This window comes from Phascolarctos cinereus, unplaced genomic scaffold (assembly GCF_003287225.1).
Source record: "Phascolarctos cinereus isolate Bilbo 61053 unplaced genomic scaffold, phaCin_HiC Scaffold_7;HRSCAF=346, whole genome shotgun sequence".
NCBI lineage: Eukaryota > Metazoa > Chordata > Mammalia > Diprotodontia > Phascolarctidae > Phascolarctos > Phascolarctos cinereus.
In genome coordinates this window covers 46,734,294-46,785,067 of record NW_027556180.1, presented here as the reverse complement: position 1 = coordinate 46,785,067, position 50,774 = coordinate 46,734,294, and the positions used below count along the sequence as shown (strand labels likewise).

The 50,774-nt window shown below is 40.9% G+C and overlaps 1 protein-coding gene and 1 long non-coding RNA gene across 3 annotated transcripts; one reads left to right on the top strand and one right to left on the bottom strand.

The window, feature by feature from the left end:
* The first annotated feature begins 595 nt into the window (after nt 1–595).
* On the top strand, nt 596–22,277 carry LOC110204787 (uncharacterized). 2 transcript variants are annotated; one of them, XR_002323428.2, is made up of 7 exons: nt 596–724; nt 2,650–2,796; nt 3,066–3,237; nt 4,701–4,775; nt 8,448–8,584; nt 17,898–18,087; nt 22,045–22,277. It is a non-coding gene; the product is annotated as an uncharacterized LOC110204787 (long non-coding RNA). The 2 variants fall into 2 exon arrangements; XR_002323427.2 differs by having other exon boundaries at nt 3,063–3,237.
* A 9,483-nt stretch (nt 22,278–31,760) lies between these two features.
* LOC110204786 (transmembrane 4 L6 family member 4-like) lies at nt 31,761–49,981 on the bottom strand. Its single transcript, XM_020980910.2, has 6 exons — nt 49,486–49,981; nt 39,946–40,573; nt 38,157–38,246; nt 37,136–37,272; nt 34,787–34,977; nt 31,761–32,016 (listed from the first exon to the last, which is right to left on the bottom strand). The coding sequence occupies exons 2-6, from the start codon at nt 40,114–40,116 to the stop codon at nt 32,009–32,011; spliced, it is 597 nt and encodes a 198-aa protein (XP_020836569.1). The 5' UTR covers nt 40,117–40,573; nt 49,486–49,981; the 3' UTR covers nt 31,761–32,008.
* Nucleotides 49,982–50,774: the final 793 nt, after the last annotated feature.

Sequence of the window (50,774 nt, the reverse complement as noted above, 5' to 3'; positions counted from 1 at the left end):
TTCAGTCTTGTGCAACTTTTCAAAACCCCATTTGGGATTTTCTTGGCAAAGATATGCCATTCTTTCTCCAGCTTATTTTACAGGCCAGGAAACTGAGGCAAACATGGTTAAGTATCTTGCCCAGGGTCTCACAGCTAGTAAGTATCGGGGGCCAGATTTGAACTCAAGAACATGTGTCTTCCTGTTTCCTGACACTATGCCCCTAGTTGCCCCCTGGCATATAGTAGGTACTTAATGTTTATCGGCTGACTGACTGAAGGAGTTTACATTCTGCTTGTCTAGCAGGGTACAAGACGTTCTCAGATAAGAATACAAGTCGAGCACTTCTCTAATAGAATGTTCACTTAACGATGAGGTCAGAATGCCAATATATATAAACAAGTACACGGGCGGGTTAACACAAAGGATCGCTAAAAGGAGGTGACCGTAATCCTTTATAAAGGAATACCTTTTCCTTTCTCCTCGTCTTCGCTAGCTTTGACTTCCTCTCCCACTCTTAGCAGCCGCCTGTTCGCAGTCATTCTCCTTTCCGATGGCCAGCGCCCCTCTGACGCCCGTGCCCACCCTAGAGCCCCGCAGCCCTTTGTCTCGTCTGGCGTGCCCCGCGCCCCCGACAACCCCGCATAACAACCTCTCCGATCCCCGGACTAGCCATGAGCAGTCACGCCGGGCCAACCATCTGAGCCATCTTTATGTTCGGTTGGGAGGAAACCCGCTACCTCAGGTACGTAGATGAGAAATGGGTACAGAGGAGACACCAAGTAGTTCGTGAAGGTTGGGGAGGTGGGACGAGGAGACTGAGGGGCCGGAGGCAAGAGGCAGCCCTGAAGGCAGAGGCCTCGGACCCACGCTTGAGCCAGCCTCCAAAGGCTCCTGGGGGTGGAGTGGGGATGAGGATGGAGGGGCTGATGACTGTCTGCCGTGCCAAACATCCAGAGAAAACTGGAACTCTTCAGTGAAAAATGCAGGCACCATCGAGGTCTGGATTCATTAAAAATCCAACTTTTTGCCCCATTGCTTTTTCTTCTTTCAACAAGGCCTTGAGCCTTCCTCAGAAGCAGCCACAGTCTCACACGTTACCTGGGGCTCCACATACCCGCCCTTGCAGCACTTGGGGGACATTGGAGTCTTTCCCTGAGAGTCTCAGGAGCTGCCACTGAGTTCGCAGGGAAATTCTAGGAGTCCCACGTTCCCTGTCTTCCTTATCACAACATGTTAAGCATCTCCTCTAGGCATGGCCAAGCCGAGGTTTGGGGGCAGAGAAAAGAGGGTTGGAGCTGCAAAAGAGAAATCCGCTCCCAAAGAGAAGGCTGTAGGTGTGGGCATCCGGTCCTTGGCCAAAATTTCCTTCTTTTTGGACGGAAAGCTCTGGAAGCTGCCTCCAGAAATGCAGGCAGGCACCTTCTCTAGTAACTTTGAGCTTTAGAGAGTTATCTTGGGCTGCTGAAATATTAAGGGACTTGCCTGTTACATAAACTTTTTATTCAGGAGGCCAGGTGGCCTGGAATTTTCTCATTGCTTAAAATAGATTGTTTCTTGTTCTAAGAGAGAGACAGAGAAGCAGGCAGGTATACCTGGTATCACCGTTTTATGTTTTTGCTTTATTTTGCTTCAACAGGCAGCTAGCAATGAAATATTTTAAGAAACTATTTTAAAAAGATAGTCTTAGTAATTTTAGGAGGCTCCTTTGTGATGACCAATGCATTTCCCAATTTCCCTGCTGGCCTGATATCTTCTCTCAGAGATTACTTTTCATCTACTCTGAGGAGCAAGCCTGGGAAGATGATGATATACTGATCCCCTTCACACACACATACACACGCACGCACACACACATACACACACACACACACACACACACACACACATACTCACACCGTTCCACCAAAACTGACCAGCTAACTGTCCCCCATCCCTGAATATCATTTCCTGCCTTTACCCAAGAGATCTGTGTGTCTTTCATCAATCTCCTTAATTTATGATTTTTCTGCAGAGTAAAACTTAGGAGCCTCTTAGCCCCTGAGGCCTTTTCTGATCCCTCAGTGCCCTTTCCCTCTAAAAATGTTTTCAGATCCCTTTGGATGACTTCTCAAGTCCACTTGGAACACCTGGAGAAGAAGAGGCACTCCTGTGTGTGTGGATAATTCATTTTTGTCTTTGTATTCTCAATCCCTTGTTCACAGATGGTGCCTTATAAATGTCTACTACATTGTCAAATTGATGGCCAGATAACTATTCTGGTGTATTTCTTAGAAATTCCTGCAGGTGGGAGGTTGACCACAAGGATAGCCAGATAGTGAAGATGCTTTTCATGTCTCTGCTGGGAAATGCAGCTGGCTCCCATTTAAAAAACTGCTCATGCTAGCCTACAAGGGACCCCTGTGGAAATGCAGGACATCCTTGAAATCACCATGTGGCCCTGCATAAGTGCTGCTGAGTCAGAGGACCTGGCTTCAAAGCTCCGTTCCACTCTTATCTTGTACCCAAGGGACACTTTCCTTGGGCCTTGGTTTTCTCAACTTTAAAATGAAGGGGTTATTTTGAATCCTGGGATCACAATTTAACAGTGTAACTGAATCTGTGGTATGTTAGCCAAATTGTGAGATATCTATAAGGTGGTCTTAGGATCTTTTTTTTTAAACCTCCTAGTGGCCAAGTGTGTAAAGCTCTGAGAGTCAATGCAAAGAAGACCTAAAAACATGCTCTCTCCAACTCCGTCTTCCAATACCAGGAACCAAGAGTCTTGTCTGTGCTGAAGGACATATTGGCATCCATGGAAAAGTGATAGCTCTCCAGGTAATCAAATTTATAAAGAGCCAACAAAAAATCCTGCCAGGGCACAGAGAGCTTAGAAATGCCTTGGGGAGCTCTAGCTGCATTTGAGACGCTGCAGCATTGCTTTGGGATGTGGTTGGCAAATAACTGGATTCTAATCCTATTCTCCAAGGGGAAGGAGTATTAATGAGCTAAGATCTCAGAGAATCCTGGGTGGTGGGGACCATATGAAGTGGGTGGAAGTGCTTTCTCCTCCATCAGTCTGTGTGACTCTCTTTCTCTATCAGCAGGATGTGCTGTGTAGAATGTACAAGATGTCTGGGATTCTTACTCATCCCTCTGATTTCGTTGGGTTTTCTGACAAATATCCTGCTCTTCTTCCCTGCAATGTCACCTCTGGAATTGCATAAACTTTCTGATGAAGTCAAATACTCTGGAGGAATAATCGGGTGTGGGATAATAGTGAGTAAAACAGACCCTACCAAACCTCCCATGGGTCATCTTCCTTCCCCTCTGGAGGTGGGGTGGGGGGTTGGATTGGACTAGCTTTTGCTCCTTTTGTTTCATCAGTATTTTGGCATTTGGGATGTGCATTATGAAGTGTGGTCAGTCAATGACAGAAATCCTCCCCTGTCCTGCCAGAACCTCAGTTTTCTTATGTGTCCTTTTTATAACTAATGTGATTAAAGCTCCATCTTGTTTCTTCACTCCTTAAAATAAAACCCTGGCCTTGTCTGTTGAGTGTTTTGGCCAACTGAATTACAAACCATCTCTGTCTGCCATGATCCTAATCCAAGACTGCCTTATTCTTTTATTATGGGAGTGGTTTTGAAAAGAGCAATATTCTTTTTGGAAGCTGATTTATTTAAAAGCATTCAAAAGCATTAAAAGCATTCAAAAAAACCCACTTAATTCCACTGCATGAATTGTTTCTGAGTACCACAGATTATTAGTAACAATTTCCATATATACAGCTGTAACTAAAAAGGAGATTGGGGCTTTGCCTCAGGTCACTGTATTTAGAGGTTCTTGAAGGCTCAAATTCTAAATTAAACAAGATATCTGTAATGAAGTTTATTTCACACTTAGCCAGGAGAATTAATTGGAATAGGAAGGAATCTGGTGCCTGCCCTTGACTTCCTTCACCTCTGAAAAAGCCTGCCCAATAACTCCTTGACCAAAGTTGGATGTGAGGATACATTTTGCATCATGCCAGGGATAGCATGTGTTGTCCCAGGTACAAGTATTCCTTGCCCATATCCTTTGGTTTCCATGAATTAAAGAAAGAAAACAGCATCTCCAGATCAGCTTTCCTCTGTGCTAAATGATGATGAGTTTGTTTGTTTGTTTTTTAAAATTTAGCCCTCCTTGTGCCCATTGAAAAAGGGACTCCCAGTTCAGATTTTGTCCTACATTTGATCACCTCTAATCACAGTCAGATTAAAGGAGAGCTATCTCCTATATGGGATATTTCGTCTCTAACTTCTGTGCTCAGTATAAGTCCTTCCCCTGTCTGCAATGCAGATCTTTCTTCAAATGAGATATTTGTAAAGATATTCTATAACATCTGGTTGGTGCTACAGAAAAATGCTATTCCCTTCCCCTTCTCTTTCCACCCCCCTGTCCTCCAAGTCCAAATGTTGCCTCCCATTCACCTGATCAAAGTTTGCATTCTTTTCACCTCAACTTATAAAATAAAAGTATTTTTCCTCTCTGCAGATGAATTTAAATGCATCAGAGAAATCATTTGTTCCTTTAGAATGCATCCATTAAGAGTACTCAGTGATTGGTATAAGAAATCCCCATGTTATTTGGTTTCCCATCTAGAGTCCTTTAGTCTGTTATGTTCTGCCATTCCTGGGGAGACCCTTGAGCTCCTTTGCATCTGCCCAAACTCACTATGCTGTGTTTCCCATTGTTGACAGATGCTCATTACTCCTTTCTCATTTCTGCGTTTGGGGAAAAGTAACACGAAGACATGTTGTGGGGTGAGGCATCGGGTAAGTGAATCCACTGTAGTAATAGTCAACTCCATGGAAAAACAGATGGATGATTGCAGAGCCATACTTTGGGGGGCTCTGATCTCATGAGTGCTAGACAGTAATTAAAAGAGATGGGGCAAAGAGGGAAAGATAGAGGCATTTCCTGATCACTGCTGATTAAAAGGAAACACCTAAACCTGTTACACATAATGACTGATGTTTAAATACCATTTTTAAATGTTTCAAAGCACTTTGTAGGTATTATCTTACATCCCTTGAGTCTCACAAGAACCCCAGGAGGTAAGCACTATGGGGATTATTATAGGGGAGGATTTATTTTATAGATTTTATAGATGAAGAAACTGAAGCTTGGGAGCATTAAATGACTTGCCTATAATCACACACCTTGCAAATCTCAGAGGTGGAATTTAAATTCAGACCTTTCCGATAGGGGCAGCGAGGTGGTGTAACAGATAGAGCACTCTCCCTAGAATCAGGAAGACCTGAGTTCAAATCTGGGCCTCAGACATTTGACAGTTACTAGCTGTGTGACCCTGGGCAGGTCACTTAACCCCAATTGCCTCACAAAACGAACAAAAAACCAACACAGATCTTTCTGATGCCAAGTCCCATAATAACAATAATGATAATGGTATCATAAACACCTTAAAGTTTACAAAGTACTTTATAAATGTTGTCTCATTTGACCTGGGAGGTAGATGTTAGTATTATCTCCACTTTATAATTAAGGAAACTGAGGCATACAAAAATTAAGCAGCTTACCCGGGATTGTACAGGTAGTTTTAAAGGAAGTAGGGGTTCTGTGAAATGGAGTTGAGGAGAGATTGAATTCTAGATATGTGTAATAAATGCATAATAAAATTAGCATCAATGCATAGGCACGGATCTAGGGAATGGAGTGTCATCTTTGAGAAACAGCAAAGCCAGTTTTGACTTGAGGAGAGTAATATATATATCAAAGTTGAAAAGATAGCTTGGGCTTAGATTGTGAAAGGCTTTAAAAGCCAGAGTTGAGAATTGATACTAGAGTCAATGGGGAGCCACTGGCATTTTTCAATAGGGAATGATGTGGTCATATATGGACTTGAGAAAAATTACTTTTGCAACTATTTGGAAGATGGATTGGAGCAGACAGACTCAGGGCAGGGATACTAATTAGGAAATTATTGCAATACTCCAGGATAGAGGTAATAAGAATTTGAACCAAGGTGGTGGTTGTGTGAAGAAGGCAGAAGGGGATGAAGTTTATTGGGGAAATATGTCATAATCAGACCTGATAAGACTTGGCAAGTAATTGGAGAGTGAGGAGCCATAGATAATGACAAGATTATGAACCTGGATGACTAGAAGGATAAGTGGTGCCCTCAACCAAAATCAGGATGTTTGGAGGAAGAGTGAGTTCATGGGGGGAAAGATGAGAAATTTTGTTTTCTGTAGGTTGCCTTTGAGGCAAGTAAATTAAAATGAAAAAGAAAGATGTCTACTGAAGGGGAAATCTTTACATCAAATATCTCTGATAAAAGTTTGGTATCTAAGATAGAGGAATCTAACATTAAAGACCAAGGTAACTAATTCCTCAGTAGTTAAGTGATCAAAATATATGGACAAATAATCCTCAAAAGACAAATTAAAAATAATAAAGAGTCAGTCAGTCAAAAATCATATATTAAGCATCTACTGTGTGAGAGGTATTGTGCTAGACACTAGAGACAAAAAAGCACAAATGAAATGGTCCTCATCTATTGGGAAAGACATCATGAACATACACAAGCATATCCTAGGCACAGGGGGCAATCAGTGTATAGGCACAGGGATAAAGAGATTGAGTATTGTAAGGAACAGCATGAAAGAAAATGAGAGATTGGAAAGGAATGTTGGAGCCAGCTTATGAAGTTCTACATAGCGGCTTTTATTTGATCCCAGGGGCATTAAGGAGCCATTGGAATTTATTGAGCAAGGGAGTGATATGTCAGACAAGCACTTTAGGAAAATCACTTTGGCAACCATATAAAAAGCTAATTCATTCAATAATTATTTCAGAAACAACTCTCAGCTTTCCATCTCATACCCAGCAAATTAACAAAGATGACTAAAGGTTGGAATAGTCATTGTTGAGGGGTCTGTGGAAAGACAAGCACACCAATCACATTAATAAAGTGTCAGTGAAGCTATGAATTGGCCTAAAATTCTGCAAAGTAAAACAGAGTTATGCTAAGATGGTTACTAACATGTCTTTCCCCTCTCAACTCAAAGATCCCATTGCCAGGAATATACTCTGAAACAGATAGGAAAATAAAGGTTCCATAAACACTAAAATATTTATAGCTATACTTTTTATAGCAACAAAGAACTGGAAATAAAGAAGCTATCTATCCAGTGGGAAATAGTAATGGGCTATTACTGTGCCATAAGAAATGATGAAATTATGTAACCTGTATCTGATTACTTACTGTCTCAGGCAAGGGGAGCAGAGGGAGGGAAGGAGAAATACAAGTTGGAACTCAAAACTTAAAAAAAATGTTAAAAATTGTTTTAATATGTAATTGAGGAAAAAATAAACTGTATTTTAAAAATGATGAAATTTGAAGAAGACAAAGAAGCCTAGGAAGACTTATTTGAACTGATGCAAAATGAAATAAGTAAAACTAGGAAACAAGACGTACAATGACTGCAATAATGCAGTAAAATCAAAGAATAATCATGACAACCTCAAAACTGAACACTAATTATAATGACCAGGCTTGGCTCCAAAGAAGAGAAGAGAAGAAAAAATATGCTTCCTTTCCTTTTTTTTTTTTTCATTTCAAAAGAAGACAATAAGTAACAACACAAAAGCACAAGCAAGAGGGATGAAATTGCAATATGGCATTTCATGTGTCAACGTGCAGGTGAGGGAAGAATTTTTTTTGGAGGGGGGAAGGGTAGCAAACGGTGCGCCTCTGAAAAGTTGGTGTGTGCACATAAAATGGGCAGCGGCTGCCTCTGCTCGCTTAAGGCTTTCTTGTACTAACCGCTGAGCAATGAATTCAATAGTTCTAATATAATTGCTCCGTATCTCAGTTCCTTCATCTATAAAATAAGGAAAGTAAAATGTGTGCTTCATCATACGCTCACTATAGAAGTCATTTAATAGATATTTAAACTTGAAAGCAGGCAACCTCCTTGAATGGTAAGCCGCTGCTACCATCAGTGTGATCAGAATGATTGCTCTGCCTGTGAACATTTTCTGTGAAGTTAGGCCACCTTTTGTGCTAGCTGGGAGACTTTGGGCAAGTCACTTAACTTATTAATGCTTGGGAAACACTCTCAGATATTGTTTTTGGTTTGTTTGTTTGTTTGTTTGTTTTGGGGGGGGGCTAGGCAATGGGGTTAAGTGACTTGCCCAGGGTCACACAGCTAGTAAGTGTTATGTGTCTGAGGCCGGATTTGAACACAGGTCTTCCTGAATCCAGGGCCAGTGCTCTATCCACTGCGCCACCTAGCTGCCCCAGATATTGTTTTATAGATAACATTGACAACCGTTGTCTTTAGTTGTAGAGACAGTGCCAACTTGTTTTAGTAGAGGGAATTTCCTCGTATGAGAATTACATATACTGAATGAAATCCCAGGTCAAGTCCCTATCAATATCATGAAAAAGTGAAAATTAATTTTCTTTCTCTGTTTTTCAGATGTTTATCTCCATAATAACTGCCATAATTGGAATTGTAGGAGCTTCATATGGAATGATAATAGCGTGGATTGCTATTAAAAAGGGTCCCAAGTGTGATGTAGGAGATGATCACTGGGAATATCCCTTCGAAGAATGGTAAGAACAAGTATTGCAGTACTCTGCCCACAAGGATCACTAGAGGTTGCTTTCTCCAGAGCAAAATCAACTTTCCTGTTGTCATATGTTTTACACAGCTCTTTTCAGTAAGACAGAGAGGCCAAATGGCAAATAGGGAAGAACTATGGTCTTTCTCTGGGAATCTCATACAGCAATCTCATGTGGTGGGGTGTCCAAGGTAACCTTAAGTAGCTCTGAGCCAAGACTAATAGCTGTCATAGGATATGTAGCTAAATAGTTATAGCCTTAGAAATCTAGATCATCACACTAATTTTTAATAATATTTCATTTTTTTCCAATTACATGTAAAGACAATTTTAACACTTTTTTTTATAAAATTTTGAATGCCAAATTTTCTCCTCCCCACTTCCTTCCTCCTCCCTAAAACAGCAAGCAATTTGATATGTTATATATGTGCAATAATGTAAACCCTATTTCCATATTAGTCATGTTGTGAAAGAAGAAACAGAACAAGAGGGAAAAAACATGGAAAAAAATTAAGTGAAAATAGTGTGGTTCAATCTGCATTCAGAGTCCACCAGTTCTTTCTCTGAATATAGATAGAATTTTCCATCATGAGTCTTTTGGAATTGTCTTGGATCATTGTGCTGTTGAGAAAAGCTAAGTCAATCATAGTTGATCATTGCAAAATGTTGCTATTACTACATACAATGTTCTCCTGGGTCTGCTCACTTCGCTTTGCATCAGTTCATGTAAGTCTTTCCAGGGTTTTCTGAAATCCACTTGCTCATCATTTCTTATAGCATGATAGTATTCCATTTCATTCATATGCCACAGTTTGTTCAGCCATTCCCCAATGGATGGACATTCCCTCAAATTCCAGTTTTTGCCACCACAAAAAGAGCTGTTATAAATATTTTTATATGAATAGGTCCTTTTTCCTTTTTTATGATCTTTGTGGGATACAGACCTAGTAGTGGTATTGATGGATGAAAGAGCATGTACAGTTCGATTGCCCTTTGGGCATAGTTCCAAATTGCTCTCCAAGATGATTGGATCAATTCACAACTCCACCAATAGACAGCACACGAATTTTAAGGTGAAAAAGAGTTACTGATTTTTCCTAAGCTATTTACATAGCTAGCAAGTGGCAAATGTGAAATTTGAACCTGGATGTCATGAGTGCAGGTCCTGGACTTTTATCATTACATCTTATTTCTTCTGACAGGAGAAGGGGTGTGTGTGTGTGTGTGTGTGTGTGTGTGAGAGAGAGAGAGAGAGAGAGAGAGAGAGAGAGAAAGAGAGAGAGAGAGAGAGAGAGAGAGAGAGAGAGAGAGAGAGAGAGAAGAGAGAAATAAACTTTAGGATCTTTTGGGGAGGCACAAGGGAAGGACAAAGGAAAATGTGTGTATATATGTGTGTATATTTGTGTTAACCTGTGTAATAGCTAAAAGCCCAATACTTATTAAGTGTCTAAACTTAACACTAATTAGAGAAGTGAAACTGATGTCAAACTTTTCCACAAAAAAAAAAAGCACCGTTTTCTTCTTAAGCAAGCTTAGATTGGTCTCACTAATAAACACAAAGTGCCAATAATGGGACAGTCTTTTAATGGAGCAGCATTAGTGAAAATGATGTTAGTTGTCTGCCAGATTAAATGCTAGCCACATGAATCTAGCTAATCTAAAATAAGATTATTCCGTGTAACCTGGTTTCTGAAATCCACTTGCTCATCATTTCTTATAGCGTGATAGTATTCCATTTCATTCATATGCCACAGTTTGTTCAGCCATTCCCCAATGGATGGACATTCCCTCAAATTCCAATTTTTGCCACCACCAAAAGAGCTGTTACAAATAGGGTTGATCCATATTAGCAATAGCCACGAAAGGCTAACTTGCAAGTCTGCATGACGTTTTATTAATTTAGAAATAGACGAACCAATGTAAACTAGTCTTCCCATTCCCCCAAGGTTACTATGACTCTGTCCAAAATCCTGAGAAGGACACAACTCAAAATCCAAAGGATTCTTGGTGCATGTGAAATTGAAACATTATGGGCTTGGATAATACTTGGGGAACTCTCCATCCAAATAGTATTCAGACTCAATAGATGACCTGTTTAGTGATGTTATGGGCAGAATGAACACTGGCTTGGGAGTGAGAGGATTGGGTTAAAATCCTAGCTCTGCCACTTACAATCTGCATGTCCTTAGGCAACACTTAACCTTTCTGATTCTTAGTTTCCTCATCTGTAATATCAGCAAATTAACCAAGATAGCCTTTGAGGAAGGGCCAGACCTTCAGTTCCAAATCTATGATCTGAAAGTCCTCTCATTCACTTTAGCAGGGGGGGGCTAAGGACAGAAATACCTGTCCACCAGTGCAGGTTGTGCTCTCTTCCAGGACACCCTTCTCAGTCATTAGAATCCAGAGCCCTGAGTCTGATTCTTGGCTATGCTATTTGCTGTTTTTGTGGACCATGTCCAATCGTTTGACCTCTGTGTTCCTCTTCAATGACATGGAGATGATAATACTTGCTTTACTGCTTCTTGGAGTCTGTGTAAGCAAACATTCTTTAAACCTTAAAGTGTTATAAATGGAGTCGGAAGATGAGTTCAAATCCTGACTCTGTCACAGAGTGATTCTGTGATCTTGATAAAGTCCCTTCACCTTTGCCTTCATTTGCTCAACCGTCAAATAAGAAAGTTGAATTAAATAACTCTTAAAGCTCCTTCCAGTTCTAAATCCTATTCATGATTCATATTACCTGATTATAATAAAAGCTGATATTTATCAAGTATTCTAAGATTTCAAGAGTGCCTTATTTGATCTACACAAAAAGCCTGTGAGGTAAATGCTGCCTCATATATAATATTACATGTATACTTTTTGAGGCTGGGTCTCCCCATCTTTCCAAGGCTCAAAGTATAGGGGCTACTTATAGGCCTGCTCTTATTGAATTTGGGGTATGTTGATTTTTATGGCACCTTTGAGCTATCCAGTTAAAAATACCTGATAGATGTGTGAATATAGTTCAGGCAAGAGAACTTTGACATGCATTTTTTAGAGGCTAACCATATCAGTGCTGGATTTAGTGCATACGTGTTATTGGCTTTAGCTCACTACAGCTCAGAACTCCTGCATTCAAATGATCTACTAAGGTCAGCCTCCTTGATAGCAGAGATTACAGGCTTAATTATCCCCATCCCCAACTATCCCCTATTTTACACATGAGGAAAATGAAGCTCAAGAGGCCAGACCTGCAGAATTGTTGGCCTCATAGCTCATGCATGTCAAAGGCAAGAATTGAGACCAGTTAGCTTTGGGCAAAGGTTCTTTGCCCGTTTGCAATGACATGTTTGCACACTTCACACAGAAATGGAGCTACTACCCAAGTGGAAGAGGGCTGTCTTTTGCACTGTTTTAGAAAGCAGGCAGCATACCCTGACAATACTCAGGAGCTATAACTTCTAGCTCAAAACCATCCATCCATCCATCCGTTCATCCATCCCAGGACAACGTCAGCAAGATTTCTTAGTGATAGACCTCTTGCTAATAAGGTATTTAATAATGGTAGCATGGTACACTTTTCTGCTACTGAAGGACATCATTCTTATGGGGGGGGGGTTGGGAGGGATTTCTATGGACAAGCCAGTATGAGGCCATGTCACCTTTTCCAAACCTCTTTGTTTGGCCTCATCCTTATTAACATCTCTATAGCATTTCACATTGTTGACCACCTTCTGGATCCTCTCTCTTCTGGGTTTCATGATTTTACTCTCTATTGGTTTTCCACCATCCTATTTGATGGCTCCTTTTCAGTCTCCATTACTAGCTCTTCATATCATGTCCTCCAACTGGGAATGTTCTGCAAAATTCCATACTGGTTCTCTTCTCTTCTCTTTTCTCTGTATATATTCCTACATACTAATCCTGTGCCTATGAGTTTAATTATTCAACCCTAGTCTCTTCCCTGATCTCTAGTCACACATGTATCAAGTATTTCCAATTGGACATCCCAAAAGTGTCTTAAAAATTAATATACCTCGAGGCAGCTAGGTGGCGCAGTGGATAGACCACCAGCTCTGGAGTCAGGAGGACCTGAGTTCAGATGTGACCTCAGACACGTAACACTCACTAACTGTGTGACTCTGAGCAAGTCACATAATCCCAAATGCCTCAAAAAAAAATCAGTATATGTCAAAGTAAATTCATTATCTTTCCCTTAAAATCTACCTTTAAAACTTCCCTATATCTGTTGAAGATATCACTGTACTTCTAGTCACCCAGATTTGCACCTTTGCGTAATCCTTAAATCTCTACTACTCCACAAGCTACGTATCCAATCAGTGCCAATTCTACCTTCACAACATCCCTCAAGTCTGTCTTTTTCTCTCTACTCACCCAGTCACCACCTTAGTGTAGGCTCTCATACCTCTCACTTGGACTCTCACAATCTACCTCCTAATTAGTATTCTTGCTTCAAATTTCTCACCTCTCCAAATGCATGCACTTCACAACTGTTTGTGAGGGTCTGACCATGTCATTCCTCTACTCAATAAACTGCAATGATTCCTTATTGCCTCTAGGATCAAATATAAACCCTTTAACTTTTTTTTTGAGGCAGTTGGGGTTAAGTGACTTGCCCAAGGTCACATAGCTAGTGGTGTCTGAGGCTGGATTTGAACTCAGGTCTTCCTGACTCCAGGACCAGTGCTCTACCCACTGAGCAACCTTCTCTTTAACTTTTAAAGCCCTTATTACAAACTGCTTCTCTTTACCCTTTCTACAATACAACCAAACTGGCCTTCTTGCTGTTTCTCTCATACAACCCTCCACCTCTCATCTCCATACCTTTTTCCTGGCTGTTTCCCCTACCTTCCGTGCACTCCTCTCCCTTTTAGAAACCTTTATTTCTTTCAAAAGTTTACTCAAGATACACACGAATCCTTAGTGGAACCATCACTTGCTGATAGCCCTTCAGTCTATGAAGCCCTGGTAGTCTGCACTATTGGCATTTGTTTTTCCTATGAACATAGCCGGAGGAAATAAGTAGCAATAGCGTGGAATTTCATTGGAAATATACAGCCTCTATGGTGCAGTCCAGTGGTATAAAACTCAAATAGAAATGGGGTCATTAAACCCCCTACTGACCTCGTATTGACACAAATTAACATCATCTATGTTTTATTGTATTTTTATTTAGTTAGTTACATATTTTCCCAATTACATTTTATGTCAGAATGCCACCTATGGCCAAGTATTTGACCCCTCTGGTATGGTTCAAAAAGCCTTGAATTCTTATCTTGGTCAAGAGGCTTCAGTTGGAATCCCAGCCTCAGCACTGCCTAGATTCATCCTGCATGAGATACAAGTGCTCTGCACCTCCATTTCTTCCTGTAGAGAATAACAGTAATGTGACTTGGCAGCTGTAGTCCAATGGGCTCATATCCATGGATTTCATCTTTACATTGAGAAGGGGTTAGATCAGATATCTACTGAAATCCCTTCTAGCTCTGGGTCTGTGGTCCTATGTTTCCCTTGGACTTTCTTTCTTTCTTTTTTGGACTTGGCCATGACCAAGTACTTTGTAAAGATAAGAGTATATATACGTATATGTTATATGTGTATATACGCATGTATGAGCTACAGTTAATAGTCAGAGACAACATGGAATAGACAGATAGATAGATAGATAGATAGATAGATAGATAGATAGATAGATAGATAGATAGATAGATAGACAGATGGATGATAGAAGGATAGAGTGCTAAGTTGGAAGTCAGGAAGATCAGATTCCCTTCCCATATCTGACACTAATTAACAGTGAGAACACAGGCACTTCATGTAACCTCCTCTGAGCTTCAGACAACTCTATTAAACTATAAATTACAGGTGATTATTATTATTATCATTATTATTGTAATCTACATTGGTGGAGGGAGTTCCCACACTAATGAAATCAACAAAGTCTAAATATCAATAATAAATATTTTGAAATTAATAAAAAATAATTTAAAATAATTCTAATAAAGATCAATAAAATCTAACACTTGACATTTTTGTGAAACAAAGGGCTAATCTTTCTTGTTATCCCCAAGATGCCCTTTAACAGTATCTTCCTCACCTGCTTTATAGAATTGAGCACTAGGCATTAGGAATGGCCTATTTATCTAGCAAGCCATGCTACTACAAAGGGAAGAGGCCCAACTTCCAAAAGAAACTCCCTAGTGCCACATTTTATACACACAAAATGCTGGGGGGAAAAAACCTCTTTGAATTCTTAGGTCTGTCCATTTTATCCCAGTGAAGTTATTAAATTGTGAACAGAGAAATGATTCTTTGTAGGTAATGGAGAATCTTCACCTTTCCCACCGTTCGTTCCCCTGCTGTGTGATCTTGAGGAAGTCCCTTGACCCTCCCTTGAACGTAGGGAGATTGGACTTGATGCAAGGTCTCCAAGAGCCACTCTGCTCTAATGTCTCCCACTGGTGTTGTAGTTACAGTGAAGTATTAGGAATGTGAAAGGTGTTCTGTTTGATGGGAAGTACAGAGGAGTTCATTCTCACGTCCTCGGCATGTAGAGGCAAGTACAGAGGAGAGAAGACCTTCTACTTAGTGGATCAAGCAAACAATGGGTTTAGAAGTAAAGAGTGCAGGATGGATGGAAATTGTGCTAACCGGAGCTCTCAGCCCTGATTTTGTGACACTATACTGCCTTGAATCATCCAAAGAGTCGCTAGAGTCAATGTCACACAATGAATCCTAGACATGGGAATTTTGGCTTTAACTTGTATGGTCTCGCCAACTCCCTGTTGCCATCGGTTAAAGTGAGGCAGTTAGATGAGATGCTTGCCAAGATCCATTCTTGTTCTCAAATTTTGAAAACAAAATTTAGTTTAATTACTTTATTGACTCATTTATTCATTCTTTTGTTTGTTTGCCTATTTATTTTTACAAAATGGCTATGTGCCCTGTCCTAATTTCAAATACTGGCTCTACCACTTATTATCTGTGGGACCTTGGACAAATCACTTAACCTGCTTATGTTTTACTTCATCATCTGTAAAATGAAAGGACTGGGCCAGATAATACTTGAGACCCCTTCTAACTCTAAATCTGTGGCAACGTGAGGGGGAAGTGGCATGGCACAAAGTCAAAGAAGAGGGTGGCAGAATCCTCCAAGTGTTGGAAGTCATTGACTGACTGCGTAGCTGCTTCCTCTTCTCAGGGCTATCAGATCCTGTGACTTCATTCACAGTGGGATGGGAAGTTTGTCTCTTTCCCTGAGCTGAGCAATGACAGACATTATCTTCATTTAGTAGCTAAATCAATAAAGAGGACCTGAAATCACGAAAGGGAAGAAAGGTCCTAAAGTAGAGGGTGTCCTCTGCCAAAAGGACTATAATAATTGAACTGATGGGATCTGGAGGTTTTATTTAGGAGGCAGGGGGAATGCTTCTACTTTTGCTTTTGCTTTCTGACACAATTCACCAAGCATTTATTAAGTGCCTACTATGTACACAAGCACTCAGGTCCTAAACATACATAGGTGAAAATTAAGCAGACCTTGTCCTCAAGGGCTGTTCATTCTACTGGATGTACGATGTGGTTATTGACTTCTCCTTTAAGGGAAAAATGACTAGATATCGAGTCAACCATCTCTCCTAATCCCAATTTAATACTAAAGAGGAATAAATATAATGCATTATCCTTTTTTAAAGATTTTTTAAAATCTTTATGAATTTGGAAATCTCTGAATGTTCAAATGAAATATTTGTAAAACAAAAGAAACCCAAAAAACAAAAACCCAACAACAACAAAGTACCTAGCACAGAGTAAGCTCTATATAGATGCTTATTGTTTTCTCTCCTCCACCTCCTGCTTACCAAGAAAGAGCCCCCAGTACAGCCAAGTCAGTCTCACCCCTCCTGACTGGAATCAGAGAGTAGCAGCTCTCCCAATTCTGTGTCTGTATCCTTTGGAATGTCCACTTCTCCCAAGACTGTGTGTACGTGTAGCTCTCTCTCTCTCCCTATGTGTGTGTGTGTGTGTGTGTGTGTGTGTGCGCGCGCGCGTGTGCGTATACCCAAGGCTGAAAAACTCCTCCAAAATTAAAAAAAAAGATGAAAGAAAAGTTATTTGACCTATCTGCTGCTAAGCAACCCCTTATTGGATTGCCTGAATTAGCCTGCTACTTTGGCAAAGTGCCCATACAGCCCCAAACAACGGTCAATTTGTTAAGTATATCTGAACCTAAGAGATTATGAGACCCCTACCACTGGTGAGGGTCAAAGGCTGGATTTTAACTTGCATCCAGTTACAGGACACCATCAACAATGCCACCCTACTGATAACATTTTGTTAGTAAAAATGAATGGGGAGACATATGGCCACGCATATACATATATGTGTGTATGCCCATATGTATATTGGACATATGTTCATACAGTATGTATATTTTGTGTATACACATACATACACAACACATATATGTATGTGTATGTACATAAATAGCCTTCAGGTTACCGGAAGCTATCTGTGACAAACCCAAGAGGCCGTATCATCTAGTGTAGGGGTGGGGAACCTGCAGCCTCGAGGCCACATGTGGCCTTTCAGGTCCTTGGGCATGGCCCTTTGACTGAGTCCAAGTTTTCCAGAACAAATCCTTTTATTGAGGGGACTTGTTCTGTGAAGCTTGGATTCAGTCAAAGGGCCACACTTGAGGACCTAGAGGGCTACATGTGGCCTTGAGGCCACAGGTTCCCCACGCCTGTTCTAGTGGATAGAGGGCTGGCCTTGGAATCTAGAAGACGTGGGTTCAAGGCTTCCCTCTGACATATACTAGCCAGCTATGTGGCTATTGGCAAGCACTTAATTTGTCAGTGGCCCAGCCAAAAAGTGAAAGGGAGAAAGTTGGTCTAGGCAAAATAACTAAGATGACCACAGAAAATTTGCCCATCTGAATGAATCAGCGAATGGCATTTCAGCAAGAAATTCTCAATAATGAAATCCTGGTTCCAACAACCACACCAAATTGGCCAGATCACCTTGAGATCTGCACGAGATTGTATTAGAGGATCTTTTGGTACAGAGTTCATGTCATTTATGGAAAGGGTTGCCATAATTGTTAGCAGAATTGCCATGGCAAAGCTTAAGATTTTGCTTGCATCTTTCAAATGCCAGATGACTATAAGTTTCTTAAAGGCAGAGAAGGTGTCACTTTTCAACTTTGTGTCCACAGTACCTAGCCTAGTACCACGTACACAGTAGGCATTTAATAAAGTATTTGTTGAATGAATGTCTTCACCATCTACTCCCTCACATAGGGACTATCTGAGTGATACATTCTTGTGGGGGAAGTGCTATAAACCTGCTGGCATTGTGACCTGGAACTTGACTCTCTTCTCCATCCTCCTGGGAGTAAGTTCTGCTGAGTTGGTAATCTGTGGGATTCAAGTGGTAAACGGCGTCCTTGGAATGGTTTTCGGGCAGTGGACATGAGATGAATATTGTTAGGTAAGTTCATTGTTTCCCATTTCTCATTTCACACCATTATCATAGGAATTAACTCAAGAGAGCAGGACTGTGAATAATTGAGTCCCATAGACTTTGCTCCCTTGCATATCCAGCAGAGAACTAAACCAGGAGCAAAGGGTCCAGTCAGCCTGACTGGCCACAGTTCATCACAGTCATAACTCTTTGGTTGAATCCCAGAAGCAACAGTCTGAGTCTGGGTACATCATGAAGACCATCTGTCCTCACCTTTCCAGTATTCTGAGTTCATATTGACAAAGCATGGATGAATGTCTATCTACACAGAGCAAGTAGTTTCCAAGGACACAAAACATCATTGTTTGGCCCCAAACATAATTCGATCTATTTTCCAAACAGATCTAGAGCTTATAAGGTAAGAGGAAGAGTCTTACCTAATTACCTTACCTTATTTGGGGGGATTTTCTATGACTCTTTCCTCACTAACATAGAGTATGTCACTTCAAAAGCAAATGTTTTATGGATGTCTTTCTTAGTGTAGGAAAACCAGACTCCAAAGTGAAGGACATAATACCCATAATATTGGGTCTTTGTCACATAGACAATGCTGATTTAAAAAAAAAAAAAAGAAACTGCTGAATGCAGAAATGGTCTAATTGCTTAGTTAAATCATTTATCAGCTAAAAACATATCATAAAAAAGTCTGTTAAAAAGTTCACACCCCACTTTCCAACAAACCAAATATGAAATGGTCAAAAAGACTAAAATGTATCACATGCTTATTGTGACGTATGGTGAAAGATGAAAACCTTTGTACCCAACAGGGTTGGGCCAGTAGGATTATTTTTTATAATAATCAATAGGATTATTGAAAGGACCCCTTTAAAAACTCAAGCCAATGAGACTGTCTGTAGATTTGGGTATTTCCTTAATCTGTCATTGCCTTCACCAGATAATGACTTATGGTAGGCAATCAGTCTAGCAAACACTTAGGACATTCTTCAAATTCTGACTCAAGCTCCATTAGCAATAATGCCAGGCAAATAATAAGGATTATTGATTTTACTTTCCTTCTTTGTGTGGAAACCAGGCTAGATTTGTCTTAGCTAAGTTTTTCCTCATCCACAAGGCTGACTACAAATGCTATTGAGATCTACATGAAAGCATTTCAGAAATTAATGTTTCAGAGAGTGTTCAGAAATATGACAGTCCTTGGTTGAGGTATTTATATGCTGTCACAAAAATCTCATTTCCGATTATTTCCATTTTGTGAGGGCTACCATGATAGCCAAGCAATCTTCTTATTCTGACTTCCTAAAGACCAATTAAGTATAGTGAATTAAGGGACAGACTTACAGTCAAAGAGATTTCCTGTGTGAGACCATATTTACTGTGTGAGAATGGGAAAGTCACTTAATCTGTCCATACTTAGGGCAACTTTTAAAAATTACGAACATTTAAAAGAATCACTAATCTACATTAACAGAAAGGATTTCCATACAGGAAATTCTTCACACCCAAAAATAAATAAATAAACAAGTCCAAGAACAGAGCAATCAATCCCCAAATTTCTTGATGCCAAAATATTTGAGGGTCAGGAAAGACAAATGTAATAGACTCACAGTCTATTAATAATAATTCATGGAGGTCCAGTGAACGATCAAGCAAAGGAATCTTCCCTCTAACGGAGTCAAAGGCAAAGGCAGAAGTCTCAACTCAAGTCTAAGGGAAAACATTGGTCCTGTCTCTCAGTCCGTCTCCCTTGCGCTCAGCAGTCTCTCTTCTTTTCTCCATCTTGACTCCTTGGTGAACCAGTTCAACTCTATACTGGCCTCCTCTCTTGGATCCTTAGCCCCCTCATCTTGCCAGCTGTGCCCTGCTAAACCTGGACCTTGGATCCCGCCCACCATCCACCCACTGCCTTTTTTCCTATGCATGTGCTGCTGAATGAAAATCATGCAATCTTTACATATTTATGTTACTCAGCATTGATTGAGCTCTCCCTGTTGTTCGGCGATCCTACTCCACCTCCCTTATCAATTCACTATCCCGCTCTCTGCAGCAGCAGTTCCAGAGCTTTTCATCCCTCCTCAAACTTCTTATAGCTCTCCCTCCCCATACCCATCCGCTGATATCCTTGCCTCATATTTTACAGAAAAAATTGAGGGTATTTGCCATGAACTCCCTCTTCTCCCCTCTTCCTCATCTATCACTCCAGTGCCTTCAGACAGTTTCTCCTTTCAATTCCATCTCACATAATGGTGTGGCCTTACTCCTTACCAAGGCTAACCCCTCTAGCTGTACAAAAAAATCCTATTCCATCCCATCTTCTCCAACAGATTGTCTCCTCTATCATCCCCATTCTATCACTTATATTCTAACTCTTCCCAAATACTGACTCCTTCCCTCATGTCTCCCTTATCCTGAAAAAACCCTCACGTGATCCTTCCATCCCCACTATCATCCTATATCTCTTCTACCCTGTGTAGCTAAACTCTTTCAAAAGGCCCTTCACAACAGGTAGCTCCATTTTCTCTCTTCTTATTCTCTTATAATCCCTTATAATTTGGTGTCCAATGTTATCATTCGACTGAAAAACCTGGCCTGTCTTTTGCCTACCAGTGAGCTCTTGGTTGCCAAATTCAGTGGCTTTTTCTTACTCATCACTCCCCTTGACTTTTCTGCAGACATTGACACTGTTGATCACTGTCTCCTCCCCAATACTCTCTCATCTCTAGATTTTTGAGACTCACTCATCTTACCTCTTTAACCACTCCTCTTCGGTCTCTAGATCATGCCCACTCTAATTGTTAGTGTCCCTCAGGGTTCTGTCCTGACACCTCTTCTCCCTCTGTACTATTTCACTTGGTGATCTCATCAGCTCCTGTGGCTTTAATTATTATTTCTATGCTAAGGATTCTGAAATCTACTTATCCTGCCCCAAACTCTCTGCTCACCTCCAATCTCACATTTCCAACTGCCTTTCAGACATCTCAAACTGGATGTCCACATGGCCAAAATGGAGCTCATGATCTTTACTCCTAAACACTCCTCAGTCCCACCTTCTCTTATGACAGTCCCCCAGATTCACAACCTAGGAGTACTCCTAGAGTCCTCACTATCTCTGTTGCCAAGGCCTGTCGATTTCACCTTTGCAACATCTCTATGAAAGACCCCCTTCTCTCCTCTGCTAGTGCTATGACTTAACTCTGTTGCTGGTTCTCATTACCTCACACCTGGATCATTGCAATAGATGGCTAGTGGCTCTGCCTGCCTCCATCTCTCCCCACTCCAATCCATTCTTCATTCAATGACTAAAGTGATTTTCCCATAGCACAGGTCTGATCACATCACCCTCCCCACCCCCTTACTAAATTAACTCCAGTGACTCCCTATCACCTTTAGTATCAAATAGTAAAATCCTCATTTTGGTATCCGAAGTCCTTCATGACCTAGCTCACTCTTACCTTTCTAGTCTTCTTACATCTTATTCCTTGACACATCCCCTTCTATTCAGCCTCCTGGCTCTTTCACAAACAAGATATGCCGTCTTTTTGTGAGAGGCCATTTCTCAGACACTCCTCTACACCCTCTTCATCTCTGTCTACTGGCTTCCCTGACTTCCTTTGAGTCCTAACTAAAATCTTGCCTTCTATATTAAACATTTCTCAATCCCTCTTAATTCTAGTTCCTTCCCTCTCTTAATTATTTCCTATTTATTCTATATATAACTTGCTTGTACAGTTTTTGTTTGTTATCACTTCCAGTAGATGGTGTGTTCCTTGAAAGCAGGAACTGTCTTTTTCCTCTTTTTGTATCCCCAGTGCTTATCAAAGTGCCTGGCACATGGTTGGAACTTGACAAATATCTATTGGTCATGTGTTGGGAGTGGAAGGAAGAAATCCAAAAATTGTAAATTCTTTTCTGACCTAATTAAGAATGGTATAGCATACTAATATGTGATCCTTTTCTCATATCTAGGGTAAATAATCTGCTTAAAGCTCCATGAAGAGCCTTTTGTCACCTTTGACTACCCTGACAGAAGAGCCATCATCTTTGGAAGTTTCCAAAGGCTCCACTGCCCATTTCCTGAGAAGGAGTTATACAAGGCAATCTTACTAATCTCTCGTCCAAGCAACAGCTCATGAAATGCTATGTTGAAAAAATTCATTCAAATAAATACAAAAGCAGGAAAATCAGTTAATTCTTGAATAGTATTCAAAGGACATGAATGGCTTTCAAAAGGATTATAATCAAACACCATATGAAAATATGCTCCAAATAGTTAAAAATAAGAGTAATGCAAATTAAAGCAATTCTGTGGTTTCATCTCATACTTGGAAAAATGGCAAACACGACAAAAATAGTAATGATCAATGTTTAGAGTTTCTGGGTATGAGAAGATACATAAACTAATACAGTTAGTGGAGCTGAGAAGTGGTCCAACTCTTTTGGAGTCTGGACCAATAATTTGGAGTAATGTAAGAAAAGTGACTGAACTATTTATACCTTTTGACCCAGTAATCACACTATTGGACATCTATCCCAAGAGAATCAAAGAGAAAAATTTAAGTCTAATATTTACCAAAGTTTGTAGAATCACTTTGGGTGGTAGAACCGGAAACAAGGTAGATAGATGGAAACAAAGTCCACTGGTTGATGAAGGGCTGAATAAATTGTAGCATATGAATGTATTGCAATCAATCAACAAGTATTTATGATATGTCAAGTACTTTGCTAGGCACTAGAGATAAAAATACAATGAATCGAACAATCCCGACCCTCAAGGGATTTATATTTTAAAAGGGAAGGCAACAAGTGTGAATGAAGATATAAGTGGAAATAAATCTAAAGAGAATAAATACAAATGAATAAAAAGCAGTCAATGCCGGGTAGTTTTGAAGAGAGGGCACTAACAGTCAGGGGGATTAGGAGCAGTTCCAGATAGAAGGCTATAGTAACGCAGTATGACAAGTATGAAGAATTCGGAGAAACGTGGGGAGATTTGTAGGTACTGGTAAGAATGAAAGCAACCCTCTACTGTATGCCAAGGCTATAAAGATGTAAATGAAAACACTAAAAGGAATCCTGAGCTATTGAGTTGCTAATAAGTCCTAGGAAACCTGAATGCGTTGACAGGAGAGTGAACATTTTCCTCGCCATATTGTCAGTGTTACATTATAGCAACGCGAATCCGACTCAAAGCTAACCTAAACATGAGCTGTGCCTACCTGCTGTGGCCTTCCCTGGAAGAGCTGAGAAATCAATTATCAGCAGCAAATTTAGAGGTTTTGCTGGGCACTCTAGCTCCCTGATCATGGGATCAATCAGGGGATCACAGATTTAGAGCTGGGAGGGAGATCATCTCTTCTGGTCTCCCCATGCCCGTTTTACAGATGAGGAAATGATGGCCCAAAGAAATTACACAACTTACCTGGGGGTAGCACTAAAAGATAGTAAATCTAGTGTTCTCTTTGAACTGTTTATCAGATGATAAGATCAAACCCAGCAATGGTCTCTGGAGGACTTCACTATTGTATCAAGCAAATAAGTGTCTATCCTTACTCACTTTTTTCCCTTACGTTAGCTCCCTATTGATTCCCCCCCACACCTCGAAAAATTCACAGCAACTCTCTTTTTCATAGTATTTATTAAAGACTGCTGGTAGTAGAAAGCACACTCAAATGGAAATTGACCTGTGTTCCAATCACAGCTTTTTCAGCTGCTATGCACCCTTGAACAAGTCACTCCTCAGCATAAATTTTTTTCACCTTATAAAAGGATTGGAATAGAAGATGTATAACTTCCCTTTCCACTCTCACCTTCTCTGACCATGACATAGTCAAACCTCCTAAAAGTTTAAATAAGTTGTTAGTGTCCCCAACCCCATCCACATGATTTACATCAAGGAATTCTAGGCAAGCTAGGATTCTAAGTAAGCTGATTTGTCTAAACTCCGGCTGCACTTGGAGTGCATAGGCTTCGTTTATCACTCAGCAAATACTAGCCTTTGTTGTCCTTTCTCATGTAGAAGTGCCCAAACAGCAGCAAACAATAGGCAGAACTCCTGAGAGTACCCTGAACCAGATTAAAGTGTAATTGGGAAATGTTTGGTAACACTAAAAAATACAATGTTAATTTGGGATTTTCTACATCAATACGCAGCCTTCTGGGATCTAGTTCTATTTGAGTTTAACATCACTGCCATGTATACACCCAGTCAACCCAACTAGGTTCTAAGTCCCTTGAGGACAGGGACGGTATCTTATACTCTTTGGTTTCTATCAGATGACCTAGCGCAGTGCTCTACCCAGTTCAGTAAAAATCTGCTGTTGATGGTGAGTAGCCATGTCTTCCCCTCAATAGATTACATTTGTTCAAGTATTTGATGATCCCTAGCTATGTAAAATTCCGTCTGTGTGTCCAGTATGGAAGGAAGATTCAGTAGTTTAAAGTTCTCAGGTCTTCACCTGGATGTGAGATATGTCAGTAATCCACCTGTGCTTTACCCAGGAGCCTCTAAAAGACTGACCACACACTTTACTCCTGACTTTCTTTAGCAATCTTGTGTGAGTGGCTCCTAAATCTCTTATTTGCCCTTTATTTTAGCTGGGTGACCTCACACATGTTGCTTTACTTCACTTGGCTTCTGTTCCCTCACCCAAATATGCTTCTCTATGATTTCTATCCATGGCTTCAGGGTCTAGCCTCTTGGATCAAAGTGAACAAGGATAAAATTACATTTGTATAGTGTTTTAAGGTTTTCAAGATGCTTTACAGATGTTGAGTCTAATTTGGCTTTCATACGACAAATACCTGAATCCTGCTCAAATCCTCAAATACCTGAACACTGCTATCATGGGAAAAATTGGTATGTGTAAAGTAAATTGGCATGTGTAAAGTGAGAAGGCCATTTAGTTTGGAGTTAAGGATTTTCTTGGTACAGATAGTGGAGTGGTTCGCCATTTCCTTCTCCAGCTCATTTTACAGATGAAGAAACTGAGGCAAACAGGATTAAGTGATCGCACATCTATTAAGTATCTGAGGCCAGATTTCAACTCAGGAAAATGAGTCTTCCTGACTCCAGGCCTGTCACTCTATGCACTGCAGCGCCCCTGGAGTTAAGAGAACTAGGACCAAATAATGATATTGCAACTGGCTATGTATGTGACCTTAGGGAAGTAAGCTCTCAGAGCCTACAGTTTCTTCTTTATAATGCGTTGGACTAAATTATTTCTAAGGTCTCTTTTAATTCTAAATTCTATGGTCCAATGAGTCAGGGTCAATAAACATTTATTAAGTGCGTAGTATGTAGGAATACTTCCTGCCCTCAAGGAACTTACAGTCTAACAGAAGACAACACATAAAAAGCTGGAAAGGGTGTGGGGGAGGTACCTGACAGAGCAAGGGAGAGCATGATGAAAACCAGAAACTGGAGTGAGAAAATGTGAGTTATGGAGTTGATTTCATCTTGCAGGATGAGTTTTTGGAGAACATCAAGTCTGGGAAACCAGCCAGGTGGGAAATGAAGCAAAAGTCATGGGTGCCCTTCTCAAATGGAGGATCTGGGAGTGGATCTCAGATGTCCATTCCCACACTATCCAATCCAAGGGAGTCATGAGTCTTCTTCAATCTAAATATCTCCAAAGAGGTATTTGCTGTTGACCCTGGGTTACTTAGTTCACTGAGCCTATTGACTCACTTAAAAAGGGATAAAAAAAACCCCCTACTTTGACAATGTATGCAAAGTACTTTTTAACTTTAAAGCTCTATAATGAATGTGAGCTCTTATTGTTAAACTAATGAGATCAAACTTGTCGATGTCTTTCCTAAAACATGGCCCCAGACCTGAATTTGGAGTGCTGGTCTGTGGGATGTGACCTGCACTCAATGACCTCCATGACCCTTTCCATCTTTAAAAGCCCATTTTGCCTCAGTATGTTTTCTGAACCAAGTTAAGCATATTTTTTTTGCATGTTCTACAGCTTCCAATTTCAGAATTTTTTTTTTTTGCTTTGTAAAATTTTTTTTATATACAGAATCTTTGGGAATCTGGAGGGGCTTTTGTCCATCTCCCTGCCCCAACTTCATTTCATACATCAGAAAACTAAAGCACAGACTTGTCCAGGCAGCATCCTATTCAGTAGAGAGAATGGTAAAATGGAGAAGCCAGAGCTTACATTAGCAATTCTAATTCCAGGGGTAAATCCCTCAAAATGCACCTGGGGGAAGAAGCTTTTGAAGACTTCCATTGATGAGGATGGAGAACTCAAGATGCAGGGACCCTAGCAGGAGAAGTAACTTTTAAAAGAATCGTGGGAGTTGGAAGCATTGGAAGGGATCTCAGCAACCATTTAGTCTCATTCTCACCCTGAGGAAATCTCCACTATAAAAGTGGTCATCCAGCCTTCATTTGAAGACCTCCAATGAAGGGGAAACCCACCATCTCTCAAGGTTGCCCATCACACTTTTGGATAGCTATCATGGTCAGGACTATTCTGTATATCAAGCCTCAATTTTTTTCTCTTTGGGGTTTTCACACATTTCTGCTAGTCCTGCCCCTTGGGGACAAACAAAACAAGTCCAACAAATCCATTATGAAGCTCTGCTAGGAGACTAATGCCATCAGCCAGACCAGGAGCTCACTTGGGGTTTGACTGCTGCTGGAAAAAAGTAGCTTTCTATTTTCAATTTCCCGTTGGCTAGTGCTGAGTTTTTCCTACCTGGTGAAGGAGAGTATGAGTTGTTAGCACCCTGTCAATGTTGACACCCTAGGACAAATCTTCATTTGCCCAGTCCTAGTTACAGTTCTATTAGATACCCTGTGTTGGAAACCCTGACCTTTAATCAGCTAAATCTATTCATTACTCTGGCCTTATTTTCCTTGTTTGTAAAATGACACAAGGGGAGGGCCAATTACATGCTAAGATCTCTTCAGCTCTAATATCTCATCATTCATGAGGTGGAGACAGTCACTCACACACTCACAACTCAGAGGCACATCAAAGTTTAGAACTCAAGGCTTTGGCCTCTCAACCCAAGTTTTCCTCCAACAAAACAGCATGTTCTTTCGTGGATTGTATATCAATTCTTTTTTTTTTCTTTTTGGTGAGGCAATTGGGGTTAAGTGACTTGGCCAGGTTCACACAGCTAGGAAGTGTCAAGTGTCTGAGGTCGGATTTGAACTCAAGTCCTCCTGACTCCAAGGCCAGAGCTCTATCCACTGCACCACCTAGCTACCCCTTGTACCAATTCTTTTGTTTCTCTTTTATCTTCCCACACATAATACCTAGTCCATCCTTGTAAGGCAAAGGGTTAAAAAAAATGTGCTCCTCCAGAAACAATCTAATTCTAAGTAAGGCCAAGATGGCAAGATGATGTCCCCAAAAGGGCTTCTCTTTGTACACATGACATTTCTTCCAATGAGAGCTAAGGAAGCATCCCTGGGAAAAAGTGACAGGGATGCTATCAATTTGGTTTTCCTCTCTTCCTTGCCTGAATACAGAATTTCAGAGAAGAGCAAGGAGAGATAAGAAGGTTTCCTTAAATGAGCAATGCAAAAAAATAGGAGACAATAGAATGGAAAAGAAAAGAGATTTCTCCAAAAAAAATAGTAGAGACACCAAGGGAATATTTCATGCAAAAAATGAGCATGAGAAAAGACAGAAATGGTAGGGACTTAGCAGCAGTAGATTAAGAACAGGTAGCAAGAATACTCAGAAGATCAATACAAGAAAGATCTTGATATCACCGATAACCACGATGGTGTGACTATTGATCTAGAGCCAGACATCCTAGAGAATGAAGTCAAGCGGACCTTAGGCCGCATTGTTAGCAGTGAGGCTAGTGGAGGTGATAAAATTCCAGCAGGCCAAGAGGCAACACTTAGAAGCAAACATGGAACAGCTGATAGGTTTAAGACTGGAAAAGGCATATGATAAGGCTGTATGCCACTTTATTTAACTTATATACACGGTACGTCCTCTGGAATGCCAAGCTAGATGAATCAAGAGCTTGAATTAAGGTTGCTAAGAGAAATAACAATCTCAGATATGCAGATGATATCACTCTGGTAGCAAAAGGTGAAGAAAAATTAAGAAGCCTCTTCATGAAGGTGAAAGAGGGGAGTATAAAAGCTGGCTGGAAGCGTAACATCAAAAAACTAGGATCCTGGCAACTGGTTCCATTACTTCTAGCAAATAGAAGTCACATGTGCGTATGTGTGTGTACGTATATGTGTGTGTGTGTGTGTGTGTATATGTATACATATATGTGTATATTATATATTAAAAAAATTATTTTATTTCCTGGGCTCAAAGATCAGTGCAGATAGCTATTATAGCCATGAAATTAAGACATCTGCTCCTTGGAAGGAAAGTTACGGCAAATCTGGACAGCGTACTAAAAAGAAGAGATATCATCTTGCCCATAGAGGTCCATATGGTCAAAGCGATAGTTTTTTCGGTAAATGTATGGCTATGAGAGTTGGACTATAAGGAAAGCTGAGCACTACAGAACTGATGTTTTTGAACTGTGGTGCTAGAGAAGACTTTTGAGAGTCCCTTGGACAGCAAGGAGGTCAAATCAGCCGATACTTAAAGAAATTAATTTGGGGCAGCCAGGTGGTGCTGTGGATAGAGCACCAGCCCTGGAGTCAGGAGGACTTGAGTTCAAATCCGGCCTCAGACACATAACACTTACTAGCTATGTGACTCTGGGCAAGTCACTTAACCCCAATTATCTCACCACAAAAAAAAATTAACTGGGTCTAGAAGACATAATAAGGAAGGCTTTCATGGGAAACTTTGATGACAAAGGAGAAATCATGGAGTTGTCTTGATACCACCTATGGGAATAGTATCAGGTGCTCCAACCCAACCACGTTGGGCAATAGTGAAACAGGTAGAGAAGAAACAAACCCATTGCCTAACTCTGGCAGGGGAGTTGGCAAAATGAAGCTAATTGGCAAGTAAAGTACTCCGAAGTCTAAATCGCCTATTCCTGGTCAGGGCTACTTTGGGAACTGAACGACCTTCTCCAGTGTCATCTGTCCATTCAGAAGGAGACTACCGCAGGCAGACCCCTGTGTGGGCCGGGGAAGATCGGCCCTCTTCCACAGGTTCAAGGCAGTTCCCTTTCAACCCTTTGATGGTGCGGTTGCTCAGCAGTACACTGTCAACATCGATCTCTTGTGCCCGCTCATCTGTGAGCCACGCAGCTGCTCACCCACCGAATAGGATGCGGGAGCTGGAGCCCACCCAGCTGCTCTCTCTCTTCACAGTATGAAATGCTATCAGATGGTGATGAATGAATTATGCACAGATTGACATCAGGGGGGAGGGGTCTTTAGTTTTGTGTGTGTGTGTGTGTGTGTGTTTTCTCAATTGCGGGTCTAAAAAATTGTCTCAACTTGTGCCCAAAGAGACTTTCCAGGATGAAGAAATGATGGAATGTCATTTGGAGAGTCAAGTAGAAAAATGACTGTGATACAGCCCACCAAAAGAATTTTAATAGTAGAGGGTGGAAATCCTGAAGATAAATCTGTAAAGAGTTTTTAAAAAGTAGACAATTCCTGTTCTACTATAAGTAGACAAATCCTGTTCTATTATAAAGAAATGCATCATGTCTTTAAATCATTCTTCTGTAAATAGAGATTACTTTTTTGCAGTGTTTTCCCCTCATCAAAAAAAAATTAATTCAGAATATTCCCTGGAAAGACAAATACTGAAGCTTAAATACTTTGGCCACATAATGAAAAAACAAGACTCATTGGAGAGGCCCCTGATGTTGGGAAAGATTGAAGCCCACAGGGAAAAGGGGATGGTAGAGGATGAGATGGATAGACAGTGTCATGCAAACAATGAACAGGAACTTGGACAGACTCTGAGAGATAGTGGAGGATAGGAGGGCCTGGCATGCTATGGTGCATGGGGTCATGAAAGAGTCGGACACAACTGAACAATAAACCTTGCCTCAGGTACATTATATGGAAGTCAAAGAGAAAAGATCAGTAGAACTGAAAGGCCCATCATGATGCACAGAAAATGACCAGAAGGGATCAAATAAAAACCACTTATGAAATATCTCCCCATCACAGATTTTTCAAAAATACCCTTATTTGATCACTCCCAAATGAGTTTCCTTCTGAAGCAGGCAAAAACTCTAAGATATGTAAATGGCTGCCTATTTTCAAAGAGATATTTTCCAGAGATATCACACACCCAGCCTATCCATGGGCCGCAACTCTTCAGAGTGTAACCTGAGCCACATTAAAATGTAATTGGGAAATATTTAACAAAATAAATATATAATAAACCATAGATAACATTAAAATTTAAAACTAAGGCTACATGTGGCCCACATCCACAGGGATCCTATTGTACTGATTAGTGGATCCATTTCTAGTATTTAACACTGTTGCTTTTAAGGGGACCAAACTGGATGACTTTAAGGTGTTTGGTTTTATAAACACAAAAAGAGACTTGAGAAAATGACCTTGTATTACTCATGGCCCAGATCTCAAAAATGGTTAAACTGTCAAGTCACTATAGCAAAACTTTTTAAAAATTTAAACATATATTTATGTTTGTAAGGAAGTCAGTACCACTGATATAATCACAGAGGCTCAGAATATATTCACAAACTTTTAAGTGTAAGGATGGATACACACTTCTTGTTTGCTTGGGTTTTTTTAGGCAATTGGGGTTAAGTGACTTGCCCAGGGTCACACAGCTAGCAAGCATCAAGTGTTTGGTCTGAGGCCGAATTTGAACTCAGGTCCTCCTGACTTCAGGGCTGGTGCTCTATCCACTGTGCCACCTAGCTGCCCCTGGATACATACTTCTAATGAGTACACAAGATACACTATGACATCTTTATGAGATGTGAACTTCTTAACTGAGTCAAGAAGGGAATGACTTTGAATATAGGTCAGCTATGCCTCTGAAGGCTTTCAATAACTGGAGGAATTTTAGTGGCAATTGAAAGTTGAAGCTAGAAGTGGAGGAAGAACCAGCCCCCTGAGAGGGAATCATTTTGGAGTAAGAGAGGACTTTTCTGCCTCTACCCCCACTGGCCAAGTAATTGTAGCTATTCAATTACTAGGAGACAGAGCATCCATCGAGGAGAAGAAAGACCCTCTGAGAGAAGGCACTAACAAAGAGAGACAGTTATCCAAAGGGGGGATAGCTTCTTAGAATGCAAACACTTACAGTGGAAAGAAGTGATGCTTATAAAGTCAAGAAAAGAACCTGCTCTGGGAAATCAGCTGAGCAAGCTGACCAGAAAAGAGCTGCATCCAAGGTAAGTCGTGTGAAAATCACACAAAAATGGAAGAATTTCCTGTACTAGGAATTGTAAATTACCCTTTACCATTCATGTAGCTACATGCGTGCCTCACTACGATTATATTCTATGTTTGAACCCAATCATCCCATGAAAACTGGGTATATTTATGAGTGTCTGTACCACAGGGTTTTTGTTGGGCTGTTTTTTGTGCCAAAGGTCTTTACCACCTTAATAAATGCCTGTACTAAAAGTTAATTAAGTCTACTGACTGATTGTTAATAGGAAACACACTGGTGGGGGCTCAGGAGCTATATAGCAATAGGAATAGCCACCGAAAGGTTAATCACTAGACCTAGAGGAAGTAGCTATTGTCTGGGAAAGCCAAAGGATGAGTAGAAGCATAAAAATGTGGAGAGTAGCCAGAGAGATTGTTTCATGTATTGCTCTTGGACAACAGCTTGTTGATCTTTTAACGTGTGATTTTTAACTTCAGTTGACATCCAGAAAGGTTGTTGCATAGATGAGAAAGCAACAAGGCTATCCTTTCTCCAGTCCTTCTCATGGAGTGTACAGATGAGGATCTTTCCAAAGATAATGAAAAGGGGTATTCTTAGATCTTCTGCAAGCATAGTAGAATGTTATAAAGAGTCCAGCAGCTCTATACCTCTAGAAGAGAGAAAAAGGTCACAAATTATATTGCTATTCAGTCTTTTTACTGTTTTTCATCCTACCACCACACATCACCAGCTGCAAAATCACCAGATTTTGTTTACATTTTATCATTTATTGACTTTAGCTGAGACTACTATTAGAATGATCATTCTTTATTTCGTCCACTCAAACATGTCCCAGTGAATTGCTCACTTTGATATTCCTCATCATCTAGGTGGTGCAATGGATAGAACATCATGTCTGGAGTCAGGAGGAGTTGAGTTCAAATATAGCCTCAGCCACTTACTAGTTGTGTGACTCTGTGCAAGTCACTGAACCTCTGTTGACTTCAGTTTCCTCATTTGTAAAATAGGGATAATAATAGCACCTACCTCTCAGGGGTATTGTGAGATAATAATTGTAAAACGCATGGCACAACAATACTTGTTCCTTCTCTCCCTTTTTATCCCTAAAATATTTAAGCATCAAAAAAATTGATGATTATCTGCTATGATCTTTTGTTATTTTCCACGAATATCAGTGTGGAAAACTCCCTGTTTGTAAACTTCCTCCCTGAATGGACATCAGTGACTCTTCTGCATCTCTGTAGTCTTCAAAAGTTTCCTGGGGAGGGTTGAGGGCTACTGAGAACTTAAGCAACTTGCCTTTTGGTCACACAGCTAGCATATGTCAGAGATTAATTAAGTCTTGAACTCATATCTTCATGACCATACAGCTGGCTCTCTATCCACTATGTCACAATACTTCATACTAGAAATTAACTAGATTTCTTGAGCACTATGTAGCACCCCTCTCCCAGTGGAACTGGTCAGAAACAGTGGATTGGTGATACCAAATAAGATTAAACCTCAATATAGAACTTTCAGATTTTAAAAAATATTCTCATTTTGACCTCAATGGTATTTTCAACTAGATTTGTAGAGAAGAAAAACCTAATACAAAGAAAAATCTAGTCCAATTCCCACCAAAGGATGGAATATGAGGGCAGCAATCCTCATTATTTACCTGGTATCAGGGCTCATACATACTGAATGTGTGAGCATTTCAAGGCTATTTGAAATATTTGATAGTCTGATTCCCTATCATAAAGTTATTTCCTGGTGAAATCAGTAAATGTTAAGGGAACATAGAAACTGACACAGTCCAATGTTCTCATGCTTTTAAAAGGGTCATTTCTAACAAAAATAATCTTGTTGGGCATGAATGTTTTCATCCTTCTATATCATGAGTCACTAAACTTTTCACATTCTTTGCCCCCAAAAATGCTAATAACTCTCGACCCTGAAAAGACCAAAGAGAGACTGAAAGCACCAATATGTGCAAAAACATTTCTAGCAGTTCTCTTTGTACTAGCCTAAATTTGTAAACTAAGTGGCCACCCATTATTAGGGAAGGTCAAACAAATTATGGTATATAATATTGTTGTTGTTCCATTGTTTCAGTTGTGTGACTCTCCATGACCCCATTTTTGGGATTTTCTTGGCAAAGATACTGGAGTGGTTTGCCATTTCCTTCTCCTGCTCATTTTACAGATGAGGAAATGAAGTGACTTGTCCAGGGTTACATAGCTAACAAGTATCTAAGGCCAGATTTGAACTCATGAGGATGAGTCTTCCTGATCCCAAACCCAATGCTCTATTCTCTGTGCTACCTATCTGCCCATATATAAATATAATGGAATACTATTGTTCCATAAGAATGATGAAAGAGGTAGTTTCAGAGAAACCTGGAAAAACTTGTATGAACTGATGTAGGAGGAAGTGAGCAGAACCAGAGGAGCAATGTACACAGTAACAAAAAGCCTACAAAGGCAAACAACTGTGAAAAGCTTGAGAACTCTGATGAATACAAGGACCAGCCAGAAGTCCAGAGAGCTAATAATGCCATCCACTCCCAACAAGAGAAGTGATGGACTCAAGGTACAAAATGAGACGTGGACTTCTCAACAAAGCCAGTGTAGGAATTTTGCTTCATTATGCATGTTAGTGTTTTTCCTTTCTTTTTTCTCTCTTTAAATGGGATGAGGTATGAGAAAGAAAATAATTTTTAATGGAAGAAACTATCATGATACAAAAAAGTTTTTTTAAAGAAAATGAATATTCTGAAATTAAAATGACCAAGTTTGAGATGTAAGAACACACATTCCTCCATTTTTTTGTGGAGGTGGGAACTATAGACGTGGATGAAATATGTATAATATTAATTATAATATGATATTATAAAAATAACATTATCATTAATTACACTAATTATATTAGTAATATCATATAATATTAATTTGTTGCTATGTTAATGGTTTTTCTGAATTTTTTCTCCTTCAGCATGAAGAATGATTCTCTGAGAGGGGAAGGAGAAGAGAGAGATGCATTGGAAAATCTAGGTAATTTAGAAACAAAATATATCAACAAAACCAATGTCTACTGACCTTGAAACCATTTACCCTATGTACACATTCACTCATGCTTTGTCCATATGACTACAGGGAAGTGGACAGAGGGCTGAAATATTAGGTCAACTTGTTTCATCATAGGTGGTTTTAATGTTGACCAAAGATTACAATTGGTACTTCTAGGATCCAGTCATAAAACCTTCCTCTTTGGTGAGTTGGGGACCAGTCAGGCTGATGAGGTTTTTGGTCTTGGTCTCTTTCTCTGCTAGGAGGATGCAAAAAGCTATTTGATTCCATTGACCAAACAGCCCTGCTCTCTTGGCTTAACTCAGATAATGGGAGAATAATGAGAAAATGGCAAAATGACTCACTTACCCCTGTATGCCCATGGGCACTTTTCTGATGCAAAGATTGTTCCTAAGAGACCAGTGATCAGCTCACTGGTGCAAATTACCAACTCAGTGGTACTTACTAGCCCCTGAATGATGAAAATACTCAAGTGCCAGGGCACAATATGGGGAGGACTTTTGCAGTCTTTCCAAAATTTCAAATCGACTACATAGTTCCTGGGTAAGAAAGGAGAAGGGAATTGATAAGACTAAATTGATTCTGCATCATTTTTCTTGATCCTACTTATAATTAATTAATTTTTATCCCTGTAACTAAGTAATGGTTTTCTATCTCTGAACTCAGTTCAAAAATTCAGCTACCCTGGAAACGGAGTTCTTCTGCTAATCATTGTTCTATTCTCGACTCATGGAAATCTGTTATCTTTGGATGCTACCAATCTGTAACCAATTGTATTCTTTCCCCACCTATGAAGTCCTTTTCTTTGTTCTATACTCCCCAAAAACTATAAAGGGGGAGTTGTTCTGCTCAGGATTTTTGGCTAAAATAGAGGCAGCCATAGACCTATTCTCTTGGCAGGTAGCAACCCTGTTAATGAAGTGTTATCTTCCTCAGTCTACCTTTGTTGAACTTCATTCATAATATAAGGATGTTCATTCATTCATCCTTTCATTTATTCAACAAACATTTATTGTCTACTATGTATAAGAAATTGTTTTAGGGCTAGGAACATAGTGGTAAAAAGTGACATAGTCCCTTCAAGAAGTCTATAGAATACTGGTATTTGAAAGAAATGAGCTTGAGACATACAATGGAAAAAATTCACCCATAAAATGGAAGCAAACAGCAGAATGGATTAGAAACCAGAATCTAGCAATATGTTGTTTACAAGAAGCATACCTGAAACTGAGAGACATACACAGAATTAACATAAGAGGTTAGAGTGGAATCTATTCTGCTTCAGCTGACGTTAAAAAGGCAGGGGTAGCAATCATAATCTCAGACAAACAAAAGCAAAAAAATAGATCTAAAGGAGATCTAATTAAAAGAGATAAGCAGGGAAACTGCATTTTGCTAAAAGGTACTATAGACAATGAAGCAATATCAATACTAAAATATAAGCACCAAATGGTATAGCATCCAAATTCTTAAAGGAAAGGTTAGATGAGTTATAGGAAGAGAGAGTAAAACTATACTAGTGGGTCAAAGAACAAATTATAAAAACAATTATTTCACTAAAGAGAATGACAACAAGACAACATTCCAAAAATTCTGGGATGTAGCCAAAGTAGTACTTAGGGGAAATTTTGTATCTCTAAACACATATATCAATAATAGAAAGAGTAAGTCAATGAATTAGACATGCAACTTTTAAAAAAAACTAGAAAAAGAACAAATTAAAAACCCCTAATTAAACACCAAATTGGAAATTCTGATACTCAAAGGAGAAAGAAATAAAAGTGAAAGAAAACCATTGAATAAAAATAAAACTAGGAGCTGGTTTTACATTAAAAAGAAACAATAAAATAGCTAAACCATTCGTTAACATGATTAAAAGAAAAAAACCAAATTATTAGCATCAAAAATGAACAGGGTGAATGAATCGCCTATGGCGATTACGTTAAAGCAATCATTAGGAGTTATTTTGCTTATTCATATACCAACAAAACTGACAATCTAAGTGAAATGGATGAATGCTTATAAAAAATATATAAATTATTCAGATTACAGAAGAGGAAATGGAATACTAAAATAGCCCTATCTTGCAAAAAGAAGTTGGACAAGCCATAAATGAACTCCCTAGGAAAAAAGTCCTCAGGACCAGATGGATTCACAAGTGAATTCATTTGTTTAATTGATCAGTCGTGTCTGACTGAGGTTTTCTTGGCAAAGGTACAGGAATGGCTTGGCATTTCCTTCTGCAGTTCCTACTGTTGTTCCTTTTGTTGTTTCATTCATTGGTTCATTCTTCCTTCTCGAAGAGGACATCAAGAGGGGGATGTCTTAACTTGCAAGTGAATTGGATTTAAGCGAGGCAGAACCTTACAAAGTCATCAGCCTCACTCTCTCCTCCAGAGTCATCGGAGTCCAGTGGCAAGACATAAGTTGAGACGACCGGAGATGGCCCCCTCAGCTCATTTGACAGATGAGGAAACTGAGGCAAACCAGATCAAGTGACTTACCCAGGGTCATACAGCTAGTAAGTGTCTGAGGCTGGATTTGAACACTAGCTGAGTGAGCCTGGCCAAGTCGCTTAACCCTGTTTGCCTCAATTTCCTCATCTATATGGGGAGAGAAAGTAGAAATTGTCTAGAAGACTGTAACCAGCAGTGATCCTTGTAATAGAGTGCATATCTAGCTATTGCCTGCCCTTACCCTTTATGGAAGGGATATTCCCATTTATCAGCTCCTACAAAACATTTGGGACCCCTATAAATAGCAAACAATGCTATTAATAATCCATATGCTGATCCTAGGATTCCAACACATGAAAATATTACGGCATTGAAATTCTGAAAAAGAAAAAAAAGAAGTTATTCTTTACCTCTTTGAGAATAACCTCACATGAATCACTGGTAGGCAAAGCCACTATTCTGATAAAATGGATGATTCCAGTGATTTTTCATGTGAGTGATTGGTTTACTTTGAGGTTTGAAAGATGCCTTCCTCTCAGTAACCACATAAGGTCAATAATGCAAATATTTGTTGAATCATTTTAGTCGTGTCCAACTCTTCAGGACCCCTTTTGGAGTTGTTGTTGTTTTGGTTTTTTTTTTTGCGAAGATATGTGAGTGGACTGCCATTTTCTTTAGCCCATTTTACAGATAAGGAAATTGAGGCAAACAGGGTTAAGTGACTTACTCAGGGTCACACAGCTAGTAAGTGTCTGAGGCTAGATTTGAACTTGGGAGATGACTCCCAGCCTGGTACTCTATCCACTGTACCACCCTAGGGCAAATATTGCTATTCCCATTTTACAGGTGAGGAAATTGAGGCTCAGAAGTTATATGCTCAGCAAGTCACTTTATCTCTACATGCCTCTATTTGTTTCATCTATAAAATGAGGATAAAATTAGTAGTCCTATTTACCTCCCAGAATTGTTGTCAGGCATAAGTGATCTAACATCCAAAGAGTGCTTTGAAAACTTTGAAGTTATATGCCAATGCTGACCAGCCATTATGTGAAAAAGCTTCATGTTGATTTTTTTTTTTGTCACTGGCTTCCAAGGTGTGTCTCCCTTTCCCCCTTTCTTTCCCCATCTTCCTTGCTGTCTTCCTGACTCACTTGGTCCAATACCAACAGAGTGCAAGCCTCCAAAGTGATACTGTGGGGTTATCTTTCTGATCTGCCTAGGCCAGTGATGCCTCTGGGTGTTGCTGCTCCTTACTCACTTACTGAAAGTGACCTCCCAAATGCAGGATGGTTAAAGCATCCCCAGCAGTCAAAGTTCTTTAGCCGAAAGTACACAACAGCAGGGAAAAATATCTGTCGAGAGAAGGAAGAAGAAACAAATAGTGAGTTTTTGCAAGGGGGAAAGAGCTGTAAGGTCCTCTAAGATGACAGCAGTCTCTGTAGCTGACCACTGGAACGTCAGGAGTATAGAACAGAGAACCATGAAGTACATCATGGACAATATTCTTTATTTTGGTCTTCAAATGGTCACCGAACTTGATTAAACATAGTACTGAAATGAGACAGGCGCTCACAACATCTAAACACGTACCCTCTTTCACCAGGTATACGCGGATGGTGAAAGCTAGAAAACCTGTCTTCATTTGACAGAGAAAAAACCTGGTCTGGAAATCCTATGATTTTTTCCCCTTTCTAGCAAGCTAGGTGATGTAATGGACAGAGTGGAGGATCTGGAACCACAAAGACCCAGGTTTGATTTCTGCCTCAAAGACTTTCTAGGTGTGTGACCTTTAATCTCTCTGAGCCTCAGTTTCCTCATCCATAAAATGGGGGTGATAATAGCACTTACTATGTACAGTTGTTGTGAGATCAAATAAGGTAAAGTCTGTAAAGTGCTTTGCACTTAAAGTGATCTACAAACATTAGCTACTCTCATTAGGATTATTTGTACCTGAACAGCACAATCCATGCCTGGGACAAAAATACAATTTTGTGTCAACTTTTTAATCTGGGACCAACTGGAAGGGCTTCCACCAGTTAATGGTAGAAAGGACACAGGCTCTTTTAGTTAACTAGGTGTTAAGCTCACTTATATCTGAGTTGCTCAAAGACAAGAGCTCTTGGGATCATTTAAACTTGGTGCCCTGGGAAAAACTCCCATCACCCTTCCTATTTACAGCTTTGGATATAACTGTAATAATTTCTTGCTATTCAGAACGGATACATACTACGTGAGTATATGATTTCTTTGGTGTTTTTATGGGGGGGGGCAGACATAATATTGTCTTCAATCGGTTCATTGGGAGACAGCAAACAACCCATTTGACCAAAACAGTAAATAGTCAAGAGATTTTACTTTACTGATTTAAGAAGCCAGAGGGCACTTTGCTCATTTTAAGTCCTTATAAAGAACACACAACAACAAGGAAGCTACTACTGTCTTTTTAGTGGCAGTTAGGTAGCTAGTCAACACACATTTGTTACGCACTTATTCTATACCAGGCACTGGGCTATCAGAGACACAAAAAAAAGGTAAAAATTTAGTGCCCAGCACCTCAAGGAGCTCACATTCTAATGGGGGAGACAACACACAAAAATTGTCCATACAAGGTATTTAGTCATTTTTCAGTCGTGTCCTACTCTTCATGACCCCATTTGGGGTTTTCTTGGCAAAGATACTGGAGCGGTTTGCCGTTTCTTCCCTCCAGAGCATTTTTGCAGAGGAAGAAACTGAGGCAAACAGGGTTAAGTGACTTGCCAAGGGTTACACAGCTAGTAAGTGTCTAAGATTGAATTTGAACTCAGGAAGATGAGTCTTCCTGACTCCAGGCCCAGCACTCTGTCCACGGCACCCCCTAGCGCCCATACAAGGTATAAACATTGTAAATAGAAGGTAATCTCAGAGTAAAGGTACCAGCAGAGAGCCAGACTCAGGAAGCAGCAGATGAACATATCCCCAGATGGCTAAGTCTGATGAAAACGAAGGGGCAGGAGCCAGTCCGATGCCCTGGAAGGGGGAAAACGATTTGGGATTTTTGATTCATTTACTCACCAAGATCCCACTTCCCAGAAATCCTCCAAACCTCCAGGCCTCATCGGGAATTTTGTCAGATGATACAAACTGCATTCCAGGGAAGAAGAGGAGACTATTAAGGAATATGCTCATCATCGCCAGAGGCAGGAGTGCCAAACCCAGGCACTGAGTACAATCTGTAGAGCACATCGTACTGACTGATGGACAGACGCCTCTCACCTAGTAAGAAAGCAGCCTCCATAGACCAAGGAGTTACCAGTGCCCCTGGGAAAGTTGACTTGACCAGGCTATGCCAGAGCTGGTGAATGGTTTAGTTCTCTGATGCAGTCCTGAGGGGCTGGTGAGGGGCAGGAGATAGGATTCTAAGGGGTCCTCAAACCCTGTCCCAGAGGGCCACTTCTCAGATATAGGCAGGGCTCCCCACAGCATTCATGGGCTCTTCTTTGATCTGGAAGCTTTTCAGTTTTGTATGTCCATAAAGTTCATTACCTACTGAGTATTCACTTTGCCATGGAGACCAGTACCTTGTATTATTATTCTGGCAATCCAGACCAAAAAAAATTGCATAGCTGGAACTGGGAACTGGAAAGAACACGACTTTAGATCTTCTTTGCTTTCAGCTCTTACAGGTTCATACCCTTGTCCACTATGAAAACACACACACACACACACACACACACACACACACACACACACACACAAAGGAAAAACATAATCAGGTGGCGAGAATTCAACTCCAGAAGCTCCTATCCTTACTCGTAGATGATAATTCCCTGTACCTCAAAAACAAGCCTTTAAATATCTTTGAGAGTTCAGCAATTAAACATACCAGAAGTGGAACATTAGTATAGAGATGGAAGAAACTGTCATCCACAGCCAGTTAGTTGGGCATGACAGTGCTCCCTAAAAACCTGCAAACAATTTTTAGTAGCTATCATCTTGCTGAATATTTGTAATATCCAAACTACATGGAATAAAAAACTTTCAAAATATAGAGACTGTGGAAGTAGAAAGAGGGGCAAAAGTTTGAGGTCTCTCTCCTCTTCATACAGTTTTTTGGGGAAGCAAACCAACTCTTCCCTGTACCACTCTGGGGTCAGTTCATTAGCATGCCCAGATCATCTCAAAGGTATAGATGAAACTTCAAAGCCATCACCTCAGTCATCAGCACCTTTTGATGTTCTGCTGTTGTGGAGCTGTGGAGCCTGGAGTATGGAACTGACCAGAAACCTTGACAGCTGTGCCTAGGTGATTTCCCCTGAATCAGCACATAGTACCAGGATATGAATTTTGGTTAATATATGATACAGTTTGTAAATGATGCTCCTTTGATCTTTGGAATGGTATGTATGTAACTTCTAGATTCCTGCTATTACCACTTCATATTAGCTACTTGCAAACTTACTATGCTGACCAGAGGTAAGAGAGGGTGGTCAGGAGAACCAGAATGAGATACGATTTTAATATGACCCCATTAAGTAACACAATCTTAGGTGTTGTTCTCTCTGTTAGAGTTACAGCAATGAGTCCCACTTTCCTTTGTCTTGTTTATTTAAGCCCTCCTCACTTCTATCTGCCAGTGTATCAAAGAAAAAGTCTTGGTTTGCATTTAAAGACTTCACACCTAGCTCCTACCCTTTCTTCCCAAGATTCTCAGTGACAGGAATTTGAATTCTGAAAAGGGTGGGGAGACCTAGAAAAGGGATATTAAAGAAAGGAGAAAAAAAGAAATTAGAAAATAATAGATTATACTAATAATTTAAATGACTAATTAAAAATTTTAAAAAGAAATCCAATATGGTGGCAACTATGTGCCCCACATCCTACTGGAGATTTTAGAGAATTCCATATTGTACCTTCTTAACACTTTTGGGGTATAGTAAGACTCTCTCCCACATTTATCAAAGCTGTCTTCATATGGGGAAGCCAGAAAAGATGCATCTCTGGCATCCTCTCTGGAAGTTGGAAGCGCCTGAAGAGTCTCAAGATGCAAAACAACTCAAGAGACCAAATCTTTCCTGTCCTGTCCTTGCAAACTCCACCCCCGCCCTCACAGAGGCACAGGTACTGATGTCCACCAATGAGGAGATCACACATTAAGGGTTAACAAGGCTAACTCCTCTATTTGTTCAAGTGGTCCCATTCCATCCCAACACCTCCAAATACTGCACTCTGTATCGTTCCCACTTTTTCATGTATTTGCAATCTCTCCTTCTCTACTGACTCCTTTTCTACTTCCTACAAAAGTACCCATGTCTCCCCCATCTTAAAACAAACCTCACTTGATCTTTCCATCCCTGCTATCATCCTATATCTCTTCTGCCCTAAATTCCTCAAAAAGGCCGTCTACAATAGATGCTTCCCCTTCCTCTCTGCTCACTCCCACTCCCTTCTTATCCCCTTACAATCTGACTTCTAACTTTACCATTCCACTAAAACTGCTCTCTCCAAAGTTACTAATCTTTTAGTTGCCAAATCCAATGACCTTTTCTCAGTCCTCATTCTCCTTGACCCCTCTACAGCCTTTGATACTGTGCATCATTTTCTCCTTCATATTCTCTCCTCTCTATGTTAACAGGATAGTACTATCTCTCGGATTTCTTCCTATTCCTCTGAAGACCCATCTTTATCTGCTTAACTGGATGCTTTTTCCAAATCATGACCTCTAACAATAGGTATCCTTCAGGGATTTATCCTGGGCTGTCTTCTCTTCTCCCAATATACTATTTCACTTTATGATGTCATCAGCTCTCATGGATTTAATTTCCATCTGGAGATGCAAATGATTCTCAAATCTCTATTGACTTCCAATATCAAATCTCTAAATGCCCTTTAGACACTTCAAACTGGACACTCCTCAAACCAGCAGACATCTTAACCACAACATGTCCAAGACTGAACTCCTTATCTTTCCCTTTAAGCCCCTGCCCCATCTTCTCTAATACTATCAAAGACAACACCATCTTCCCAGTCCCTAAGGCTTGCAATCTAGGAGTCATCCTCAATCCTTCACTATCTCTCACCCCTCATATCCAAGCTGTTGCCAAGACCTATTGATTTCCCCTTTACAACCTCTCTCAAATATTCTCCTTTCTCTTTGACACCGCTACCACTTGGGAGCAGGCCCTTATCACATCACACCTAGATTATTGCAATAGCCGTTAGTGGTTCTGCCTGCCCCAAGTCTCTCCTCCCTCCAATCCATTCTCCATTCAGCCACCAAAGTGATTTTCCTAAAGCACAGGAGTAATCATATCACCCACTTCCCCTCAATAAACTCCATTGGCTCCCTATCACCCCTAGGATGAAACACAAGATGCTGTGTTGACATTCAAAACCCTTCATAACCTAGCCCTTCCACCCCGACCTTTCCAGTCTTCTTACATGTCACTCCCTGACCCCTACTCTTTGTTCCAGGGACACTGGCCTCCTTCCTGTTCCACAAACAAGACACACCATCCCTTGGCTTTGGGCATTTTTTCTGTCTCCCATAACTGGAATGCTTTTCCCTTCTCCATTCCAACTACTGCTTTTCCCGGCTTCTTTTAAGTCCCAACTAAAATCCCATCTTTTACTTGAAGTTTTCTCTAACCCCATAATTGTAGCACCTCCCTGTGTTATAATTACTTGTTATTTATCTTATATGTAGCTCACTTCACATATATGTATTTGCTTGCTGTCTCTTTCATTAGTCTGTAAGCTCCTTGAGGGCAGGGGCCGTCTTTTGCCTCTTTTTGTATCCCAAGAGGTTAGCACAGTGCCTGGCCCATAGTGGGCACTCAATGTTTGTTGACTGCTGACTAATGCCACTGTACTGTCACACTGCTCCTGGTGCCATCTGGTTTGCAGATGGGATAGCCCCCAAGTTTTCCCCAATCCTAAGCAGCCATGGGAGCAGAGCTCCTGTACCAAGGCAAGTGCCCAGCCTGGCTTCCCAAGCCTAAGGACTCATTGTTCCTGTAGTGATAGGCAAATAACCATTTAAACATTTCCATTTCCTCTAGTTCTTTACCTTTTTGGTTCATGGGTTCCTTTATCAATCTGGTGAGATAAAATAAGCAAGTGATAATATAAGTCTATGAGCATCCCTGTTGCATTTTGGGGAGCCCCTTTTACACATATCATGCTTTATTTTTCTCCAGAACATGAAAATGGAATCTAGTTGAGCAACACAGGTATCAGCTTCACAAGCTAACAAACTGAAGAGACAACTAAGTGACTGTGTTTCACGTAACTGTGGCTAATGGCTTGCAAGTGAGAGCATTCCTGGTGGACACGTGCTAATCTTATTTTGCTGAGGGTCTAGGGTCTCCTGCTTTAGACAAAGAAGTAAAATTACTTAATGGACTTGGAGTTACCATTTCCCAGTTGTGTAACCCTGGGCCGGTCACATTACCAAGCTTCAGTTTCTTCATCTGTACAATGTGGACAGTAACAGTAACCAGTGGAGTTGTTGTGAATCTCAAAAGCCCTAGGTAAATGAGGATGTAAAAGGAGTGCTCCATGAGACCTGTCAAAGCTGGAGGTGAGAAGAGGCTGAAAGAGAAAGACATGGAAATAGGAAAGACGGGTGCCTTCCAATGCAGAGTAGATATTCTCTACCTGAAAAGGACCTAAGGCCTGAAGAACTTAATAGCATATGAAGAGGACAGTGAGATAATGAACTTGACTTTATAGCAGAGATTGCATTCATATCTTTGAACCTGGCCATTCATCTTCATAAGATCCTAAAAGGAGTGTGGGAAATGGAACTGGACTGGATTAGATCAATATAATGGATACCATTCTTAACCTGGTATTCCAGAGAACCTTAATGGGTCCGTGGATAGATTTCAATAGATTCATGAACTTGGATGGGAAAAAAATAACTTTATTTTCATTGACTTCCCATTAAAATTTAGCATTTCCTTCAACTGTGATTTTTTTCTTTTTAATTTTATTTCTTTTTAACATTTTTTCTTTTTTAAGTTGTGAGTTCCAGATTCTATCCCTCCCTCCCCCACCCACTGAGAAGGCAAACAATATGATATCAATAAAATATGTGAAATAATGCAAAACAAATTTCTATGTCAGCCATATTCCCCCTCCCCCAAATAAAGTAAGAATAACAAAGAGAGAAAATTATACTTTAATTTATCCTCAGAGTTCATCAGTTCTCTCTCTGGAGGTGGTAGCATTTTCTAATCATGAGTCCTTTGGAATTGTCTTGCGTCACTGTGTTGATCAGAATAGCCAAGTCTTTCACAGTTGATCCTCATTATAGCACTGCTCTTCCTGTACACAGTGATCTCCTGGCTCTTCTCACTTCACTTTGGATCAGTTCATATAGGGTTTTTTCTGATACCATTCCCCTCATCATTTCCCACAGCACAATGGTTTTCCATGAGCATCATATGTCACAACTTGTTCAATCATTCTTCAATCAATGGGCATCCTCTCGATTTCCAATTCTTTGTCACCACCAAAAGAGCTGTTATAAATATTTTTGTATATATAGGACCTCTTCCTTTTTTCTCTGACCTCTTTGGGATACAGGCCTAGTAGTGGTATTGCTAGGTCAAAGGGTATGCATATCAATTATAAATTCTTCAGAGAAGGGGCACCTAGGTTTCACCACACTGTCGGAAGAGATCTGTGACACAAAGATGGTTAAGGACTGTGGCCCTAAAGTAAGGTGGAGTAAAGTAAAGTAAAGTAAAGTGAGGGAAAGGGACTCTGAGTCAGGAAGGATATGTGGAACAGACCTCTCTGAGCTCCTGCCTGGAGGTAACAAAACAACCTCAGAGCTAGGGTTCTGGGGGAGTCAAAGGAAGAGATTTTTGCTGATCCTAACCTAAGCTAAAAGGTCACTGAGTAACTAGGTGGTGCAGTTGATAAAGCACTGGAAGTGGAGTCAGAAAGGCCTGAGTTCAAATCCAGCCTCAGACACTTACTAGCTGTGTGACCCTAGCAAGTCATTCAACCCCTATTATATCAGCTGCCTCATCTATAAAATAGAGATCATAACAGCACCTACCTTCTAGGTAAGTCATTTTGCCTCTCTCTACCTCAGTTTCTTCATCTATAAAATGGGAATTATTATTGCATTTACCTCCTGGGGAAGTCATTTAACCTTTATCTACTTCAGTTTCTTCATCTGTAAAATGGGGATTATAATTGTGCCTACCTCCCAGGGTTGTTGTGATGATGAAATGAGATAAAAATTATAAAGCACTTAGCACAGTGCCTGGCACAAAATAAGCATTATATAAGCATTAGCTAGTGTTATTATTGCTACTGCTATCATCAACATCATCATTGCTCTTGCTGAAAGAACACCATCTCAGTCCGGCTAAAGAGTATAATCTCACACATCAGAATCCTATTAAAGGGCAAGCCCAGGAGGCCAGCAGATTGGCCTATGAGAAGACTCCAGTGGCCAATCAGCTCCCATAGCCCAGCAGAGCAGGAGCAACCCAAGAAGCCAGGAGGTACCATCCAGTAACCACTGCCCAGGGTGGCACCACCTGGCCGGCACCACCTTGCACTGTCCAGCAGCCACTATCCAGGGTGGTGCCACCTGGGCTTCCAGGAACTGTCCAAAAGCCACCCATCCAAGGCAGCACCACCTGGCCAACGCTGCCAGGCAGCCGCTGCCCAACAGCAAAGCTATCTGCCTGCCCATCTAGCAGAGAAGCTGTCTCTTTTGAGAAGCCAGCCCAGCTGATTATTCCATCCCTTTGAGAGGATTTTCCAGAGAAAGAAATGACATCAAGGTCAAAGCTGTGAGTTGCCTTGCCACAGAGGCTCCCTCTCCAGTGCCTCACTATCACGACACTTCGCCTTTGCCTTTGCTAAAGACCTAAGTCTTCTGGCTGACTCTTAAGGGGAAACACACAAGATAGTGTAAGGACTATACGGATCCACACGGTTATCCTTAGAGCCCTGAAAGCTTTAGCAACCACTCTTCTGGGGAATCATCTTTGCCAATGTGACCATCAAAGCTGGGCAAGTGATCCCAGAGAGGGGTATTACCTAAGTTTTTGTTTTTTGAGACAATGGAGTTAAGTGAGTTGCCCAGGGTCACACAACTAAAAAGTGTCTGAAGCTGGATTTGAACTGAGGTCTTCCTGATTTCAGGGCCAGAGGTCTATCCATTCTACCACCTAGCTGCCCAGGTTATTGCACAAGTTAAAGAGAATTTCGTTTCATTTAATTTACTCAACAACTACTAAGTTACTAGTTACCATGGGGGCAAAGAAAAAAAGCCACGGATGATACAATCTCTTCTCTCAAGGAGCATACAGTACTTGGGAAGAGACAGAATAATGTCAGTTTATAAAGTGCCTGTGATTACATCCATGTGGGAACAACCTCCCTATAACTTGTGGTCCCAAGACAGTTGCCTGAGGCTCAGAGATTAAGTGACTTGCCCATGGGCACGGTCATAAGGCAATGTAGTCTCTGACTACCCAGTCCTGCATTCTCCCCAATTCACCACATTGCCTCTAGGGCTAAGAAATGAAACGATCTGAAAAGAAAACAAGAATTGTAGTCTCCAACCTAGAGACATGCTTGTTTAGCAACTCAGCCTGTATTTTCCCACATAAATTAAATTATGAGTCATATTATATTATAAATGTAGTCAGGATGTCCAGATCGCTCACCAAAGACCTGTTTAGCAGGTCTGTTGTTGTGTGCCGTGTGTAAAATTCATTCTCTGGGGAACTCATTTTGAGTTCCATCTCCGGTGCTGAGGACTCCTAGATTCTAGAGATGAAAGGACCTTAGAGGCCAGATCTACTCTCATCCCTTCATTTTACAGATGAGAAACCGAGGTCTCTAGAGTGAAGTGCCCAAGGACCCCCAGGTGTCCCCATTCCATCCTATTACCCTTGCCACTATAACTATTGGTCAAAGATAGAGACTACAAGCCCAGCCCCAAATTTGATGCTCTGGAGAACGAAGAAGCAAGAAAAGACACATCCCCTGGCCTGGGGGAGCTTACATACTTGGAAGGGAAACAACCCTGTGGCACATGAAACCAACATAGAAGATGGTACAATAGTTCATATATTTAGGTGTTGAATCATGTGGTTCAATAGCCAGGCTGTTGGCATACGATTCTTGATTCTCCCCCATAGTCAATATCTCTTGCATCTATACTCTTGTAGGTTTTCTCATTCTATCCTCACAACCAGCCTGTGAGATGGATTCTATCATTATCCCCATTTTAGAGATAAGGACACTGAATGAGAGAGCTTAAGGGGCTTTCCCGTGGTGACACAGCTAATTAAATTTAAAATGGGACTTGAGCTCAGCTCTTCCTAAAACCAAACCCAGCATTCCCTCCTTTCAGACACCTAGCTAGCTGCCTCGTGGCTAAAGGGCTAGCCTTAGAGTTAGGAAGACCCCAAAGCACCTTATAGTGCCTCTGACATACCCTAATAGTATGACTATAGGCAAGTCCTGTAATACCTGAGGGCCCTGCACATCCGAAGCTAAAAGTCACAGAACAGGAGCCTGTCTTGTATTGCTGGAGGCAAATTCCATATCCCAAACCACAGCTCCCCCTCCAAAGGAAGAAGAGAATACGGAACAACACTTTGACCTTCATCTGTGACCTTCTCTATCGAGGGATCTGCATTTGCGCTTTGCAGCCCCACCTCCACCTGTGAGCCAGTGGCTAGCCAGAGCCTAGCTGGCAATTTTCTACCTGTAACCTGGAAAAGTCACTTAACCTCTATCTACCTTAGCTTTTTCCACTGTAAAAAGAGGATTAATTATAATGCCTTCCTCCCAGGGTTGTGGTGAGGATCAAATGAAATATTTTTGTAAGGCACTGGCATACAGTAGGTGTTTAATACGTTTGTTCTTTTTCTCTCTCCCTTCCCATTCCCTTCTCTCTGCTCCAAATGCACCACAGCTCCTGGCAGGTAGCAGCTGTTGGGCTGGAAGCCTAATATAGGCTGGCTCCCAGAATGTCCTGGAAAGTTTGGCGTTAATTCCTAGGACTCCCTGGGAGAAAGGCTCCAATTCCTCCCAAATGCTGGGGTGGCGTGGAAGTCTCAGACAGGCCATGGCTGCTCCCAAGGCAGGCTCAGGGTCTGAGAGAAATAAGATAAAGAAATCGGGCTTTTTCCCCGATGTTTTTACCAATCCAGACCTCAGTATTGCCTAGATCCCAGCTCAATATTTTTACCTGAATGGTTCCAATTTTCTCCGGATGTGCGGCACTGGATAAACCGGCAGTTCTTAACCTGGGTTCTATGAACTTGATTTTGAAAATATTTTGCTAAATGTACTCCAATATAACTAGTTTTCTTTATAATCCTGCGTGCTTTAGGCGATTCAAAATTTTCGTTCTGCCGGGGCGCCCAGGCTGCCTTAGGGCTACGAACAGGCACAGTGTGCCCAGGCAGAGACCCCGTTTGGAGGCGATCCCACCAACCTGTTTGGAGGCCGGCCCAGACTCCGCCGAAGAGCAGAACACTCAGCCCCCAAGAACCTTCCACTCTCAGTTATCCCGTCGTCCCCCCCCCCCCGAATTACTTGTATCTACATTGAGTTCCTACTTACCTCCGTTTTTGTTGTTACCTCGGGACTGGGGTGCGATGACTGTTGGCGGCAGAGTAACAATCAAGAAGCAGGAATCTTTGCAGCAGTTACGGGGCTGCCTCATTGTACTGGGCTCGCGGGGATGGGGGGTGGGAAGAATAAACCGCTGGTAAATCGGTGGGGGGACTCGCAGTTGGGCTGGCCAGGCAGTTAGAACTTTGGAAAGGGCTGGCGCTAGCGGATGAAAATGGGGCCAGAGGTGCTAGCTAAGAACTAGAGAAGACAGAGATAAGGGGAGCATTCCTCCTTAAAGCTCAGCACAAGCCGTCATCTTCGAGAGGCCATTCCAAGCCCAGACCCTTCCAAGCACTGTATTTCTTTTGTACCCATCCTAATACCTACCAGTGATCCAGTCGTATCTGTCATCTCCAACATAAACTTACAGAAGGCAGATACTTATCCCACCAGGTACTCCTGTACCTCAGCCCAGCACCTTGGTGGGTACTTCGTGAATCATTCCGCAGACGTGGTAGGGGAGGAGGAGAGGACTGGAGCCTTTGATAATAGACCCATTGAGGAGCTGAGGCAGGAGGGGAGAGGGTGAGAAGCCAGCTGGGTGGTTGGAAAGTATGGGGAAGAGGCCCAAAGCCATAGGAAAGAGAAGAAGGCCTTTAAGCACAGTCTGGGAGATATTAATTTGAATGAGAAATGATTTGTTAAATGGAATTGAATCTTGTCTAGCAGAGTGGATTGAGTCTTCAGGCTCAAGAGCTATTATTAGGCATTTAAGTTTATATCATTCCTGAGTTGGGGGAGATGAGCATATTTTGATTACCATTAGACTGTTTTTGCAGAAAGCAATATGGGTTTGTACAGCAAAGCACTGTACCAAAGGTACAAAATATTTTAGAAATATTATATATCATTATAAAAATAACCATGTGTATTACCTACTAAAGAGACTCAAATCTATGATCTCATCACTTCTGGAGTTCCTCTACTGATATAGATGGCAGCCTCTCAGTACCTGCCAATCCATGGTGATCCTTCTCCATGTTCTCCTAAAATGCAGCCACAGGGAGCCCAATCAACATTTTGAAAGCCTTCCTCAATTTGATGACCAAGAACCAAGTTTTGAACTCGGGTCTTTCAGGATTGTACCAATGTACACACTGCCCCACCTAGACTCTAAAAGCTGAAGCTGGGTGGCATAGTGGATAGAGTGCTGCGCTTGGAGTTGGGCAGACGAGTTTGAAGCTCTTCTTCAGACCTCTGCTGGCTGTGTGAATTTGGGTAAGTTAGCTATGTCT

Coding starts and splice junctions, on each gene's coding strand:
- LOC110204786 (XM_020980910.2), bottom strand. CDS start 40,116: ATGTGCTCTACAGATTGTACTCAGTGCCTGGGTTTGGCACTCCTGCCT. Junction 38,247..39,945: donor TTCTGGGAAGTGGGATCTTG/GTGAGTAAATGA, acceptor TTCTCTCGACAG/ATATTTTTCCCTGCTGTTGT. Junction 34,978..37,135: donor GAATATCCCTTCCATAAAGG/GTAAGGGCAGGC, acceptor TTTCTTACCCAG/GAACTATGTAGTCGATTTGA.